The 72,089-nt window shown below is 40.2% G+C and overlaps 4 protein-coding genes and 1 pseudogene across 4 annotated transcripts; 1 reads left to right on the top strand and 4 right to left on the bottom strand.

The window, feature by feature from the left end:
• The first annotated feature begins 37,642 nt into the window (after positions 1-37,642).
• LOC112867872 (ATP synthase F(0) complex subunit C2, mitochondrial pseudogene) lies at positions 37,643-40,784 on the top strand (annotated as a pseudogene).
• A 3,505-nt stretch (positions 40,785-44,289) lies between these two features.
• LOC112867774 (taste receptor type 2 member 7-like) lies at positions 44,290-45,331 on the bottom strand. Its single transcript, XM_025930787.2, has one exon. The coding sequence runs from the start codon at positions 45,223-45,225 to the stop codon at positions 44,290-44,292; it is 936 nt and encodes a 311-aa protein (XP_025786572.1). The 5' UTR covers positions 45,226-45,331.
• Positions 45,332-49,687: 4,356 nt separating this feature from the next.
• Positions 49,688-50,783, bottom strand: LOC112867871 (taste receptor type 2 member 8). The gene is given in 3 exon segments (XM_086715126.1): positions 49,688-49,990; positions 50,257-50,399; positions 50,402-50,783. Coding segments are annotated over 3 exon segments (666 nt in total). The 5' UTR covers positions 50,622-50,783.
• A 1,667-nt stretch (positions 50,784-52,450) lies between these two features.
• On the bottom strand, positions 52,451-53,464 carry LOC112867870 (taste receptor type 2 member 9). The gene is given in 1 exon segment (XM_025930897.1): positions 52,451-53,464. A coding segment is annotated over 1 exon segment (1,014 nt).
• A 14,131-nt stretch (positions 53,465-67,595) lies between these two features.
• Positions 67,596-68,631, bottom strand: TAS2R10 (taste 2 receptor member 10). The gene has a single exon (XM_025930811.2). It carries the CDS (start codon positions 68,496-68,498, stop codon positions 67,596-67,598), a length of 903 nt encoding a protein of 300 aa, XP_025786596.1. The 5' UTR covers positions 68,499-68,631.
• Between the last annotated feature and the right edge of the window lie 3,458 nt (positions 68,632-72,089).

The raw sequence follows: 72,089 nt of genomic DNA, 5'->3' as shown, positions 1-72,089 counted from the left end.
TTTTCACAGTTGACCCTAACAAGCAAGTACACCGTGGGCTCATTTGCAGTCAGAAATGTTCCAGCAGTCCCTAGCCATGCCAAGCATCACAGACCAGCCCTCTCTCCAGGCAGAGGATTAGGGCATGTGGAGAGGGTGGGTGATGTTTCCAGAGCAGTGTTACAGAGTGATGGGAGCTGAAGCCAGTAAGGTGGATAAAGAAGGGAAAGGTTGTTAAAAAAGCGTTCCTAGAAGACAGAGTGAGATTTGGTGGGTTTATTCTTTTTGTGTTTTTTTAATGTTTATTTATTTTGGAGAGACCGCGTGAGTGGGGGAGGGGCAGAGAGAAGGAGACACAGAATAGGAAGCAGGCTCCGGGCTCTGAGCTGTCAGCACAGAGCCTGACTTGGGGCTTGAACCCGCAAACCGTGAGATCAGGACCTGAGCTGAAGTCGGATACTTGATTGCCTGAGCCACCCAGGCGCCCCTGATTTGGTGGGTTTAGAGGTCCTTAAAACAGTCATCTGGGATCCTGCCCCTAAGATTTTTGTCTCAGGGGTCATGAGTAAGGAGTTTATATGAAAAGAACATATAAGAAAAAGCACACCACAGTGACACTGCCTCTAACACAAAGTTAAGAAGCAAAGTCAGAACATAAGGTAATAAATCATGTATTGATAGAATCACCCAAGATAATCTTATAACAGCCCCAAGTTAAAGTACTTGGTACCTGTTTTCGGTTTTATAACCGTATATCGAGTCCTATAACCCTTTGCTAGTCAATGTTTTTTGTGCCCTTAGTTAATTCTTCAATCGGTCTCTCATGAATATTAACAAATCCATCATCACTCACATGTCTGGCCAATGAACCATACTTTCCTTTTCCTCTTTCTTTACTTTCTATATCAAAAATTCTTTGAATCAATTCCACAAATTTCCTTAGGTTTGCTAATATACACTCTCTTCAGCTTGCTTGTACTTAGTATAAGTGATGATCAATGTATATCCAATATTGAAAATTTTTTTTTAATATTTATTTCTGAGAGAGAGAGGGAGAGAGCGCGCCCATGCACCTGCAAACAAGAGAGGGGCAGAGAGAGAGGGAGACTGAGCATCCAAAGCAGGCTCTGTGCTGACAGCAGAGAGCCCGATGTGGGGCTCGAACCCACGAACCGTGAGATCGTGACCTGAGCCGAAGTCGGACACTCAGCAAACTGAGCCACCCAGGCACCTCTGTATACCGAATATTTTAATAAATTAAATATGTGTGTGGAAAGCTTTCCTTGTAACATTTGAAATTATTTAGTGAGCACCATAATGCAGGACTATTTGGTAAAAACTGGATTGCAAGTATGGAGGTTTAAGTGAGGCCTCTGACTCTCTTTATCTCTCTCTTAAAAAGGATGAGCCCAAGAGGGGACCCTTGCTTATTACCCACCTAACCAAAGGATGGGGGAGAATGATCAGTCGGCCTCAACGGAATGAGCCCAGCTAGGGTTTACTCCAGAAAGTAGATGAACAAGAGTCTGCTCTCATGGTATTGCCCACTTCATATGCTGATATTTTTGTTTCTGAACAAAGCAGATTAATAAATCCTCCCCTCCTGAGAGGAGCAGACAGAGAGGTGGACAGAGGGTGGGAGGAAGGACTGGAAATGTGGGAAGAAGGACACAAGTAAACCTCTCTCCCCATATACCCCCATTACAAACCCATTGGACTGTAGTTACAGAATGAACCCAAAGCTTACAAGGAAAAATACCATCAAAGGAAAAATACCTCCTACTGTTCATTTTTCAAAGAAAAGTTCCCATGGCAAAATTTTAGGAAAAAAAAAATTTCAGAAAAGTTCCCACACCGGGGGCGCCTGGGGGGCTCAGTCGGTTAAGCGTCCGACTTTGGCTCAGGTCATGATCTTGTGGTCCGTGAGTTCAAGCCCCGCGTCAGGCTTTGTGCTGACAACACAGAGCCTGGAGCCTGCTTGGGATGCTGTGTCTCCCTCTCTCTCTGCCCCTCAGCCGCTCACTCTCTCTCTCTCTCTCTCTCTCTCTCAAAAATAAATAAACATTTTTTAAAAAGTTTTTTTTTAATAATAAAAAAAGAAAAGTTCCCATGCCTTTCTCTGACTATGCCTTATAAATTAAAATGTAAAAAGAAAAAAAAAAAATACAAACCAAAAACTAAATTCCAAAATACTCTCTGGTGCAATTTTACCTTTCTGCTCATCTTATCCAAGCCATTCAGATTCCTTATTGGCTTCTACTGTCTTCTTGTTGTAGCTGAGCTCGAGCCATCTTTTACTTAATTATAGGTCCTCAAATATCTAAAGTTGAAAAATACCCCTTTGCCGTCCACCCACAGTGTCTCGGAAGTTCTGTTTCCTGAGGAACAAAAAAGTAATTGCACATAAAAATATTACAAAACTATCTCTGTACTTAAGTTTGGAAGATCTGCCTTGAGCAATAACATTTAATTGAGCAAAAGCAGTATTCCCTCATTACTGTTGCCAGCCGCAGAGGCAGGAAAATGGAGGGGGTGGGGGAAAGGGGAAAATATTGTTTTCAGCTCAGACTATCAATTTCTCATGAGAATTGTCAGATGTGCGTCATCCACAAATCATGAGCTAAACATCGATGGAAGAAATCTCTCCTTGGAGAAGTTAGCAGCGATGTTATGCCTTATCTATATATTCTCTCCCAGAGAGTGGAATGAGAAACCGTCTCCTTTAAAACTTTATGAACATTGTCTACAGTTTACTTAAGAAGTTCTTCTCTCCATTAGTTTAGGAGAGATTTCTGAATTTCCGTTTCCTTTTTGAATCTCACGTTCCTTGACATTACCATATGAAATGGGGTCTGAATTCTTCCACACTTTTTTTTTTTTTTAAGCAGGATTTATTGTTTGTAAGGGGGAAGTCTAAGCGACCTTAGACTTCGTTCAAGTTTTCTGCCCTGAAAGATGTATGCCTTCTTCCCCAGCAGGAACCCCACACTTTGTAGCTCTGTATTACCATGTCTGCCACTCTCTCCTCCTGTGGTGAATCTTTAGGCCTATGAATCCTTCCCCTAAAGGAAGCTTCCTTCTTGTCCCCAAGGGTACTTCAGCTGGAGACTACTCCTACCTTATGCTTTTAATAAATTAACTTTTTTTTTTTTTTCCAATTGAGGCCTAACTTAGATACAGTGGAGTGCATAGATCTTAATTCCATACCTTGAAAAACTTTCAAACATGAATACACTTGTGTAAATACCTCCCCAATCAAGCTAAAGGATCTGTTGGTTGATTCCTGAATTAAGCTCTTGATGTTCTGGGTGTAGTCAGTGCCCCCAGGTCAAGGTGAGGAACAGTTAGATCCCTTTCTGTAGGCTCTCTCTTTTAAAACAAGCAAGCTTTTTTCTAGTTTCTGACTTTCTCAGGCCATGAGTAAATGGCACTACTTCAAGAGTAGCAGAAATACCTCTGTATTCTAACTCTTATCCTGAAGAAGTAGGCTAGATTTCTAGTGTTCCATTTTCTTTTCTTTCTTTTTTTTCTTTCAGATTTGCCTCTATTTTTTTTTCCTCAAGCATGCCTTTGTTTTGTTTTGTTTTTGTTTTTGTTTTTGTTTTTGTTTTTGTTTTTTACATCCAAGTCAGTTAGCATATTGTACAATAATGATTTCAGGAGTAGAACCCAGTGATTCATCCCCTACATATAACACTCAGTGTTCATTCCAACAAGTGTCCTTCTCAATGTCCTTTCCCACTTAGCCCATCCCCCTACCCACAACCCTTCCAGCAACCCTCAGTTTGTTCTCTATATTTAAGGGTCTTTTATGTTTTGTCCTCCTCCCTGTTGTTACATTATTTTTGTTTCCCTTTCCTTATCTTTATCTGTTTTGTATCTTAAATTCCACATATGAGTGAAGTCATATGATATATGTCTTTCTCTGACTAATTTCGCTTAGCATAATACCCTCTGGTTCCATCCACGTAGTTGCAAATGGCAAGATTTCATTCTTTTTGATTGCTGAGTAATACTCCATTGTATACATATACCACATCTTCCTTATCCATTCATCCATCAATGGACATTTGGGCTCTTTCCATACTTTGGCTATTGTTGATAGTGCTGCTATAAGCATGGGGGTGCATGTGTCCCTTTGAAACAGCACACCTGTATCCCTTGGATAAATACCTAGTAGGACAATTGCTGGGTCATAGGGTAGTTCTATTTTTAACTTTTTGAGGAACCTCCATACCGTTTTCCAGAGTGGTTGCATCAGTTTGTATTCCCTCCAGCAGCGCAGAAGACATCTTTTTCTCCACATCCTCGCCAACATCTGTTGCCTGAGTTGTTAATTTTAGCCATTCTGGAAGGCAGCTATGCTCACCACTATACCACCAATGCTAATTTTATCCATTCTGACTGGTGTGAGGTGGTGTCTCATTGTGGTTTTGATTTGTATTTCCCTGATGATGAGTGATGTTGAGCGTTTTTTCATATGTCTGTTAGCCATATGGATCTTTTCTTTGGAAAAGTATCTATTCATGTCTCTTGCCCATTTCTTCACTGGATTATTTGCTTTTTGGGTGTTGAGTGTGATAAGTTCTTTATAGACTGTGTTTTAAGTTTATTTACTTATAATTTTTACACCCAACACGGGGCTCAAACTCATGACCTGGAGATTAAGAGTCGCATGCTCTACCAACTGAGCCAGTCAGGCGCCCCTTCTCAAGCATATCTAACTTAACCATTTTAATTGAATTTCCTTGATGATTAATGACACTGAGCATGCAGCAAGATTCTTTCACGATGAGAGCTGGGACACCGAGGCTTTTCTTCCCGGAGAGCAGCTTTATTTGTCATGCTGGCATGTGCTTATTGGGTTCATAACCAAAAAACTGAGCCCCAAGTGCAGTGGGGTGGGGGGAGCCTTGTATGCGATTTCTATTTCTTTGTCTTCTCTTTATGGTGACATGTAGTCTGATTGGACGCAGTCCTGGTTACAGAGTTGCGTCACCTACACATACGTGTATAGGAGTTGATCGGACCGCGTTGCCTTCCTTTGTTCTGAGGAGGCCTTCACCACATTCTTTAGGGAGGGGTCTACCACAAGCATTCTTTCTCACATTATTGGCCATTTGGATTCACTTTTTTGTGAAGTGTCTGTTCAAATACTTCACCTATTATTATATGGGTTTTTTCACTTTTTCTTACTGATTTGGAGGAGGTTACGCTCTGGTTTCTCTTCAGATGGCATAAATCTTTGACTTTTTACTGATTTGGAGGAGGTTTCTCTAATTTCTGGATACAAAGCCTTCTCAAAGTCTTGGATGGCAAATATCTTCATTTCTTTCCTTTATGCTTAGCAGTTTGGGCCCTGTCTATTGATGTTTTATGATTTCTAGGTAACATTTCACAACTTTTCTCTGTATATATGCCAATTCCTAAAGAGCTGTGGACACTTAACAGTTTTTTCAATGAAAGACAGAGCATAGTTAATCAGCCAGTGTATTCAAGGAAGCACTCAGGGCAAAAGACCACCAAATCATCTATAGTAACACCTACTGCAAATTGGCAAAAATATGTATGGCACATAGAAAGAAAGCATTATTGGGAGTTGAGACCCAGGTCTTACTTCTAACTTTTCTCCAATAATGAATAATATGAAAGTGGAAAAGTGGAAAAGTCATTTAGATACTCTGGGCTTTGCTTCCCTTTCTTCATATTAAAATTAAAAATTTTGGAAAAAAATTCTTTGGTATTAAGTTTAACTTAATTATTTTATGATAAAATGTATTTTTATAAAGTTGATTTTAAAAGTTTATGTTTCAAAGGAGAACATGAAGAGCTACATCCAACTTGAGATAACTGGTCTCATTATATCATAGGTACATTTTTTTTTTCTTGAGAGAGAGAGGGAAAGAGAGAATCCCAGTGCAGTGTTCAATGTGGGGATCAGTCCCATGAACTGTGAGATCATGACCTGAGCCAAAAACAAGAGTCAGAGCTTAACCAACTGAGTCAAGTGCCCCTGTCATAGGTACATTTGTTCATATACAGCAGAAACAATATTGGTTTATAAACACAACCCAAGTGGTAGAAATCAGTTTAGAAGACACATGTTTGACTATCCATGGACAAAGCATGCTGTTCTTTCTCAAATTTGCACACCAGATGCAAATTCTACTCCTTGAAGGAGTATGATTTCAGGAGATGGATCTTTAAGGGTTCAGATTTGAAATGGAAGATTCCCATTCCCACAAAAGTTCCTGTACCTCTTCCCCACCCAAAAGGTTTTCTCTTACAGTTAAGGCCCCTTTAAATTGGTCTTGGATAAATGGAGTACTAAGCTATGTTGGTGACTTTTCTCCTCCTTCTACTTCTGTTTTATGTATTCCCTTTATACTGCTTGGATGTTGACCTAAACTGGACTGCCCACATGCATGTCCACTGACCTTTGTCCCCCATCTGTCTTATATAAACCTAGAAATATTTGCAGCACTTTTGAGACAGTCTTTGAGACATTAGCTTGTGTCTTCCCGGTGTTGGCCTCACTGAAATAAATTCCTTATTTGTTTCACCTCCACCCATCTCTTTGCCTTTGGATTTTGTCAGTGACAAGTGTCCAAACCTGGTCTGTTTGGAACACCCGCAGCCAGGTGCTTTTGTACCCTTGGGCCCAGGTTACAATGTCAACATGATTCTTCGTTTAGCTGGAAGGATGTTGAAGGGCAGAGAAAAATTCTTCTTCCCCCACAGCTGCAATGTTATCTCCTTTAGGAGATAGTACCAATTCTTCTCTGCCAATGCTACCCTTACCCACAGCACGCTGTCATTATTTTCTTGGCTCCCATCTTTGTTTCCATTTTCTCACCGATTCAACTCCCCATTCACCCATCCCCACCCCACATATACCTTATATGCTATTAGATGCCCAATAGATGGGAGCTAATCCTTTCTTTCATCCAGGCGTTAACACCAAAAGAAAGAATTCATGCATTCTAAGAAATATCACGTCACTATCATCATCATCTTCCTTATCACTAATCTTTATCAAACATTTATGATATGCCAGGATAAGCACTTTATATGTGTCATCTCACTCAATTCCCACAAAAATGTTATAAGTTAATTACTCCTGTTTCTCTTTCATAGACAAAAAGAATGAGGCTTAGAGAAGCTATTTTGCCCAGATTACACAACTAATAAGTGCTGAAGACAGATTTTGAAACCACATCTGACTTCAGGGCACAAAGCTAGCCCCTGTGTTCTCCTCCTTAGAACCAAAGGAGAGTTTCCTTTTTTGGGTGTACTCTCCCAACAAGCATTTTCTTAGTGCATATGAAATTGTTTTTGTTTTTTGTGGGTTTTTTTTTTTTTTAATTTTCCATAGCCAATTGATAAAACAGCAGTTTCTATCCTTAGAACGTCTGCTTAGACTCCAAGTATGTGACACAAGCATGTCTTCAGAAAGAATTTAGTTCAGCTGGGTAGGTTTTTTTTTTTTTTAAAGATTTAAAACATATATATATTTTTTTAATTTTTTTTTCAACGTTTATTTATTTTTGGGATAGAGAGAGACAGAGCATGAACGGGGGAGGGGCAGAGAGAGAGGGAGACACAGAATCAGAAACAGGCTCCAGGCTCTGAGCCATCAGCCCAGAGCCTGACGCGGGGCTCGAACTCACGGACCGCGAGATCGTGACCTGGCTGAAGTCGGACGCTTAACCGACTACGCCACCCAGGCGCCCCTAAAACATATTTTAAATTGAGATTATTATGTTGACATTTGTTTCTCATTCCACATCATCAACTCTTTAGTTTTTTTTTAATTTTTTAATGTTTGTTTATTTTTGAGAGACAGAAGCGGGGGGAGGGGCAGAGAGAGAGAGAGAGACACAGAATCCGAAGCAGGCTCCAGGCTCTGAGCTGTCAGCACAGAGCCCGACACAGGGCTCAGGCTCAAAAACCATGAGATCATGACCTGAGCCAAGGTCGGACACTTAACCGACTGAGCCACCCAGGCACCCTAACTCTTTAGGTTTTAATGCTCAAGTTCAAAGAGACAATAAATGGAGGAGCCAAGTCTTGAGCTCACGGAAATCATCAGATTTGACCTTTCATGTTTGTGCAAGAAAGCCAATTTTTTATTTTAACTCCCTAATTCTCTTCCATGGAAGTTAGTTTGTCCTAAATTCCCCTCCAAGGTGCTATGGAAAGTGCCATCCCCCACTAAATGATTCTCTGGACCCTTCTACAAAGTCCAACTCCCCACTTGCAACATTTTTTGCTAAGGGACTCTGATGTCATACACTATTTTCACTTATTGATTCTCTATGAACTAAGTTAATTCTAAATTAGATATAGAATATCAATGCAGGTCTCTCCTTTGTAGACTCTTGCCCTGGCACTACTTAATTGATTCCTTTGGTTCTACTGACAAATTCAAAGATTCATCCTAAATTCTCTCCCAAAGTAGTTCCCGTGTCCTCCAGCAATTACATTTGCACTTTCTTAACCTTTCATTGTTTGTCATTCTGGTTACAGTTAAGGAAGACAGCAGAAGGCATGTTATCATTTGACAATTTAATAACATAGAACACAATGAGATTAGTGATAAATCCTATGGAGGAAATGTTCTGGTTGAAGCAACCCAATAAAAGAATGGAGGCCCTCCCTGCATAGCAGCAATAATATTATTGTTCTTTATGAACTTTATAAGTGAGAAACTCCAAATTTCTTGAGAAGAAAGAAGAGTATAACTTTAATTTAAGGATTCTTTCTTTCTTTCTTCTTCTTCTTCTTCTTCTTCTTTTTCTTCTTCTTCTTCTTCTTCTTCTTCTTCTCCTTCTTAAACTCTCCTGCTGTCTTTGATCACAGCCTAGCAAAAGGTGTGTGACCAAGACTGGTAAGTCTGATATGGTGACCAGTATGGTACTTTTGATGAGCAAACATATTAGCGACAAGACTGTCTCTCCTTAGTCATTATTCTTGCTGTCCTTTTTCCTAGAGCAAACAGAGAACAAGAAGTGACAGAATTAGATTCATTATCAGCCCCAGGTCCAAAAGCAAAACTAACTAGCAATAATTTTTTCAGCAAATCATTTGTTTAACCATGATTTCACTTCATCTTTGTTCTTTAAGTCTGCTGATCCTTCTATCCATTTTTTTTAGGATGTCAATTATTCCAATCACTAGTACAGATGAACATTTCTGAAGTTTCTCTTATTGCCTCCCAAGAGTTGTGCCCTATTACTTTACTTACATGATACTGAAATTTTAGGGAGTGACTTGTTTTACTTTGAATAAAATTATAATAGAATGAACCAATCAAAAGACCATTGTGACAATGATAATAAAGTTTTACAGTCTTAAGTCATTAATTTGATGAAATACTATTGTTTTTAAACATAATTTTAGAAATACAGCCTTCTCCAATCTATTAGCTTTAAGTTAAAAATGCATTTGTATAGAAGATACAAAGGGAATATGTAGTATGGCCAATTGCTCTCAAGGAACAATCTTCTTTGTGAATAAGGATTGAATATACTTAGTGAAGTAGAGTATTGGGGCACCTCCGTGGCTCAGTTGGTTAACCGTCTGACTTTGGCTCAGGTCATGATCTTATGGCTTGTGAGTTCGAGCTCCACATCGGGCTCCGTGCTGACAGCTCAGAGCCTGGAGCCTGCTTTGGATTCTCTCTCTCTCTCTCTCTCTCTCTCTCTCTCTCTGCCCCTCCCCCTCTCACTCAAAAATAAACAAACATAAAAGAAAATAGAGTATAAAGAAGTAATAAATTCAACATTTTACTGCAAGACTCTGATGTAAACAAGTGACCCACATCCTATGGATCTGGTGCACGAAGGCAGTTATTAAGTTTCTAGAATAAAATAAAAAGAGATTGATTAAAAGGGGCAAGATGAGGGGCGCCTGGGTGGCGCAGTCGGTTAAGCGTCCGACTTCAGCCAGGTCACGATCTCGCGGTCAGTGAGTTCCAGCCCCGTGTCGGGCTCTGGGCTGATGGCTCAGAGCCTGGAGCCTGTTTCCGATTCTGTGTCTCCCTCTCTCTCTGGCCCTCCCCCGTTCATGCTCTGTCTCTCTCTGTCCCAAAAATAAATAAACGTTGAAAAAAATTTTTTTTTTTTTTAAAAAAAGGGGCAAGATGAAATGAGCAAAAACGGAGCATACTTGATTAAATGACTCTTTCGTAGCTAGGTTTGCAGTGATTATAGTGTGTGTGCTATCAGAATGAATATGAAAAAAAAAGTGGTTGAATCAAAGTGATAATAACTATCGTATCTTATTTGAATTGCTTTATCCTTGTGCATGCCACTATTTATAAAAGTGGGTACGTGTTTTTTCACATAGAACCAATATAACAATTTAAAAGTTAATTTACAAGTTAACTTCAGGGGTTGCTACAAAGTATTCAACTAAGTGTTCATATTTTATATTTAGGTCTTGCAACCCATTGTTTGATTCTTAGGACTTTACCTCCTATCTTTTTTTGTACATTGCATTGTCTGTTTGGCCTTATATTTTGTCTCTAGTGTTATGTATTTCTCCAAAGGAAACCTAAAGTAGGAAGTCATGTTAAGAACAAAATAAAAAGACCACGAAAATTCTTGCAATTGAGGTCTAAAAATACAGTGCACAAAAGCAGATGGTACTGAAGCTGTGCTAACAATGACCACAGTGTGGCATCCTAGCATCGTGCACCACGCCAGAAAACCACAGGTAGGAGCTTAGTGGCAGCAGAATGAAAACTAGCTCTAAAGACTCCAGAGGCTCCCTTCCAGGGAAGTCACAGGAGGAACCAGGGTTTAAGCTTCATGTTTGGCTTCCCACATTTGATTTTCCCTGACTCATATCTAGCTTTACTCTTCCATTGGCAGCTGCCTTTTGCTCCTAGTCAAACCTCCCTGATCCTCAAGTTAGCTATGGATCATTTCACGCTTTAACTTCTTGAACAAATATCCTTCGTTTCTAGAATCCGCTTTGTAACAACTCAACAACCAATAGCAGTCTGGTTTCCAGGGCCATCTCTCTCTTAAAACTAGCTTTCAGGGGCGCCTGGCTGGCTCGGTCGGTTGAGTGTCCGACTCTTGGTTTCAGTTCAGGCCATGATCCCAGGGTTGTGGGGTTGAGCCCCGCATCAGGCTCTGTGCTGAGCATAGCGCCTACTTGAGACTCTCTCTCTCTCTCTCTCTCTCTCTCTCTCTCTCTCTCTCTCCCCCTCCCCCCCCCCCCCCCCGCCCTTCTCCCCTACTCTCATGCTTTCTTTCCTTCAAAAAACAAACAAAACTAGCTTTCATTGATCCTCAAAATGAGTTTGTCTTTGACACTATTGTTCATCCTCTTCTTTTGGAAACTTTTTTCTATTCTGATGTGGTAACATTACTCTCTTCTAAGTTTTTTCTTCTTGTTAAGTTGTTTCTATTTCCTCCATTTTGCCAGCTCTTCCTCAGCCCCTTGCTTCCTACAGAATTTTGCAACCAAAAGGTCAATCAGCTACTAAGTCTTATTACGGAAACCCAGGGAATATGTTTTGTCAACGTTTTACTTCAAGTTCAAGGGACACAATCTAGCTTATACTGATTTCATAAGATATTGGGGTTTGGAGAGTGAACATCTTGTCCCCCAGTTCCATCCAAATTTTAATGTTTTATCCCCTGGGCTCAGAGCACAAGGCTCAGGCCCATCCACAGTCCTCTGTCTTTGTATTCCTTCACAGCAACCCCTTGTCTCTCCCTGTGTCTGATCTTGGGAGTGGGCAATCATTTTTTGCTTTTTTAGATTCTGCCGTTGGATAAGGGAGAAAAAGGGCCTTGGATCCCACATAATGGAGGGAGAAGGAACCCAATGTAATGTATTGTCTTAGGTCATATTCTTTAGAAGCCAGGCCTGAATTGAGAATGTTTTCAAAATATCTACTGAAGACTTCTCCGGGGGGTGGGGTGGGTGTGAGAAGCAGAGTAGGCAGGGAATAAAACTAATCAAGAAGGTGGTCTCACAATGGAAGCAAGCTTAGTCTGACCCCACAGAGGAAGCTCGGGAACACCAACTTCTCCACTGAGTTAGTCCCACCTGAGGTCAAGTACTCCAGCCTTTTGCACCCTCATGTCAGAGGGTTGTTGCTGAAGGCAATTATTTGGAGAAAAAGGCAGCTGTGAACGCTAGCAGCTACTCATATGGGGGCACCCGTCATAACAGGGTTCAGGGCTAGGCACCTACAATATTCACTGCCTCCTGGCTTCACATGGAGGCTCTGAGAATACGTCATCCCTTTTCACTACAAAGATTAATGCTTGCTAACACACTAGGGCTAGACAAGTATCTGTCCTTGTCTGGTATTGAGTCACATTGAAAGACTCCATTTGCGTATGGAAAACGAGATGGGGCACCTGTCTGACTTCAGCCCGGGGCCATGATCTCACGGTTTGTGGGTTCAAGCCCCGTGTCGGACTCTGTGCTGACAGCTCGGAGCCTGGAGCCTGCTTCAGAATCTGTGTCTCCCTCTCTCTCTGCCCCTCCCCAACTCATGCTTTGTCTCTCTCTGTCTCTCAAAAATAAATAAACGTTGAAAAAAATTTTTAAAAAGGGTGGAAAATGAGTAGAAACTCTTTAGAGGAGAAACCTGGCAATACCACCTTAACCAGGTGATCCAGTTAATATCATCAGCACAAAAACGTACTGCTACCATGTACCCCGGATATGATGCAAGCAGAAGAGCACTGTGGTGTTCCTTCCAAATATCCATAACTCCAATCTAACCAGGAAAGCATCAGATAAACAGAATTTGAGAGGCATTCTGTAAAATACCTGACCCATACTCTTCTAAAGAATCCAGATCATGAAAGATAAGGAAAGACTAAGAAACTCACATATTAGGAGAGACAGAATGACAACTAAGTACAATGAACAATCTTGCACTGGATCATGGAACAGAAAGTCAATATTCGTGGAACATTCTAGAAAAATCTGAATAAAGTCTGTAGTTTGGTTAAGAGTATTCTACCAATGTTAACTTCTTAGTTTTGATAATTGTACTGTGGTTATGTAAGATGTTAACCTAAAGGGAGAATAAGGTGAAGGGTATACAGGCATGGTCTGTGCTATGCAACCATTCTGAAATCTAAGATTATTCCAAAATAAACATTTTTTTTAATCTTATTTTATTTCCTTTGACTCAGAAGTATGACTATTGGGACTACAGTGAAAAAAAGAATCTGCCATGTTATACGTGCATGAAAAAATGATGAAATAATATTCCTTATGGACGTTGAAAGATCAATAACATAAAATAATATTTACATCATTTATAACTTCTATGCTGTATGTTCGGTGAGGTGAATTACCAGAACTAAGAAGACTGATGAAAAAAAATCTTAGTGTTATTAGTTATAATAGTAAGTTTAAGTCTTTTGTAAAGAGAATTTTAAGCTACTCCCAAACTTTAAATTTTCCAGTCATTACTGTCCATATCCAAAAAAAAAAGTTATAGAGAAGAGAAAGTGAACTTTAACTTAATATTTATTAAATAATATTGTTTAATATTTGGTTGTTTCTATAATTCGATTTAATATTAATATTTATAATATTTAATGATATTTAATATTTCGTTGATTCTTTAATTCTATTTATCTTCCTTTTTCTTTTAGAAAAGTCAATTTACACCATCAGAAAGTTTTATTTAATTTAAAATTTTATATGTATAAATAAATATAAATATAAAATACATACTTGTAAATATATATTTTACTCGTTTCTTTTGGGTCCAGTGTTTCCTATTCTATGGAACAATGACCAGCCAGGATTACCACTTTCATACATTAAATTTTGATTAAGTTTCATTTGACACTATAAAGTGTCAAAGTGCCAAAGAATCATCATGAAAGTTGAGAATGCTTACTGGCATTTATTAATTACTGATAATAAAATTGCATTTTATTATTTTAAATTTACTTACACTTTAACGAAAAAAAAATCTATAGCCTAATGGACCACATAGAAAGCATTATTCCTGTTAGTCCTGGTGAAAGTTTGATTGGTGCTTCTTGAATGGTTCTGTGTGTGAATAGACAAGATGTATAGTGTGTAAAACTCCTGAAAAGAGCTGGGTTATATAGATTAATGCTTATAGAACTAGGGTAAAAAAATCAGATACTCAGGATTGCAAGGAACTTTTAGGGATCCCCTTTCCCGATTTCATTATTCTTTTTAGCAATTAATTCTTTGTTTGATATAGTATGTATTTTACGAATGTTTTCTTTTCGATTCCTATCTTACCCACTCTATGAAAGGAAGGACTTTTGTTTCATTGTCTTCACTACTCTATTGCCAGTGCTAACAATTCCAGCATATGCAGTAGGCACTCAATAAATATTTGTTAGAAATCAATAGTGAGTAAAGAAACGAATTAAAAGTCTCTATTGATCATCTCCAATTTGGATTTCCTACACCCCATTTTGAATAAGTGCACATGTGAACACTTCTGGTGATTAAACGAATGTGTATCTGTACAGAAATATTTTGTTAATCCTATGGGGAACTGTTGTAAGATTCTATTAAAATAGACAAACATAAGTTGCAATATCCTTCCCTCTTGTGTGAGCAATTTTTTACCTCCAATTTTTTTTCAAAGATATGTATTCCAAATATACACATGTATTCTAAATGTATATATATTCTGAGTATATGTTTTTCATATATATACATGAACATTCCAAACATATATTCCATATATACAAAAATACATCATACATATCAAAGTATCACAATAACCAAGCTGGTGTTGGTCTAACGGCCTGTTTACAATTATTTCTTAAATACACTTGTGTGGTACTTTCAGTATGTTTAACACATGATTTAAGGAGAGACATGAGCTAACAGAGGAGCATAATTGAGGGGACCGTGAGCATATCTTTGATTAAATTCCTTGTGCAAATACAGAGAAGGTGAACATTCTCACCGTTCCTTTTTTTTTTTTTTTTTTTAATTTTTTTTTTTCAACGTTTATTTATTTTTGGGACAGAGAGAGACAGAGCATGAACGGGGGAGGGGCAGAGAGAGAGGGAGACACAGAATCGGAAACAGACTCCAGGCTCTGAGCCATCAGCCCAGAGCCCGACGCGGGGCTCGAACTCACGGACCGCGAGATCGTGACCTGGCTGAAGTCGGACGCTTAACTGACTGCGCCACCCAGGCGCCCCTCACCGTTCCTTTTTTTCTCTTTACAGGTGAGGAAAAGCCAGGTATGTGTCTTGTACATACACAATCTTTTGAGACAAACCAACAGAGGGACAGTCAAGACTTGGGTCAAACCTGATTTAGACCCCATCCTGGCAAACAGAACCGCACTCTAAAAAACAATCAAATCTTTCCAAGCATTGTTCTGGGACTCTTTGTGCAACAGATAGTGATGCAAAGGTGTCATGAAAAGCTATGGTACCTCCGGGTGTAGCCTGAGGTGCACACGTCCTGTTATCGTGACCCTGTCATTCTCAATCCAGCTCCACAATCTAAGGCATAAGTATCAGGCAACATGACGCCCTCAGCAATTCTTTTATTCTTTCTTTTTCTTTTTTTTCAAATATCTATTTATTTTTGACAGAGAGAGAGAAAGAGAATAAGCAGGGGAGGGGCAGAGAGAGAAGGTAACAAAAGGTCTGAAGCAGGGTCTGAGCTGACAGGAGAGAGCCCAAGGTGGGGCTCAAACTCACAAACCATGAGATCATGACCTGAGCTGAAGTCTGATGCTTAGCCAACAGAGCCACCCAGGTGCCCTGTTCTTCTATTCCTCCAAGTTAAAATACCTTCCATGTCTTTTGTCTTGTATTCTTCTACTTAGATTCCTACTTTATATCTAAATATAACTAAGGCATAGATTAGTTAGAACGGTCTAGAATTTACAGCACTGTCTCCATGATGTGTAATAATATGGAGATAATTTCCCATGATGGAAAGGGCATTCCATCTCAGAAGAATATTCTATGTATACCCTACCTGATTTGTTTATTTATATATTTGGTTTAAAAAAATTTTTTTAATGTTTTATTTATTTTTGAGGGGGGGGTATGAGCAGGGGAGGGGCAGAGAGAGAGAGGAGGACACAGAATCCGAAGCAGGCTCTAGGCTCTGAGCTGTCAACACAGAGCCTGACACAAGTTTGAACTTGTGAACTGCGAGATCATGACCTGAGCTGAAGTCACACACCTAATCAACTGAGCCATCCAGGAGCCCCAATTTATTTATATATTTGAATGCTTATATATTCATTCAACTGACATTTATTGAATGCCCACAATATGCTAGGCCCTGAGAATATAGCGATGGACAGGACAGATACAACCACTTTATTCGGGCAGCTGATAATTTTAACAAAATTCTTTATCCTTCATTAAGCAAACAGGACTTTTCATCTCCTTTATGTTCTCTACTATTCCCTCTTCTTTTCTAAGGCAGCATAAATCCTATCCCATCTGTGAGTTAGAGGTCAGTTTTCAACAGTTGGTGGAATTATTTCTTTCTCTGTTTCTTCTCCCTACATATTGGATGGAGAAATAGGTTCAGAAGGGGATATCACTGAGCTTTTTGAAAATGATTTATCTATGCCAAAATTTACTTTCTGAAGTGTTGTTCTTAAAAATCCATGTGTCATTGAAAGATCAGTGTCATCTATGTTTCAGCCTTGTGTCCAATTTGTGGCTTTAATTACTTTTTATTTTATTTTTTTTATTTTTAATGTTTACTTATTTTTGAGAGAGAAAGAGACAGAGTGTGAGCGGGGGGAGGAGCAGAGAGACAGGGAGACACAGAATCGGGAGCAGGTTCCAGGCTCTGAGCTGTCAGCACAGAGCCCAACGCGGGACTCAAACCAACAAATCGTGAGATCATGACCCAACTGAAGTTGGACGCTTAACTGACTGAGCCACCCAGGCACCTTTGTGGCTTTAATTATTTCTGAGTTCTAAGGGGGAATCTGGTTGCAAAACATATGGTTTCTTCTGTCCAGATGGGAATCCTTAGGACCAGTAGGGAATCACCAAAGTTTCTGTTGAATATGAAATCCAAGGGACTTGGGCATGTTTTCAGAAGACATTCGTCTTAGTTTGGTCACGGAAATGCCTGTAGATAGTTCTGAAAGTTTACATGCTGTACAGGTTCTTTGTTCCTGTATTGTCTTATGATATAAGTGGTGTTCTTTTAAATCTTTTCTATTATATTGATCTAGTCTGTTAATGTTTGCTGTAGGAAATATATGGAAGAAACCCAAAACACGGACATTAATTAATTTGCCTAAGTTAAAGCATGTAATAGACTTGTGAGAGCCATGAGAGTCATCCCTTATGATGTTAATTTCAGTATGATGAATGTTCCCATTTGTAAAATTTGAAACTCATTTATTTAAGGAACATTTAATGAACACCTAGCTTCTGCATAGCCATGCTCTGTAATATGGCATGAAGTTGTATGAATCGTATGGACAGTAACTTGTATGAATTCAGATAACAAAGAGATCTCTGGTAAAAGCTAGAGCTGACTATTTCTGCAAATGTTCTAATTTGTTTTATAGTTTACCCAGCAGTGAGTTATGAGGTTTTTGGGGTGATGGTGGGGTTCGTGGGGTCCAGAGCTGATGCCCATGAAAGAATTCTTGAGACGTCTTTGGTGCAAAAAAGGTGATTTTATTAAAGCACAGGGACAGGACCCAAGGGCAGGAAGGAGCTGCATCCGACCCTGTGGAGAGACTGGTTTTATATTTGGGATTTGGGGGAGGTAAAGTCCAGGGGATGTTTCCAAAGAGTTTTTCATATGCTAAAGAAGATTCACAGGATCCTGGAGGTCCGGCTATTGTCAAGCTAAGGTTGTTTTTCCCTCTAGCAAAGCATTAACATTAAGACATAGGGAGTTCCTGGAGAAAAATTTTACTCTGCCAGCCTCAAGTAGTTGTCAATGGGCTGCAGGTTATAAGGAAATTAAATACCTGTCATTGCCTTCTTGTCTTTGTTCCCCATATCACTATGGAGGGGTGATGGTGGAGCTCCAGGAAACTGCGTCTACAGGTTTCTGGAGATTAGACTATTGATAAGACGGCTTTTTTCTTGTAGTTTACTAAGATATTTGTAAACTGATGGAGACTCATGTCCTGTAGCACTGTGATCTCTATCAATGAACCATTTGTTTTCTTTCCTTTCCTTTGTTCCTGGGCAGCCAGGAGTGCCTGAGGAATATCACACATGTCCCACCTGGAGGGTGGGGCGGGGAGGGAGTGTGTGGACAATGCCAGCTTGTACTTTGCCCTCAGCCCGACTTATGCTCCCTCATCATGGAAAGAATGATCTCTAGAAAGAGGCATTGCACATAAATATCTATTAGTATGTTCCTCGTATACCTTTTCAAGGAAAACATCTTTGAATTCTAAAATAATTCACTGTGGTTAACAGGACATTCATGGGTATTTTCCAGATAAGAAAACAGGAGAAAGAGAAAAAGAAAAGGAAATTCAGATTTGCCAAAAGTTAGTGGCCACACGTTGCATGTGGCTCAGCATTGTGGTATGCTGCTCAAGACGTGCATTCCGTATACTTCTGCAAAGCTGCAATTCTGATTCTGCTTTCCTGAGTCAATTAGGAAAGAGATTTTGGCATTCCTGTGGCATGGAAGTGAAAGTGAGTTTACAGCTCAAGGGATGAGAGGAGGCTAATCTTTTTTTTTTAATGTTTATTTTTGAGAGAGAGAGAGAGGGAGGTGGAGAAAGAGACAGAGAGAACACAAATGGGGGAGGGAAAGATACAGGGGGGTACTGAGGATCTGAAGCTGGCTCTGTGTTAACAGCAGAGAGACCAATGCGGGATTCGAACTCACAAACCGTGAGGTCATGACCCGAGTTGAAGTAGGACGCTCAAGCAACTGAGCCACCCAGGTGTCCCGAGATGGGGTTAATATTGCTTCTAGTCTCTAATTGACCCTAGACATGGTAGACCATAGACCCCTTGGCTTTTTTGAGGGGTAGATTGATGATAGTGCTGGTGAAAAGTTTCATTTAGCTATCAATCACAAGCATTTTTTTAAAGAAAATAAAATGCCTTTATTTTGAATACAGCAAATAATACACAAATTTACTCTTAGTGTAAACATATATTTAAAAAGTATTGATAAAGTAAAATCCCCTTCTGATTTACTCAGAAGTAATCATTTATCATTTAAACAGGCCATCTTTGGGGCGCCTGGGTGGCGCAGTCGGTTAAGCGTCCGACTTCAGCCAGGTCACGATCTCGCGGTCCGTGAGTTCGAGCCCCGCGTCGGGCTCTGGGCTGATGGCTCAGAGCCTGGAGCCTGTTTCCGATTCTGTGTCTCCCTCTCTCTCTGCCCCTCCCCCGTTCATGCTCTGTCTCTCTCTGTCCCAAAAATAAATAAAAACGTTGAAAAAAAAAATTAAAAAAAAAAATAAAAATAAACAGGCCATCTTTGGTCTGATATATTGATAGCCTATATATTGATGAGGGAGCATAAGGCAGGCTAAGAGCAAAGTAAAAGCTAACATTACCCCCTCCCCCCCATCCTTCAAAGTGGGATATGTGTGATATAACTAATTTAGACTTTTATTTGTATTGATTTGCTCTTTCAATCTACTTGGCCTTTTTCAGATAAGAAAAACCAAAAATTCCCCCTAATTTCTCTTTGGTTTTCGCTTCTATGCCAAATTACCGTGTGCGGATTAGCTGGCCTCCATCCTTTTCTTTTATTGCATCACAAGAAGACTAAGGTCAGAGAGATTGAGTACTTTTCCCAAAGTGATGTGACCAGGAGGTGACAGAATCAAAATTTGAATCTAGGCAATCTGGGTGTGAATTCCGGACTTTTACCCAACCCTCTACTCCCAACCGCCCTAGACATTTTCATTTATAGTCCACAACATGTGCTATTTGATTTTCTGATGAATCCCTTCTGCTTCTTACTGCTTCCACTGTGCATTGTAATTTTACTGTTGTATTTTTACTTTCCATAAAAGCTTTTCTAATTTGATTTCCTGCTACTTCTGTCCCATCTCATTCTGTGACTTCTTGGTATTCTCTTCTTCTGTTGGTATCATTGAGAGCTTCCTGGTGATTTCTCAGTCTTTCCCTCCTCAGGCTCCTTGAACTCCCGATTTTCTCTCGGCAGTCTTGAACTGTTTTCTTTCTTCCTTTCCTGTCTAATACACACATTGGGTTCTACTTCATTCACTGTCATCGTTTCAAGTATCTACATATTTGTGACTCCCAAATATATATTTCCTAGTCCCGAATTATATGGTGGTATATTTATTCCAGTAATATCTGGTGAGCATCTATTTTCCAGATATACGTGAGATACTAGACATTTCTGCCTGGATCTTATGCCTACATCTTAAAACGTCTTAAAACATCTTAAATCCTACTCTTACTACATCTTTCTCTGAACCTGAAATTGCTCAGACTACCTCTCTTGGTGAACCTTAATGTCACTAATTGCATAAGCACCCCCGTCCCCTCACACAAAAAAATGAAATTAACCTCAGAAAATTCTATTTATTTTGCTTCTATGTATGTATGTATTTATGTTTACGTATTTTTGAGAGAGAGAGGACACGAGCAGGGGAGGGTCAGAGAGAGAGAGAGAGAGAGAGAGAGGCACAGAATTTGAAGCAGGCTCTAGGCTCCGAGCTATTGGTGCGGAGCCCGACACGGTACTTGACCTCACAAACCGTGAGATCATGACCTGAGCTGCAGTCGGGCGCTCAACCGATGGAGCCACCCAGGAGCCCCGTATTTGTTTTACTTTTAATTCTATCATAGTCATTCTACTTCTGAAATGTCTCTTCGAGTATTTCTCTTTCTTCATTCCAATTATCACTGTTTCAACTCAGGCCTTCACTATCTATTTCTGGGAGAATTAGAATAGACCATTCTCTTCTCACACAGTTGGCGATGTCATCATTCTAACAGACTCATCCAATGATCTTGCTTTTTGTATGATATTTGTTCATTGCCTCCAATTGATAAAGTATAATTTATACCACCTCCTTTGCATGGCAAACTGATCATAGGTAGAGACCTATGTCCAGTCTGCTTCTACTTCACATGTCTTCTCTCTTAAGACACTGTAGTTCAGAAATACCACACTACATTCAGTGTCCCCCAAATGGTACATTTTCTCACCCTTCTCTGTTTTTGCACACATTTCTTCTTCCTAGACTGTGCTGATCATCCAGCCATCCGCCTGACATTCAGCTACGATTTTACTATATCTGTTGAAATACTTCCAGATTTCTACAAGCAGACCTAGGTGTTCCGTTTACAGTTTCCCACTTTTATGTATATGCACTGGCCTCAAGAAATATCTGCACTATAACGGTCTCTGTATATGTTTCCAAGCGAGGTTGTGGTCTTCTTGTTGTGGCCAGATGTTTCAACTTTGCAGCACAATGCTTAGCATTGGACTGGAAATAAGAAGACTTTGATTACTTACTCGATGAAAGAATAAAAGGGGACAGATGGGGAAAACTGACCCTGATGGTGGAGGTATAGAGGATGGGTTGGAAAAGAAAGAGTAAATTAGGAGGGAAAGATGACTAATCTAATTTTGGAAATTTAGACTGTAGGGTACTGGGGCGCTTGGGTGGCTCAGTTGGTTAGGCGACTGGCTTCGGATCGGGTCATGATCTCACTGTTCGTTGAGTTCGAGCCCTGTGTCAGGCTCTGTGCTGATAGCTCGGAGCCTGGAGCCTGCTTCAGATTCTGTGTCTTCCCCTCTCTCTCCCCCTCCCCTGCTCATGCTCTGTGTCTCTCTGTCTCTCAATAATAAACGTTAAAAAAATTTTTTTGGACTGCAATTACAAAGAACTGAACATTTCACCGATGTTGCTGGTCTTGTAATCTAGGGCAAAAATAGTTACTTTGTACTGAAACGAAATATAATTCTTGAAGACTCACCATGTGTTTGATAGCAAAAATCCAGCTTCTATTTCTTAGGAACCACAATGATAAAAGTTACAGTGGATGGTGATATCTTGCTTTTTCTTTTAGTCTCTTTCTACTGAAGCTGAACCATAGAAGTGTGTTCTTGAGGATAGACAATGCTACCACTGCAGAGTTTGGAGATAGATTAACGATGGCACCTGAATGCCAAGCTGGGGCACTGGTTTAGCAGCTATCTCTGCTGAAGGTTGGATGTACTCTGCACAGGCCAGTCATTCTTTTCTTCTTCTTCTTCTTCTTTAATGTTTGTTTGTTTATTTATTTGTTTATTTGTAGTTAGTGGAGGACTGTTAGACTTTTCTCATAGAAACTGATGAATGGCTTCCTTCTCTTTACCTAATTAGGAAAGGTTATTCAAGTGATTAGTCCTATAAAATAAGAAGTCATGGTTCCAGGCCTTCTTAAATTCTCAATCTTTAGTCATCTAAGTAGCTGGTACAAATTTTAACATTCCACCCCAACAAACGGCCTATTGTGAGAATAATCCCTATCACTGCAACAGTTGAAATGATGGAAATGATTGCTATTGACAAGATCAAAGTGAGAAATTCGGTGTATCCATTAGAAAGGCATTCATTCTGCTGTATTTCCAACTAATAACAATTTAACCAATTATTATTATTATTATTTTCAAATGACAAGGTGTCTAAAGGCCAGGACTGATAGAGGTGTTTAGTTATGCTATCAGGGACTAAGGATCTTTTGCCCAAAGCAGGGCTCGATCTGTGAAAGCATGACCTGAGCCGAAACCAAGCTTTGGAAGCTTACCTGACTGAGCCACCAAAGAACCTGGAAGAGTCTTTTTAGAGGAAAGTCAGACAGAAATAAAAGGCCAAAGATGCAAGAATAAACAAAGAACACATTTTCGAAGCAAGTTACTAGCAGAAATGAAAGAAAGCATGATTGAAACTTAGTCTCAGAAATAAGGAAGTACATTTTCGCAGAGGCAGACAGGTAGAGATGAGTAAAAGACGGATAAATCCGGATGAAAATATTTTTTTTTTAATTCATTTAAGTCATCTCTACACCCAACGTGGGGTGCAAACTCACAACCCTGAGATCAAGAGTTGTGTGCTCTTCTGAGCCAGCCAGGCCCCCAGACATAAAGTCCTTATCTGACATCCTTGAAGGCACTGAAGTGAGAAGCTAGTTAATTTTTTGAGAATAGGCTTGGGCTTGAGGAGACTCACATGCCAGATGCTGTGTTAGACACTCAAAAGAAGCCAGAGGGAAAAAGCAAGACCAAAGAAAGGAATCAGTCCTTCCCATGCTTTGTGAACTCTACTTTCTTTGTCTTATCTTATTAGGTAAATGAAAAATAAATAAGATGAAAGTGTGTGTCCAGTGTTGACTATTCCAAATTGATGCGTATGGCCTCTCAGAAAGATAAAAAGTCACCTAGTGTGATATCTTATTCACAGACTGAGGGTCCTCTGTTTCCTCTACATGGAGAAGTCCTGATACAGCAGAATCTTCTGTTGGAGGAATTGAGAACTTTTTTGATGATGCAATACACTGAATGTTTGCATTCCTCAAAATTTGTATGTCGGGGTATTAGGGTATTAGGGTATTAGGGTATTAGGAAGTGAGGGGTTTGGGAGATGACTACGTCATGAGCACAGAGCCATTATGAATGGGATTAGTGCCCTTACAAGAGACCCAGAGAGCTTGCTTATCCCTTCCACCACGTGAAGTCACAGGAAGAAGGTGTGAACCATGAAACAGTCCCTCACCAGACACCAAATCTGCCCGTGCCTTGATCTTAAAGTCTTCAGCCTCCAAAACTGTTAGAAATTAATAAGTTGTTGGTAAGCCACCCAGTTGATGGTATTTTGCTGTAGCGGCCTGAATGGACTAAGACAGATGGCAATCTAAGAGGGCATCAGTCTAGCCCAGGGTGTACTCCTTCCCCTATACAATAGCAGAAGAGCCCTGGTGGATGATCCTTCAGCTACAATAGAACAGAAAAATTATCTGTCTACCTTGAGTTTAGTGGAGTCAGAAGACATACAACAAGTGTTAATTAGAAGTTGGCAATAGCCTGGTAACTGCTTATGGATGAAATGAAGGAGGGTAGACTGACTGGAGATCGTCCCGAACTCCAGAGATTTTCAGAGAAAATGATGTAAACCAGATATGGGCTAGGCATGAGGGAGAGACTCTGAGGGGTCATCTTAGACCCTGTCCAATAGCCCCACCCAAAATAGTGATGGAATCTGAGGACAAAGAAGCTGAACTGCTGGATTGTAACTAATTAGATATGAGATACATTTGTTCTCATCAACAAATTTAGAGGTAACACTAGACCAATAATGGAGAGGTTTCCAAAGAAGGCATGAATATACGCCTATGACGGACATTTTTATATGTCTACCATGCCTAGAGAATATAGAGCCAGCTTGTGACAACGCCAGTCAAATAAAAGCTTTCTCAGTTCCCTTTCTTGTATTATCTCTCCCTTCACTCCAACCTAAGAGGTATCAAAAAGAGCTGCCACTGACTGGGGGATTAGGTAAGCAAGCAAAAAAGAAGGAGCCAAATACACTCTCTGGCCAAGAGACAGGCAACTTGTCTATAGAAGGTCTTAGCTGGGTGGAGAAAAAGTAGCTGTGACTTTCTATGAAGGTCCATTAAACAGGGTTGGAGATTTTAACATATTGAATGGAGTCTGTGTTTTGTAGCAAAGTGATCACTAGATTTTAATTTCTAAGAGTAATCAGAAGAGTCATGTAGCTTCCTGACTTTTCATTCAAAGAAAGGAGAAGCCTTTTTTCCACTGATACTATTTTGCAGAGGTAGTTGGACACAAATGATTCCTCTTTTGTAAACTACTGGTTATAGATCCCTCAGTGTGTGAGCACAGCGGGTGATGAGATTAATTTTTTCCCTGAAGAACTCAATCTATTGTTTCAAGTTTTAATAATCCCAAGCAGTTTATTTTATGTTACCTAAGATCATTAAAATTCATTTAATTTTAAATAATTAAATTATTAATTTAATTTTAAATTTAAAATTAAATTTTAATTACATTATTTAAAATTAAATTCTAATTAAATCTAAGATAATTCAAACCTAAGGAATTATTTCATATTATCCTCAAAATATTCTCCTTTTAAAATCAATAGCTCTTTTCTTTGTATACCTTCCAGAACTACACACATACTCTATGTAAGTAAATAAAATCATCATACTTGTCATATTCTTTCCAAGCTGAACACCCTACTTCACTCAACAATTCTTTTGCGTGATATTATTTTCTAACCAAGTCATTATTCTGGGCATTTTTAGTGTTAAGATTTCACAGTCCGTTAAAATCATGAACTCAGGTGTATTCTGAATAACTATAGTTTTCTGAATCTGAAGTTGGTTTTAGTTTCTTACTGACAGCTGCTTCATTTTTCAAGCCATGTAAGATATATTACACTTTCTTGACTCTTTGCTGTTCTTTCATTTTATGGGTTTTATTTCCGTTACTTTAACCTTTAATTTCATGATGATTTTGTTGGCTCATTCTATAGGAAAGAGGCCTCAAGTAATTGACATTTGGACAGCGTCAACAATGTTGAATAGGGTAGTGAAACAGAAACATAGCTCTGAACTGAATATTACAAAATGGAAGACAACAATTAATGCTTATAACTAATAGTTGAGGATGATGAACAACTATTTTAAAAACCTGAAAATTTATGGTTTTCCAGTGAAGAACTTGACCAGACCTTGAACACAGCAGGTCAACTAAGACCTAAAATGACAAATCAGTTATTGGTGAGAGGTGTCCAATCCATGGGCTTCAAAGGTGGTATCTTGGGTCTTACACAGGAGCGTGTCTGAGTTTCCTACAGCATCCAGAGAGGGAGAGAGAGACACCATGACCTCTACCAGGATGTTTCTGCTCTTGCTTTCAATGATTTTGCTGGCCTTGTGTTCTGCTCAGGGCACTGATGATGGTAAGATGGGTAAATGGCGATCAATTAAGGATGAGGTTAAGACTCATGAAAAAGAGTGATGTTGAATTCAACTTTCTCAGAAACTAAATATGTACTTTATATGCAGAGAATAGACAAACTAAAGAGAGAAAACAGCTCTCAGAAAACCTGGGCCTAAGTCCCAAGCCAATGTCTTCATGATGTGACCCTTTGCTGGGTTTAGGAATATGGGCTTTCACTTATTCGCTCCGTTTGTGTGAAATAGGTCATCCAAATACGTGAAAATTCTGTAATTCATCTAAATGTCTCATTTCCTTGAAATCAAACACTTGACCACTTAGAAAATATTGAGAATTGGGGTGCCTGGGTGGCTTAGTTGGTAAAATGTCTGACTTTGGCTCTGGTCAGGATCTTGTGGCTTGTGAGTTTAAGTCCCACATTGGGCTCTACTGTTAGCACAGAACCTGCTTCAGATTCTCTGTCTCCCTCTCTCTCTGCCCCTTCCGCACTTGTGTGTTCTCTCTCTCTCTCTCAAAACTGAAATAAACATTAAAAAAATAAAATTAAATTAAGATATTGAGAATTTATTTGTATTACATTTTCTTTATTTCCAGCCCTATTAATTCTTGTCTCCATTATATTACTTAAAAAAATACTTATAGATATGGTTAGGGAACATTTGGCAGTCATGCATTTATAGTATATCTAGAAATTCCTAGAAATGGATAATTTCAGGCAATGATAGAGGAATTTATACATAATAAAAGGGAAAGGCTCATTCTTTATCTATCTGTGGTGCTTTTAAATAAAGAAGATGAATGGCATATCTTAACGGCACCAAATACCCAGATGTAAAGTAAAAATTCAGATAATTATTAAATGACTGCAAACATCCAGATATTAGACCTCTTATAAAATAAAGGATTAGAAATTGAAATAAAATTGTATTTTCTTGTTAAATGTTTTGTCATTATATAGAAGCAACCTAAGTCAGAAAAAAAAATAGGAATACGAAATGCATGAAATTCTAATGGATCATTTGAGCTTTCAACTTGTTGCCCTCTACTGAGACAAAGTTGCATTCCAAAATTCTAAAATGGTAATTTCCAAGTTTTCTGAAAGGCAGACAAACTTTAATAAGGATCTATAAGAAGATATTTTACAGTCAAATTATTTGAGCTTCAAGCTATATATTTTGTTGTATTTTGGATATTAGGTGGGAAATAACAGTAAAATTCTGAGGAAAGATTTTTATTATATGATGTGTCCTGAAAGTTTAGCTTATGTCTAGTCTCATACATATTTTACGTCACTCATTATTGACTGCCAACAATTTGAAGTAGATATTGTTACTCACGGTTTACATTTGAACCATAACTTTGGAGCTTAAATAGTCAGCAGAACTTACATAATTAGACAGGGACAAAGCTTTATTGTAGACGCAGCCTTGTGAGATTTCAAAGTCCACGATCTTTCTACCTCATCCTGTGACCTCTCTTTTGTCTTTTCCTTCATCTGAAATGACTTTGAATTGTCTTAAGTGTGTTGAATAGTTTCAAGTGAATATCTTTATTCAACACATAGATTCCTTTGCTCCCCATCTCTTCTTGTTCCAGAAATGATTTGTTTCCTGACTTCTGTCGCTAACACACCCACTTCCCAAAGGCAGCCTTAAGGTCCAGTAAAGTGCAGTGCTCTGTTGCTCTGAGTATTGCATAAAACATTTACCAAAATGTTGAGTAACTTAACTGGTAAAATATAGCTTAAAAAATTGGTAAAGGGAGGATGCCCCAGAATACCACCAAAATAATGTCATTAAGGCAAAGATGAGTGTATTCTTACTTTGGCAAGGGAGAGTGCTTCTGAGAGGAAAGGCTCAAGTTGGGATCTTTAAAAATAAGGTTTTAGGGTCTGGCTCAAAGAGGGCTTTGTGAGGAATGAGTAAGGTTCATGATTTAAGAGTTTAGGAGGCATATGTACTGAGGTGCTGTGAAAAGAGTCTTAGAGACTAAGCAGTTGATGCCATTAAAAAGTTGAACAGATTAATGTTAGTTTAAATGAGTTTGGGGCAAGTTCCTGAAATAAATCATAAATATTGGAAAAATTTATCTTTCTGGGCAAGAGTTTTTAAAATAGTAAAGTCATGTTACTGTGGACAGTGAACTATATGGTTGTAGATGGTGTCAGTTCTCAAAAATTTTTTTTCTTTGTGTGTGTGTGTGTGTGTGTGTGTGTGTGTGTGCAAAAAGGCGATTTTATTAAAGCACAGGGACAGGACCCATAGAAAGAGCTGCCCTGGGACGATGAGGAGAGAGTGGTTATATACTATGGAGTTGGGGAGGTAAGGTCCAGGGGACGTTTCCAAAAAGATTTTCATTTGTTAAACAAGACTCACCGGATCCCGGAGTCCTAGCTAATTGTCAAGCTAAGGTTGTTTTTCCTTCTAGCAAAGCATTAGCATTAGACAGTAGGGAGTTCCTGGAGAAACATTTTACTCTGTCAGCCTCAAGTATCAAATTTTTTCTGCTGCAAAATGTCATATAACCTCTGGTCTACAATCATTGTGAGTCTTCCTTTCACTACATATAAGGCAAATTAGTAAAAATATATGACTCTGGTTCAGAACCAATGGTTAGGACTAGGGTTCCAGTTTGGGAAATGTTGGTCCCTTGTGTCCATATTTATTATTATTATTATTATTATTATTATTAATATTTTGAGTTCTCTTAGGCATTTTCTTAACTTCCTATACTAAACTTACTTGACTTTCTACAAATGTATAGCTGGAGTCCTAGCACATCATATTTTAAATTTATCTTCTTTATCTTCTTTTTTCTTTTAAATCCTAGGGACCGTTTCGGAAAGATTCTTTGAAGACCTAGGTAAACCCTTGTTCAAGCATATGTTCCTTTCTTTTTTGCCTCACAACCTATCATGTTTTCTCTCCGCTTAGTGTTTTGCTTCTTGAAAAGCTCTCAAAATTGAATATAAAGAGACACAAAAAGAGTCAACAAGCCCATAAATTTCAGTGGTCCTCAGTCGTATTGTTAGATAGGGCCTCCTTCTTTTTCACATTGCAATCTCTTGTGCCAGAGCTCTAAATAGTGCTGCACATTTGCGAAACTTGACACCCTACTCATTTGTAATTTTTTTTCTAAATCCCTCTACCACCAATGGCTAATGATTGAATAACATAAATGCCTTAACATTTGTAAGGGAATTATCTCCATCGACATTTAACTAATTTAAATCATAAAGCTACCATGTGATTTAACAAAGTGCTGTTGCTGGTCCATCTGTGAGCTCACCATTACACCTTATTTATTTACAGTACTAATGTTCAATTACTTTGTTATTAAGCCTCGATCCCGGTTTAAATGGTAAGTTTTCTCAGAGCAGGTGACATTTGAAACCGCTGTTGGTTGTACACACGTCAATTGAAAAACTTGAAGTCAAGTCCAAGGTGGGTGGGAGTGTGTGTAGGAGGGAGGATTAAGAAAGGACCAGAGTACAGGAGGGAGCTAAGGAATTGTAAGTCATGCCACCAAAGAAGTGACAACATTGAGCAAATGTCAACGCAAAATTTTGTGGCTTAATGAAAACGTTTACAAGTTTAATGATTTTTCTCCAGTTTCTAGGTTGTCAATGATCCTTCCCTTCATGTTATGATGTAGTTTCATACCTCATTTTTTTTGTTCTTTCTTTGAAGAAGCCTATCGAGAAGAAGATGAAATGTCCCAAGTATTAGGTGAATGATTTTGAATTCAATCAACTTATTGAGAATTTTTCTAAATAGATTCTAGGAACCCCTGGGTGATAAAAATAATCCAACGTTTCTGTGATTTTTTTACTTTAAAAAAAATCATGCTTAACCTTTAAAATTTCCTTTTTCAACTCTATAGTTTAACCTTGTTAGTTCCACACTGCAGGAGGAGCATAAAAGACCAAAAGAAAAAAAATGGGTGGGGAAAATGATTTGCTTTAAGTCTAAGAGTTCTCTCAATTCTAGACAATGTGGTCACTGCTTTCCTTCTGATTTTTTCTTGCTTCAGATACCTGGCCTTGGTTGTCTTTGTAAGGGCATGCCTATTTGAGGATTCCTCAAAGAAGTGCTTTAATTATCCACATGCCCTACCCCAACATTGATTCAATAAAATCCACTACTTAACAAGAACCATGGCAGGATCCTGTATTTGGTACCAAGGATGCAAAAGCAAATGAAACATTGTTCCTGTCTTTAAGGAACACACGATCTAATGGAAGAGTTAACTTGGAGGTAACAATGATCACTATCAGAAAAGTAGCAAAGTAAGGCCTTAGGGAAGCTGAGAACAGGGGAGAGAAGGCGGAGTCTCATACAGGAGAAACCTTGTGTCCTGGACCCTGGAGACTGGAGGAGTGGGGGAAAGTGGAATGAAATGCAAAGCTAAATCTATGCATATGTTATTTTTAATAATCTAGGAACACCAAATAATCAGTAAGGTTGAAGTGAATATAGGAATATAGCACTGGAGATGTGGGTTAGCTTCATTTTGTGAAGGGTGTTATAAATGGCAAACGGAATTTATAATTTTTTCTGTGGGCAACGAAGAGATTTTTTTTTAATTTTTTTTCAACGTTTTTATTTATTTTTGGGACAGAGAGAGACAGAGCATGAACGGGGGAGGGGCAGAGAGAGAGGGAGACACAGAATCGGAAACAGGCTCCAGGCTCTGAGCCATCAGCCCAGAGCCTGACGCGGGGCTCGAACTCACGGACCGCGAGATCGTGACCTGGCTGAAGTCGGACGCTCAACCGACTGCGCCACCCAGGCGCCCCGAGATTTTTGAACTAGAAAGTGACACAGCAAGTTCTTAGTGGATCTGACAACACTGAGAAGTACACAGCCTGAGAGCACAGACTGTGTGTTTTAAGCTTGGAATTCTAGCACCTGACAGAGGGGCAATATAGTATATGGGCATGCAAGAAAATGTATGTTGAAACCTGAAGAGAATGGTTATAAGAATGACAGCCAGGAGATTATGAAGAACGGATTGAAAGGTGACCTAGTCCCACTGAAACCAGTAATATGTTACTTCTAACTACTGTTAGGCTCTCGTAGATCCCAAACTCCCCTCATTTAAGTTTGTGGCTAACATTTCTCTTGACTTGCTCCTTTCTGAATCTGTGTTCTCCTGCCTAAGCAGATAATGAATTATTTGAAGGAACCACAGAAGAAACACAAGTCAAACCCCAAGGAGAAAATGGAGATCAGAGTGGCAAGATGGGCAAAAACAGAAAGAAAGGCCATGGTCATCAACACAGGCCATACAACCAGGGAAGCCCATATAGCAGAGATGGCCTAGGTGGCTAACATTTCTCTTGACTTGCTCCTTTCTGAATCTGTGTTCTCCTGCCTAAGCAGATAATGAATTATTTGAAGGAACCACAGAAGAAACACAAGTCAAACCCCAAGGAGAAAATGGAGATCAGAGTGGCAAGATGGGCAAAAACAGAAAGAAAGGCCATGGTCATCAACACAGGCCATACAACCAGGGAAGCCCATATAGCAGAGATGGCCCCGGTGGCCCAAGTGACCAAAGTGGCCCAGGTGGCCCAGGTGGCTGAAGAAACCGAGATCGCCAGGGTAGCCATGGTAGCCGTGATGGCCCTCGTGGCCAGAGAGGCAAGCATGGAAGGGATAACCAGCGTGGTCAGAGTGGTGGCCAATGACAAGGAAAACCAACTAAAGAGGCCCTCCCGTGATCCCTAGTATCAGTTGTATTCTTCTTCCCTTATCTAGTGAATTTCTCTTTTTAAATTTCCTAATTCTCTCTTCTTGTTTATGTTCTTTTCTCTCATTTAAATCTTGACTTTAACCCCTCTTAAACTCCTTATCTTTGTCTCAATTCTCCTTGCCTCAATCCTACCCATAGAAAAGTCTCCCCCATTCTCATAAGAGCAGGTATTACTTTCATCCTGAGCTTTTCTTTTCCTTTCTTTCTTTCTTTCTTTCTTTCTTTCTTTCTTTCTTTCTTTCTTTTTTTGACTCTGTCTTTCTTTTTTTTTTTTTTTTTTCAACATTTATTTTATTTTTGGGACAGAGAGAGACAGAGCATGAACGGGGGAGGGGCAGAGAGAGAGGGAGACACAGAATTGGAAACAGGCTCCAGGCTCTGAGCCATCAGCCCAGAGCCCGACGCGGGGCTCGAACTCACGGACCGCGAGATCATGACCTGGCTGAAGTCGGACGCTTAACCGACTGCGCCACCCAGGCGCCCCGACTCTGTCTTTCTTATATTAACCTACAACCTCCCTAAGATTTACCTCCCCTCTCCTCTTCCTCTTCTCTCCTCTCTTCCCTTCTTACTGTCTCCTGGCCTCTACCCCTCATGTCCTCCTCCTTCCTCTCTCTCTCTCTTTACATGATTTCTTGTAATGAGACTCCCCCCTAGTAGAAATATCAGCATAGATAATGTCTAAGCCAACTTAATACTTCTGTCTAAAATTCTTCTCTTTCTTTTAGAAATTGATAGCGATCAACTGGTGACCATGGACTTTTCAGTGGTGTATACTTGGCCTTTCCTTTCTCCAACTTCAAATCATCAGTGAAGTCATCAGCATTAAAGCCCTGGCTCTTGTTTTCCTTCTAGGGCCACGGTTCTGAGTCAGAGGGCAAGAAGGACAGGTTTGGAAATACAAAGCCCTGACTGGACTCCAAATGTTCTGTGTCATGCAGCTTTATAGGTAGCTCCGATTTTAATAATTTTGTGAGGACTTAACTACCACCCATATTACAAAGCAAAAAATGTTATTCTTAAGACCAGTAATGGAGGGGCGCCTGGGTGGCGCAGTCGGTTAAGCGTCCGACTTCAGCCAGGTCACGATCTCGCGGTCCGGGAGTTCGAGCCCCGCGTCGGGCTCTGGGCTGATGGCTCAGAGCCTGGAGCCTGTTTCCGATTCTGTGTCTCCCTCTCTCTCTGCCCCTCCCCCGTTCATGCTCTGTCTCTCTCTGTCCCAAAAATAAATAAACGTTGAAAAAAAAAAATTTTTAAAAAAGACCAGTAATGGAGTTTGCCACGTTCAGATTACCAATATACATACCCTTTTCTCAATCAAAACATAGAGAGAATTACCTTGTAAATTCCCTTGATTTCTGGAAGTCCTTTAATACATGTGTGCCATATTATGGCTCAAGTGTTGGTGAGGATATGAAGAAAAGGGAATGCTCATGCACCATTGATGGGAGTGCAAAATGGTGCAGCCACTATGAAAAACAGCATAGAGGGAGAGCCTGGGTGGCTCAGTCGGTTAAGTGTCTGACTGCAGCTCAGGTCATGATCTCACAGTTCGTGAGTTCGAGCCCCACATCAGGCTCTGTGCTGACAGCCTGGAGCCTGCTTCAGATTCTGTGTCTCCCTCTCTCTTTCTGAGCCACCCCCACTCACATTATGTCTCTCTCTCTCAAAAATAAACATTAATGGGGCGCCTGGGTGGCGCAGTCAGTTAAGCGTCCGACTTCAGCCAGGTCACGATCTCATGGTCCGTGAGTTCGAGCCCCGCGTCAGGCTCTGGGCTGATGGCTCAGAGCCTGGAGCCTGTTTCCGATTCTGTGTCTCCCTCTCTCTCTGCCCCTCCCCCGTTCATGCTCTGTCTCTCTATGTCCCAAAAATAAATAAACGTTGAAAAAAAAAATTAAAAAAAAAATAAAAAATAAAAAATAAACATTAAAAAAAAAAAACAAAAACAAAACCCAGCATAGAGGTTCCTCAAAAAGTTAAAAATAGAACTACAATATAATCCAACAATTCCACTTCTGGGTATTTATCCAAAGAAAATGAAAATACTATTTTGAAAACATACATGTACTCCTATGTTCATTGCAGTGTTATTTACAGTGGCCAAGATAAGGAAGCAAATGAATGGATAGAGAAGATATGGTATATGGATACAATGGAATATTATTCAGAGATAAAGAAAGAGGGAAACTTTGCCATTTGTGACAACACAGATAGACAGTATTATGCTAAATGAAATAAGTCTGACAGAACAAATACCATATGGTTTCACTTATAGGTGGAATCTAAGAAACAAAACAAATGAACAAACGAAACAAAACAGAAACAAACTCATAGACACAGAAAACTATCCAGTAGTTGCCAGAGGGGGGTGGGGAGAGGAGGGGCAAAATAGGATTAAAAAGTAGGTTAAAAAGGTACAGACATACATTTATAAAATAAACAAAATGCAGGGATATAATGTACACAGAAGGAATACAGTTAATAATATGTAACAATTTTGTATACTGATAGATGGTAGCTAGATTTATCAGAGTAATCACTTCATGATGTCTATAAATGTTGAATCACCATGTTGTACACTTGAGACTAATACAATATTGTGTGTCAACTACACTTCAATGTTTTAAAGTTTATTTATTTATTTAGAGAGAGAGAGAGAAGCCCAAGCAGGCTGTCACTGTCAGCACAGAGCCCAATGTGGGGCTCGAACTCACAAACCGTGAAATCATGACCTAAGCCAAAATCAAGAGTCAGACAAACACTTAACTGGCTGAGCCGCCCAGGTGCCTCGACACCTCAATTTTTTTTTTTAAATGGGGAGAAAAGCGACAGAAAAAATAAAAATAAATAAATAGGTAGGAGAAATTTGGACACACATGTACACAGGGAGAATGCCATGTGAAGATAAAGGCAGAGGTTGGGGTGATGTAGCAGAAGCTAGGGAACACCAAAGATTACCCGCAAACCACCGGAAGCTAAGAGAGACGCCTGGAACAGATCATCCTCAGAGCCCTCAGATGGAACCGACATCTTGTTCTTGGACTTCCAGTCTCCAGAAGTGTGAAGAAATAGATTTGTGTTGTTTAAGCCCCTCTGTTTGTAGTATGTTGTTACAGCAACCTCAACAAACTAATACAGCATGAAAATTTACCTACCAGATTTCTTAAATGAATGAACGCACTTACATTAATTACAACACACTTCTACCATCCACCCCCGAAGCCCCTGAGTGGAGATCAACAGAAAGAGCTTTTACGGGAAAACATCTCTCAGTTGGGCTCCATGTAGACAGTTTAGGAACTGTCTAGAAGATCTTGTTTCTCTGAGTGTCCACATTTGAGTGTACCTACGGGGACCCACGTATGTAAATGCACGTGGCCTCAAAAGGCAGACTATAAAATTTGGGTGAGGATAAAAATGAAGATTCTAGTGGGAATTTCTATCAAGAATATATAAGTCATTTGCTTTTAGTATTAGTATTAATGAAGAATTTACAGGTAAAAGAACAGACACAAAGTAAACATGTTTAATTCTGGGTATGCCCACATGCCCTGCCAAGTTCAGTTCCGAAATCAGACTTTGAACTGACCTTCTCCTTGGAAGCAGAATTAATCTTTGGTTGTGCTGGTGTTCTCAGTACCCTGATAGACTTGTCATACAATTTCTGAAGGAATGGGATCATTCTACAGATGGGATTGGGTACATTTCCCAAGGCAAAATGTATAAAGGTATATACATATACCTGAGGGTATACATTCCACCTGAGGGTGGAAACATTTGAAAGTGACCTGGATGAGGATTTAAGAATAAAGTAGGAGCTTTCTTTTTACTATTCCAGCAAGGTAGGAATCCCAGCTGTGATCTTTTCCAATGTTCCATTCCTTACTGAAAGCATAGGGGAAAAAAAAAACATAAAAAATAAAAATGAACAGGCCTCATAATAACACTAGTCATTAAAGATAATTGACAGTAACTTATTAGATAATGGGTTACTATCATTTCGATCTAAATACTGGCCAGCAAAGTTCATGGTCTCATATCCAAATCAATAGGTTTGCATAATTTAAAATGACTGAACAGGTGAGGACATTCACAAATAACCCATTAAATGCCCTGCTTTGTTTTCAGAAACAGATACCAAAACTGGGCTCTCCTAGTTACTCACATGCCCAGCAATATTATCTTCAGTTCAGAGCTCTCTTCCCCATTTCTTCTCTCCCAACATTTGTCCAGAAGAGCTGTTTCCCAGCCCACTGGGAGGAACTTCCAGCCTGCTGACATTAAAACAAATCTCTTGGGGCGCCTGGGTGGCGCAGTCGGTTAAGCGTCCGACCTCAGCCAGGTCACGATCTCGCGGTCCGTGAGTTCGAGCCCCGCGTCGGGCTCTGGGCTGATGGCTCGGAGCCTGGAGCCTGTTTCCGATCCTGTGTCTCCCTCTCTCTCTGCTCTGTCTCTCTCTGTCCCAAAAATAAATAAACGTTGAAAAAAAAAAAAAACAAAAAACAAATCTCTTCATAAGGAGGTACCCCTCCTCCTACAACAAATTTTACATAAAAATTTATACCCCAGACTGAGGTATTTGCAAAGAGAATGATCACGCTACTCCCACTCTCCAAAAATTTCTTTGTTGCCCATAGGATCGATCACAGTTTGTCCCTGGCAACATTCTTCACAATCTGGAAATTCACATCTCCAGCTTTCCCTTCCTGTGTTCTCTTCAATCTTACTGGATTGTTCAGCGTCCCGGGACCATCGAAAATACTACATTATATGCATAGCTTTAGCCACACGTTTCCCTTCGCCTTCTTCCCTGCCTCCGCTCTCCTAAGTCCAGACCACACAGCATCTCCTGCAGGAAGCCCTCCTTTCTCCACTGCTCTCAACTTCGATAGTTCTTTTGCCACTTTGCTGACAGTGACCATCATTATGTACAAGCTAAAATCTTCCAGTAGATCTCGCATTCTTTGAGGACAGGAACAGTGTTTCACGCACCTTCATATCCTCAGTGCCAAGAATAGCACCACTTGAAGACATTGAAGAAGACAATGCAGAAGTTGTTGTTTTGCATGCGTTTGACCTTGGGGGCTTAATCATGTGATTCTTTTTTTTTTTTTAATTTTTTTTTCAACGTTTATTTATTTTTGGGACAGAGAGAGACAGAGCATGAACAGGGGAGGGGCAGAGAGAGAGGGAGACACAGAATCGGAAACAGGCTCCAGGCTCCGAGCCATCAGCCGAGAGCCCGACGCGGGGCTCGAACTCACGGACCGCGAGATCGTGACCTGGCTGAAGTCGGACGCTTAACCGACTGCGCCACCCAGGCGCCCCTAATCATGTGATTCTAACTGAACAGGAAACTCTCCCCAAAGATGAAGTTCTTCTGCCCTACTTAGAGTTCTAGGCAACAAATTCAAGCAGTTTAAGAATAGCTTTTTTTTTTTTTTCCCAGCCACGCTTAAATGCCAGTCACAGAGAGGCTTCTACATCCCGGTCATATTTTAAGGATAGGCGTGGGTACTTGTCTGTAAACTTTAATTACGTGTTTTAAATTTTACCGCACAGGAGTGAAATACCAAATCACCTTGTTCTCTTCTAGATACTTGGAAATCCTGATTACATTTGGGGAAGAATTTTCCCCGTACGCAGTGAGAACGGGCCTGAACTGAGACTCACAATTAGTTACCTGTACAATATTTTGTCTTTTAAAATGGAGTTATACGGTTGGTTCCAAAGCAGGCAGAGAAATTGCAGTCTCCACCAGCATCTGCCCAGTGAGCCAAGAATCAGACTGATTCAAAACCCGATCATGCACACCTCACTATGCAAGAGCTGCTTTACGAAGAAACCAAATGTATGTGCATTTCCACCTCTTTGGCACCGAATTGGTACGTGTGTTTGAAGGATGGAAGACAAAAGCTTACAGCTTCGTCTTCTCTGCCCTCGGAGAAGCTCTCCTGGCCCTCATCACCGGAAAATGTAGGCCTGTGCAAAGGTCGTCTCTCTCTTCCTCTTGATCAGGAGGACCTCTCAGCTGTTGAACCCCACACTGTCTGCAGTGGTGCTAATTCCAGAGAGGCCGACAGAGGAGAGGCTCAGCAGCTTGGCAACCCCATGTCCCCGACCTCACTTACTCTTAGCCGCAGCTTCTGAACCAGCACCATTTCAAGGGGGCACTGACACAGCAGCCAAGTTCACTGGGGCCGGGCTGCCCTGGTGGGGGTGGCTGGCTCTGGGGCCAGAACTGGGACTGGGTTTGGGAGCCTCATCACTGGTTATGCCAGGAACCCCTCTCTGAAGCAACAGCTCTTCTCCTATGCTCTTCCAGGCTTTGCCCTCCCAGAACCGCTGGGGCTCTTTTGCCTGATGCTGGCCTTTCGCTTCCTCTTGGTCATGTGAAGGAGCTGTCTCCGCCTCCCATAGGTCTTTTTCCTGTGTCTCTTCTGCCCTGGATGTACCTTTTTCTATGTCTCCCCAAGCCGCCTAGGGAAAGTGGTTGGCTCAGGGTTTGACAGAGAGAAGACAAATAAATACTGCGTTAATAAGAAAACAAAGACAAAACAAAACAAAGCTTGCTGATATCCACTCGATGAGACATTCTATCTACCCAAAACTTAAGAAACTTCAGGACTGTGTTCTGATAAGAGCTAAGCACATCCATCTCAGTTCTGTTCTTGAGAACAAGGTAGATGACCACGGGGTGGGTATGCAGACCCAATAGAGCCACAAAAGGATTTGTCCCCCCGGGGCTTCCACTCTCACTGAAAGATCATGATGGCATTTTAGTTGCTCTGATCTGACCCTCTGGTCATATCTCATATTTAACAACTCTCAAAAAATGTAATTACCTCTTTCCCTAGGTCCCAACTACTCTGTCAATTGAATGCAATTCCTTTTGGGGAGGATTGAAAATGGGAAGGCATGTACCATGAAACTTGGCAACGTCATTCCCCGGTGGGACCCAGCCTCTTCTTCAGTCAATGAAGTGAAGTGACTAAGAGTTGGAAGCTTGAGAAGGAATAATGTTTTTCCATTGCAGTAACTTCTTAGCATTCATTTTTTTTTTCTTACATAATCCAAGAAGCACCTTACTTGATTGTCTATCTCTCTGAATCCTAGGAATATCATTTTTCTTAACGCTGACCACAGATTCCTGCAGATCACTACATGATGATTAGCACTCTGGCTGGCCTTGCTGCTCAATATGGTGAGGCTGGTTCCGTGTTACAACAGGCAATTCCGATGTATTCATGGGTACATGGAACCCGGGTTCCTGGCAGCCTCTCCCATCAGCCAATTCTGGCCTGCGGAGGACATCCCATCATTGAGTCTTCAGTAATGCCAGTGTTCCCCTCACCAGCACATTCATGTTGCCTCAGGAAGAAAATATCTGCAGGGATCTCCTGGGGAACATAGTGAGGCGGTGGTTTCTTGGGTCTTACGTAGTTAATCCTTTCTGACGCTACCATCTCTCTGAACTTTCCGATCCTTCTTAATACCATGTCAATGGCATTGCAGCAACTCTACCTTATACATGAGGCCAGCATTGTGTACAAGTTTCATGGAGCTTTCCCAACAGAATTTTAGGGCTGGATTTGTGTGCCCTTGCCAGAATCCGAACCCTAAATCATTATGGAGGGTGCCCAGGTCAACAAATTCTCCATACCCAGACGGCATAAAGAGAACCTTTTGATCCATCACTCTCAAGACCCGTGTCCAGTATGTTCTATTATTTCTGCTGATAATGTTAACAACATGTGCTAGTATTAGCTTGAAGCTATATTCTTTTGGAACTTACCTTATTAGGTAAGTTGGAACTTACCTTATTAGGCTGTGTTGAAACTTTGTCCTGAAGTGATGAGGAGTGGCAGGACATTTCTTGAGCAGAATAAATGTTCACTTGGCTCAAACGGAGTCAATTGAACAGTTTTCAGGAGTGGGGACGCTCTCCTGCTCTTGTAAGTGGTAAGGGTTTGCCCTTGCTGGCCCCGAGGGTTCCAGGAAATCTGGACGTTTCATATCTTTAGGTTCATCCACCTAAAGAGCCCGATCTTGGGTCTGAGGGTTCCACCTTTTAATGTCAGAGATAATGATTTTAACATCATTGCCCCAGCAATTACTACCCCTCTCCTATATTATTATTCCTTTCTGTATTGAATCATTTCACTTTGCAGGCACACACTGTATCATCCAACTTAAAAACAAAACCAGTGAAAACACGAAAATTTTGTCTCGCTCCCATGTTCTGTTCTCTACTCTCCTTAATAACAAAACGTACTAAAATGTTATACATTCACCATCTCTCTGCTCTCTCATATTGTATTCCCTCCTAAACCTTTTCCACAGAACCTAGCTTCTGCCCCTACGCTTCACTAATATTGCTCTTGCCATTGGATCATCAATTGCATCCATCTTGCCAAAACCAATGGTGACTTTGTTTTCCCAATTTTACCGTTTTTCTCAGCATCATTTGAAAGCTGACCTCTCCCTCCTCCTAACACAATGACATCACTTGCTTCCGTTCAACCAGACATTCCGTCCTTTTTTTCCGCATCTTCCTCGGAGCTCTTTCTTGTCTTCTTCTGCTGGTCCTTTCTCTGTAATTTAACCTCCAATGATTTGAATATCTCAGGGTTTAGATCTGGTGTCACTTCTCTATAACTTTTTTAGGTAATCCCATTTATGTGTCGATGATGTCCAAATATTTATCGGTTATTTCAATCCTTAGGTACAGATTCATATATTCAGCTATCTATTTGACATTTTCACTTGGTTATTTCATAGACCTCTAAAATGTTAAATGTTAAAAAAAAAATAGTTTTTTTAATTTTTGCCCTCCCACCCCTTATTAACATTTGCCACTCCATTTTAGGTGGCAGGGTCGCCTCAAATGCTAACGTAAAAACAATCTAAAAGTTTTCGGAATCTTCTTTTTCTTCAATTCCTTCCCTTCATCTAGCCAAGTAATAAGACTGATCTGCTTTACCTGTAGAACATATAGAATTCATCCATTTAAAAAGGTCCTAACTCGGGGCGCCTGGGTGGCGCAGTCGGGTGAGCGTCCGACTTCAGCTCAGGTCACCATCTCGCGGTCCGCGAGTCTGAGCCCCGCGTCGGGCTCTGGGCTGACGGCTCGGAGCCTGGAGCCTGCTTCCGGTTCTGTGTCTCCTTCTCTCTCTCTGCCCCTCCCCCGTTCATGCTCTGTCTCTCTCTGTCTCAAAAATAAATAAACGTTGAAAAAATTTAAAAAAATAAAAAGGTCTTAACTCAGGGCGCCTGGCTGGCTCAGTCAGTGCACCCTGTGACTCTTGATCTCGGGGTTGTGAGTTGGAGTCCCATATGGGGGTTGTGCTCGCTTCGGCAGCACATATACTAAAATTGGAGTCCCATATGGGGTGTAGAGATTACGTAGAAAAATAAAAATATTTAAATTTTAAAAAGTCTTGAGGTGCCTGGGTGGCTCAGTGGGTTAAGCACCTGACTCTTGATTTTGGCTCGGGTCATGATCTCACGGTCATGGGGTCGAGTCCCACATCGAGCTCCAAGCTGAGCCTGGAGCCTGCTCTCTCCTTCTCTCTCTGCCCCTCCCCCACTTGTGCACAAGCTCTCTCTCTCTCTCTCTCTCTCTCTCAAAAAAAAAAAAATTAAAATTAAAGGAAAGTAAGTGTGTGTCTCTTAAAAAAAGAGTCTTAAGTCTATTACCACCATCCAAATCTGAGCCACTATGATTTCTCACAGGGACCGCTTACTATACTATAACTTACTAGTTGGTCCCCTTAATTGTACTCCTCCCCATTCAACACATACCATATCTATTCTTATAACCAAAGTAAGCTGAAGTCTACATATAAGTGAAATTATATTACATATAGTTTCAATTCCTTCGATGTCTTCCCATTACACTTAAAAAAAAATGTTGTTTAACGTTTATTCATTTTTTGATAGAGAGAGACAGAGCATGAGTGGGTGAGGGGCAGGGAGAGAGGGAGACACAGAATCTGAAGCAGGCTCCAGGCCTTCAGCCATCAGCACAGAGCCCAACTCTGTGCTGGCTCCAACTCACAGGGGGCTCCAACTCACGGACCATGAGATCATGACCTGAGCCGAAGTCAGAAGACTGAGCCACCCAGGTGCCCGTTCCCATTATACTTAAATCTAAATTCCCTCTGATGACCTACATGGCTTTTTACAATCCTGCCAGTCACCCCTTTCTCTGGTCCTACTCTGCTCTTACTTCTTCAAACACTTGCTCCTCAGGGTACTGGCACTCACCAGGATATTATTTGTCCAAGATGGCGCATGACAGGGTTATAATTGTGACTCAAGTTTCGGCTTGAAATCTCAGTGTCTCAGGTAGGTCTAGTCTGACTACACTATGTAAAGCAATTCCTCTCCTCCAGTTATTCTCAGTTGCATCAGTCATGACTTATAACCCTGAGTTTGTTTACTTGATCGTTATCAGTCTTCCATAATGTTTTCCATGACTATGCATTACGTGAGAGCATGGACTTTATCACATTTCATCTGTATTTATAGCACCCAGGGTCATGCTTAACACGCAGATGTTCAACGTGTGAGTGTGTATGTATTTATTAAATAAGAAATAAAAACAAGAAGGAAGGGGCACCAGGGTGGCTCGGCCACTTAAACGACCGATTTTGGCTCAGGTCATGATCTCACGGTTTGAGAATTTGAGCCCCGCACGCGGGGCTCTGTGCTGGCAGCTCGGAGCCTGGAGCCTGCTTCCAATTCTGTGTCTCCCTCTCTCTCTGCCCCTCCCCCCCCAAAATGAATAAACAAACAAACAAGCAAACAAAAAGAAGTAATTTGTCTGCACTTTCTGTAACCAGTTGTCTACGTTCGTTCTCTTAGAGTAAGCCTAAAAAACTCTACTCCAAACACCAGGAGTTAAAGAAGTAGTACAGATGCTTCTTTCAACTCAGAGTTATTACCATTTTTGCATGATTTCTCCGAATTAATATAATCTCAGAAGCTAAACCACTTGTTTTGGCTACATCATTTTCATCCTCAATACGCCAGTAAGTGGAATTATGTATAGTAAGATATTCCTAATATGGCTTCTATTTCCACCTTAGTATCCTTTGCCTGGCTGTTATTCAGAGAAATTGGATACTGAGGTGTTATTTTTGTAATGTGAGTAGATGATCAAGTTTCTAGGGTCCACAATATGAAGACATCAAACATGAAGTTTCCAGGATTTCCTTTAGCCCTCAGGGGTTTTTGTTGTTGTTGTTGTTGTTGTTCCCTTACCTAATAAATCTAAATAAATTGGTCTCTGCATAGGTGGGTGGTGGGGACAGGTACTCTTTAAGTCAATATTGAAAAGAATGTAAGCTTCGGTTTATGCATCTAATTGTCTATTGTTTCTTTAACTTACAAGGCAGTCAATATACATCTTTTTAAATCTATCGGTTTAATCAATTTGTATCTTGCGCTGTCAGATTCAGAGAAGAAAGATTAACATATGAAACTCAGGTGGAAGTAATTTTTATTTTTGCCAAAGTTATTGATGAGAATATTTATAAACATTTTCTCTTCTCCGCGCAAAGTTTATGGCTACTCAAGGCTGGTTAATAACAGGGTCAATCCCTCCGCAATATCCTTTCCGCAACATAAATGACATGCTGTTGTTGAAGTTTCCCAAATAGACATTTCATAGATAACTTATGTATGATCCAAATAGTATTCTGGAATGTAGAGATGCTCCGTATTGAATCAATGTCTCCTTTGACAGTTTTGACGTTTTAACATCTCAGTACATAAGTTTTTGATTGAAGATCTCATCTTATGAGGGTATCACAACAATCAGTTCCTGCTATAGTCCTAGTCTGCTAAAAGCAAACTTACACATTGTTTGGGGGGAGAAATATACTTCAATAAGCAATAAATAGTTCTTTTTTTAGCCAACCTTGTTTTATAGAAACTTTCTATATAAACTCTCCTTCTCTCACACAGATAGAGAATCTTTCATTCATCTATAGTCTAAAATAATTTTTGAACTTGCTGTGACAGTATTTATTTTAATCACAATACATATCTTGCTTGTGTTAATAATCAGTATTAATTTCTGCCGCATTCCTAGAATTACATAACATTTGATTAAGGCTGTCACCATATTGAGCTTTTTCCGAAGGTAGGAGACTAGTCAGATGATCTGAGAAAAATAGTGTAACTAGGATCATGGGGACTGAGTGAGTTGCTTTTCATAAGAATGCAAATAACAAGGGGATGCTATTACAGTTGTTCTGAATTTGTTGTACAATTTTGCATCTAGAGAAATGATTTAGACCTAACTATGAAAATACTCTCTCCTCTGACAGTTGATATTAGGATATTAACTTTTATATTTTCTGAAACATGTTTAAAAAAAAAAACTCTGAAAGGAAGGAGAGAGAGAGAGAGAGAGAGAAGAGCAAGAGACAAAGAGAAAGAGGCAAAATCGTCTCTACATGGGATTTCCTAAGTTACAACTATAGTTACATTAAATATATTTAAGAGTAATTAACCATATGAAACCAACATTAATGCAAGAACTGAAGACCGCTAAGAAACATCATGTCTTCCTTCCTAGTAAATGATAGCCTTCAGATCCATTTGTGGTGATTAGTGATTTCTTCTTTTTAGGATACACTTTACTTTCCACAGCACCCTTAGAGACGCCTGCCGTAATTTATTGTTCCCCAGAATTAGAATCAATGAATGGCTTGGATAGATGAGAGCTATCAACTCACCAATCATCACAGCTAATTCAGTCTCTGGCATAAAGTAGCTGGAGGTGGCTACAAGAAAGGCCAAATAGTAAGCAATGAAAAGGAGGAGGAAGGAGATGACAGCTTTCATGGCTCCCACATGGGCTTCTATGCTGGGGTCCCTGCACCCCGTGGCACTGACCTTCATCTGCCTGGTATGTCTCCACAGGGAGAGGAGCAAGAGGAGAAATGAGATCACGGACACGGAAAAGGGGAATAGCGTCAACAGGTTGAGGCAAATCTTGACGGAAGCATATTGGGCTTTATTTACTCTGCATTTCACAGTTATGTTTGTTTTCTTCTTTACCTTAACACAAGACCTGAAATCATCGTTCAGATTCTCAGAGACAACAAGGCTAATAAACACAGAGAAGGCCAAGCATCCCAGCAGGATCCTAGGAATCGCACTGTCAATTTTCCACTTCATCCAGAGGAAAAGGGGATGGAAGAAATTCGCGATCTTGAGGAAATAGAAAATGCTGAGGCAGGTGGCAAACCAGACATTTAGGTGGTTGGTGAGCGTCCAGAAGAAGTCAATGATTCTCATTTTTTTACCGGTAGTGTAGACATCTGGATACAGCCCCAGTATAAAATAGTCTAATAGTATGATACATAATAGACAAATTCTGGATATGGCCAGACTTGTGAGGATTAAGTCAATGGAGGCAAGCTTCCTATTCTTGATCCAGTTCATGCAGTTTACCAATCCAATGAATGCATTCCCTAAAATCCCCATTGCAAATTCTCCGGCTGCTATGAGCATCAAGGTGCTCTCCACTGTATCCAGCATGGTAAAATACAGAAATCTCCAACCGTTCCTAGTTGGACTGATGTAGTTTGATAGGTACACCTACTTCTTGGACTTTGTTGTAATTTTCTTTACCTCTCTTATTGTAGTCTCTCTTGGGATGGAGACTGGAATGATAGGTAAAGACTGAAGCTATGATCATTAAATCCTTATCAGTCTTGAGAAGTTAATGTGATTGGTAATCCCTGGCCTGGCCACCTCGTGTATCACGTGTATGTAAAACCTGTATCAGCAGGTTTTACTTTTCCACACATGGCCAGTTTAGGCTGAGCTACATTTTAGGATGCAAATTAGACCCGTTCCCTTTCATGATCCTGCACTGTCTTTCTAAGGCTATGTTTTTTGTAAGCTTGGGATTCATTAATCTGTGGCACATACTAGTAACCTCAGTAGGACTGCTAGATTTAGCAAATAGAAACACAGGACACCCAGTTAAACTTGAATTTCAAATAAACAATGAATGATTTTTTTTTTTTTTTTTTTTTTTTAGCGTATGTACTAATCACATGAGATTGCTGAAGTTCAAATTTAATTGGGTATCCTGTGTTTTATCTGGCAAATCTAACCTCCAAGGATTTTCTAGCAAATAGAAAATGGGCCAAAATCGAAATTCACTTTGCAAAATGATAATATTGATTACTACTAAAAATCTAAAGTTTGGGTTAACATTCAAAACCATAGATTTTCAGGGAATTTAAAAGGTTAACACTAAATATAGATTATTTGGTTCTGAAAAATATTTTAGCTCATTTATCTTGGTTGTTCAGATGAACATGCACAAGGTTTCATATCATAATGCATTGTCTTATTAGTCAAGTGACATTTAATGGTCATTTAGTTTGTGATGCTATATTTATTTTTATTTTTTTAATGTTTATTTATTTTTGAGAGAGAGAGAGGGAGAGACAGAGCATGAGCAGGGGTGGGGCAGAGAGGGAGGGAGACAGAATCTGAAGTAGGCTCCAGGCTCTGAGCTGTCAGCACAGAGCCTGATGTGGGGCTCGAACTCACAGACCACAAGATCATGACTTGAGCTGAAGTCAGACGCTTAACGGAATGAGCCACCCAAGCACCCCTGTGATGCTATATATATATATATATATATATATACATATATATATATATATATATATATATATATATATAATGAGATGAAGGAGTCATAATAAAAAACAATATCGATTACCTTTATATTTTCCCTTTTCATTTAAAAGGTACTCAAGGGCAGTTGTACACATGAAAGAAGAGAGCACAATCTTGTATTTTTATCTACTCTCTGCCCTCTGCCATGCCAAATTGTATCTGAGAATCTACATCCTTAGCTCTTCTAGACTATTTGGCAGGAGACCGATGATGAAATTTACCTCATTCCTACAGACGAACTCTTACCTTTATGCAGCTTCTCTAAATTTAGAGTTACTGAGAAACACTTTGCAACATAGTGTTTCCACGGAATAATTCTAGGGGTGCTCATACCTTCTTTGGGAACACATATCTTCTCATCCATCCTCAAAGGACAAACCTTCATTCCTGAGATGCAGCTCTGATTTGGGGGGGGGGGGGGAAACATGCCTCATTCTGTAGCCATCTTCACAGATGACTGCTTTCCTCTGAGCTTAGAAATGATCCCTGACCCAAGTACATCATTTCTTTTTCCATAGTGTCCTGGTAAATAAAGGGCCTTCAGTAACTATAATCATACCTTTACCGAAATAAATTTTAGAATACGTTTTTTGTTTGTTTGCAAGTGAGAGTAGATTTTATACATAGCTGTGTAGTATAGCATGGAATTTATGGTGCCGGTACTATGAAAGCAGGATGAAAGTTCCTTGAAAGATTAAAAATACAACTATCATATGATCCAGCAAGACCGATTCTGGGTATTTATCTAAAAGAATTTAAATAATGGAGTGCTAGGGTGGCTCAGTTGATTAACCATCCAACTCTGGATTTCGGCTCAGGTCATGACCTCACAATTTTGTGAGATCGAGCCCCATACTGGGTTCTGCACTGACAGTGAGTCTGCTTGGGATTCTGTCTCTCCCTCTCTCTCTCTGCCCCTCCTCCATGCATACTCTTTCTCTCTCTCTCTCAAAATCCATAAACTTAAAACAATAAATAAATTGAAATCGGGGTCTCAACGTGATATTTGCACTCACGTTTATTGCAGTATTATTCACGACAGCTAAATGTAGAAGCACCCTAATTGCCCCCTGACATATGAGTGAATAAAGAAAATGTGTTACATACAGACAATGGATTATCATTCAGTCTTAAAGAGAAGAAAATCTTGCAATATGCAAACACACGGGTGGACCTGGAAGACATTGGGCTAAGTGAAATAAGGTAGTTACAAGAAGGACAAATATTGCCCAGTTCCACTCATATGCGTATCTAGAATAGTCAAATCATAAAAGCAAACAGCAAAACAGTGGCTGCCAGGGTCTGAAGGGACATAAGAATGGCGAGTTGCTATCCGATGAGTATCAAGTTTCAGTTATGTGAGAAATATAGGTTCTAGAGATATGCTCTACAATATTGTGCTTACAGTTAACAACTGTTAACCATACTGTGTACGCTTAAAGATTTGTGAAAAACGTAGATCTCATATTAAATGCCCTAACTACAATTAAAAAAAAAAAAAAACAGTAAAGAAAACAGAAAAAAAAATTTTGTGCGAGAGGGTTTGGTCACCAGCTTACTACTTTGAACCCCGGTCATGGTCGGTGGAGGTATTTCAAGCACTGGAGATACAGAAAACTAAATATGGAGGAAAGGACTTCAGACTAATGGAGGGAAACCTTCCCAGAAGTACTAATCTTATAAAATATTTATTGCATCTAAACCTGCAGAAGAATTTAAAGTTCGTTTCAGTGAAGAATTAGCAGATATTTTGCAGAATACACTAATTTATCCCATCAAGAGAACATCAGTTCTCCTGTCTCGTACAACAAATAGCATCCGAAATGCTAGGATATTAGAAATATAGTTGATTAAGTTTATATACATAAGACTGTAAACATTGGGACTTTACGGAGTGAATTTTACATCATCATATGCAGAAAAATTGATAATCTTCAGGCAATTAATATTTTAGTTATAACAAAAGGAAATGAGTAGATTGAAATAGACCAGAATTTGACATAGCAAATGGCGGGAGCTGAAATGCACAGTCATTATCGGAACAGACGTGAATTTAGACGTGCCAGATCAAGTGTTTCGGTGCTACTCTAGTAAGGAAGGATTTGTTGTTCACAGTAGAATGAGGTTTTTGTAGTGACTCTTTATTTTTCTTCTTTTTGTGTGCGTGTAATTTACTCTGTATGTGTTAAGGGCATACATTGCTTTTTTACTGATAGCATGTAGTTACTCTACAATGTAACTCTACAATGTAGTTACTCTACAATGTATGCTAATTTCTTCTCAATGAATTGCTTTTCTAGAGTCTTGAGTGGTAAGAGCCCTTGCAGGTCTTATTAAGAAAGGAACCTGAGCAAAGCAGTCTGATTGATATTACTTACCCCATCCTTTTACCGAGATTCTGAAGAGCACTTAGGAATACCCTTAGAGAGAGATGCTTGAATGAGTTATCCTACTGCTGCCTGAACAGCAAGTTGTTTGTACAGAAACTTAATTTCAAGGAAAATGAATAGGAGTTTCCAGAATAAGGTCCGCCAGAATATGTTATGTAGGAGACAACCTAAAGCCTCACTCACTTGGGAGGAGACAGATACATAACTGGGAAACTGAACCAGACATGGGACAGGGGAGATCCGAGTTCCTAGTTAATAATCCAAATGGGAATGACCCAACAGAGCCACCAAGGGGGCAAAATTAAGGGTCAGCAATGAAAATATGTGATAGGGAAAAAATGAAAAAAAATCAGTGCCGTTCAGCGCACTCTACCATGGGCCAAAGTAAAATCTTAAAAGAAAGTAACTAGGCAGTACATGCCTAACCTCTGCAGTAAGGCGGCAAAAAGAGTAAGTGTGAGCTCTGAAATTCTCAGAGGAAAGAGTGAAGGTGAGAATCTGGGGTGTAAAGACACAGAAAGGATATATACATTCATGTGCTAATAGGCCTCAAGAACACTTCAAGATGTGTACCCAAAATAAATGGGATAACAGGACGAAACAAGAATGTATTTTTTTTAAAAAAATTTTTTTTTCAACGTTTTTTTTTTAATTTATTTTTGGGACAGAGAGAGACAGAGCATGAACGGGGGAAGGGCAGAGAGAGAGGGAGACACAGAATCGGAAACAGGCTCCAGGCTCTGAGCCATCAGCCCAGAGCCCGACGCGGGGCTCAAACTCACAGACCGCGAGATCGTGACCTGGCTGAAGTCGGACGCTTAACCGACTGCGCCACCCAGGCGCCCCAAGAATGTATTTTTTTTATTAGGCAACAAGATTTGGTTTTCAAGTTTACGTATAAAGCTAAGGTTTCACATCATGCAGGCCGCTTTGCCATATCTTGGCATCCTGATAGATGCCTGCCTCAGCTTGTTATTCCCAATAATTAAAATGAGTGAATGACCAGAAGGATAGAGAATTGGTATAGCTTCTCCAAACATCACAGCGAGCTTGCTTTCTTTCATAAGGTGGCTAAAAGTCGCCAAAAGGGAAACCTCATAACACACAAAAAGGAGGAAGAGAAATGAAGTCATAGTTTTCGTGGCTCCCGCCTGGGCCTCTGTGCTGGGACCTCCACAGCCTGTAACACCAGGTTTCATTTGCTTGACATGTCTCTGTAGGGACATAATTAAAAGAAAAGGTGAGATCAATGACACAGTCCATGGGACAATTGCCAACAGGTTAAAGAGGGTCAGCGGATTGAAGAATTGACTCTTACTCACATGGAACATTTCAGCGCAGTTACTTTGATGTTCTGCAATTTTATGAAACTCCTAATCATAATTTGGTGTCATTGCCAGTAGAAGGCTGACCAAGGAGGAGGTGGCCAAACAGCCCAGCAGAATCCAGTGAATCACTCTGTCCATTCTCTCTCTTCAGCCAGAGAAAAAAATGGGTGGGAGAAGTTGGCTATCTTGAGGAAATAGAAAACATTGAGGCAGGTGGCAAACGATATACTTAAGTAGTTGGCAACTGTCCAGATGATATGCATGATGGCTTTGTAGTTTAGCATTTTCATAAAAATCTGGGTAGAGATATCATTATGATGATATTTACTATCATTATACAGAGCAAACACATTCTGGAGATGGCTAGCCTGGGGAGGATATAGTCAGTTGAGGAGATCATTTTCTTCTTAATCCAGTCAATCCAGTTTACCAGTCCAGTGTATACATTCCCCAGAATTCCTATTATGAACTCTCCAGTTATTATGGTCATGAAGATGTTGTCTTCGGTACAGAGCATATTGGTAGAGAGAACACCCTGGTCTCCATTATCACTGCAGATGGGCTAATTTACAGATTCTCAGTTGAAGGGTGGTAATAAGTTCTTCAAGTCACGAAATAATGTTTTCTTTTCATTCACTATTTGGATTTTGATATCATTCCAGGAGTACCAAGCTCTCTTTGGAAATAGGATGGCTTCTACATTTGTGAGGACTAAACCAACTGGTTGTTCCAAACATTTTGACTAGCTTTGAGCCTGGGCAACTTATAATCATCACCCTTTTAGTGAGTGGTAAGTGAAATGTTTGGTTGAAAATGCTCTCATACCCATTAAAAGAGATTCGATTTCATGAATTTGCAACAGGCTTCTTGCTATTAAGTTTTGAGTACTCCGTTCGACCTGTTGAACTGAGTTTCAAATAGGGAGCCACAGACAGCAAAGAAAAAAAACATGTATTCCATAAAAATCACAATGTGTAAAATGAAAGTTCATTTTCATCACCATAAATTGTAGGCCAATCAAGAGTCAGGTTTCCTGGCTCTTGGAAATGAATTTTAGTTTTGGAAATGATCAGTACAATTGGATTAGAGAAAATTAACATTCAGTCAGAGGATAATAATTTTCATTTTCATATAAATGGTTAATCAGAGAAGGATATGATACCAATCTAATTATACATGCTATAGTGTTATTAGTCAGGCAGGCATGTGGCAATATTTACAAATATTTTGCCTCTATACAGTTTTTTAATAGAAGTGAAAGATGCTAGATTAAGATTTGCTAGTTTCATTTCATTGAATGTAGGAAATGCTCCCCGTCTGAAATGTTCATCCCAAAATGTTGTCTCTTGGATAATAAACATTTTCATATAAAATTAAGGAAGCACACTTTATTCTCTTTATAATCAACTCTTTTTATAAGACTTACAACCTTACATTCTACATTGTAGTCATTTCTCCTGATGGGGCAATCACATTTTTAAAAATGTTAACCGAATAATGTTTTCAGGGAATAAGACTAATTCTACTATCAAATTGATTTATTCTTTCTTGGGAGACCCATTCCACAATAAATTTAAATCGAAGTAATACAAATCACAGAACGAGGGTTCTTCTTCTTGTATTTAAGTACTTAAATAATGTAAATAACATATGTAGTATATTTCCTATTTCTATTGCATAATGTGTTACAGGAAAGCATGAAATTAATAATTTAAGGAAACCTAGTTATCTGTAAAATGTTACCAGAAACAGAATAGAAAAGATAATGATGCTAAGAGAGAAAAAAAAAAAAAACAACCAAACAAACATGTCAAAGATTCTTGAGTCTAGAAGGGTAGAGAAAACATTCCAAAGAATCTTTGAGAATTGACCCTAAAGCTGGGTGGTTTTGATATACATATCCCTTAACTGTAGACCCCACACTCCTTTTCCTAGTCAAACATTTTCTTGAGATCACATCTCTTTTCCTACATTATATTTCACCCTAGAGAGGGTCTCACCCAGTGTTTTATCTCCTTCCTTAATGGGACAAATCATTCTAGAAATGGAGGGGGTAGAGCAGAAAAAAATAAGAACTGACCTCCCCTGGCTCAGAAGAAGTACAGTTTCTTATAGGATCGATTTTATAGGAAGGGCTGATATGTTTTAAAACCTCTTCCCCGCAGCCTGTTTGCCTGAAATTCTTCTGCTGCTTTTGCCTTAGACTCATCTTTCCTGCAGACATAAGGAAATGCACGGGGCTCAAGGATAACAGTTGACTTAAAGTTAAACAAGATGGAAATGTGAAGGAACACAAAGGGAAATTTAGAATAATGATAGATATGCATGACTCTTAACAGCATACAATTAAGCAAATGAATGTAATCCCCGGGGAGAAGGGAGACAGTCTTTTGTTGATTTCTTTCTCCCCGTATTCAGGATTCTCTGTGGAACAAGAGGTTTCCTTCTTTTGTGGAAGCCCTTCACACACCTTAGCACCTTCAGAAAGGCCTCCCTCAGCTTGCTGTTGCCCATGATCAGGATGAACGAATGGCTTGATGGGAAAATGACAGTGACTATGCCACCAAACATCAGCACTAACCGTCCTTGAGGAATCAGGAAGCTAGAAGTGACTACAAGAAAGACTGCATAGTACATGATGAAGAGAAGCAGAAAGATGGTCACTGCCTTTATGGCCCTCATGTGTGCCTCTGTGCTAGAGTCCCTGGACCCGGTGGCGTAAAGTTTCATCTGCTTAGTGTGTCTAAAGAGGGAGAAAAGTAACAAGACAAAGGAGATTAGGCACAGAGCAAAGGGAACTAGAGTCCCCAGGTTCAGGATAATCAGTTTGAAAGCGCTTGGGGCTTTACTCACTCTGAATTCCCAAGTTATGTTTTCCTCGTGATTGACTTCGACGTGACCCCAAGATCCCTCTTTCAAAAAGACACTAATAATTATGGAGGTGAGAAAGGACGCCAGAAAAAGCCCCAGGATGACTCTGGTAACGTTTAGCTTCAGCCAGAGGAACACCGGGTGGGATATGTTGGCTATCTTCAGTAAGTAGAAAATGCTGAGGCAAGCAGTGAACCAGACACTTGAATGGTTGCTCAGTGTCCAGAAAGCATCCAAGGTGTTTATTGTCTCATTTTGAGCATAGGCATGTGGAGAGAGCAGCAGAACAAAGCCATCTGCAGATATCACACACAACACACAGATTCTGGAGATGGCCAAACTCACCAGGATGATGTCAATCACGGAGCTATCTCACCTTTGGAGCCAACCAGTGCAGTTAACCAGTACAATAAATCCATTTCCCCAGATTCCTATAGTCAATTCACCAGCAATCAAGACCATATATATTACCTCCACTGCACTTGGCATGTCAGCAGAGTTCCTGTCTGGGATATCACCGATGATGGTGTCTGCTTTCAGCTGACCAGTGAAGGATGGTGTTTAAGTCTGCCACTGTCCTGCCGGGTAGTTGTCTTTTTCCGCCCTCTTTGTCGGCATTGATCCAGGTCAGTGAGATAGCCAGGTCTGCCCCGGGTGACAACGGCCTGCCTGCCAACTCCTCTGATTGACCAGTCCTGGCTCTCAAGTGAAGAGATGATTGCAAGCCTCTAAGATGCAAATAGGAATGGATCTGATTTCTTGGATTTGCACAACCTTTCTCCTTTTAAGCTCCGTATATTTTGGAGTCTTTGAATTTAAGCTTTAGACCAGGAACTGCAAGAAAGAATCAATTACTTGGAAAACAATGGATCCAATTTAATTCGGAGATGTGGCAACATGACCACCTCTGATGATTTGCAAAGTACCCCCACATTATGGTCCATTTTGTGCAAATGCATGTTTGGGAGATTAAAAACGATTGCTAATTTAGAGTGTAGATAGTTAATGTGACTAATTTCAGCCTTACAGCAATGTATTCACTTCATTAATTAGAATAACTCAGGTAGGGCAGCTGTGGTTTTCAATTTTCTTGTAAGGACGGTTATTTTATTTCCAGCTCTTTTGCCCGGGAATGGGGAAGACTGAGCACCGGAGATATTCGAGTTGTGCCTGTTATAACACAGAATTTCACCTCGGAATCTGTACTTGTATGCAGCCGATTATGCTTTGTTAAAATCTGAGTGCGATCTTCCTTATAATGCCTCTTTAATAACGGATACCAATTCCGAAGACAAAACATACTTGATCATATTGCTAGTATTTGTGTGCATTTTTGGTTGTTTCGTGATTTAAGACACATAGCATCTAAATCCACAAAACAATAAACCAAGGTATAGTAATATTCTCTTGCACTGACTTTAATGTTTCACCAACTTCACATGTAAGCTGGAGGCTTCTAGGCTTTGCTATCACTGGAGGGGCTGCTCTGTCAGAGAAAAAGGGCTTGAGGTGATGATCTCAAGCAAATGCCCAACCTCATTTGTATACGTGTTTTACGTATGTTGGTGACAACAGACCCTGAGTCTGAGACATTGAGGACTGGAGACGAAGAGTGCCACCCATTAGGTGGGTTAGGAGTCAAGTACCTTTTTACATATTTAAAAGCCATTTGAATTTTTTTTGGTGGACTACTTACATATTTGTTCATTTTTCTACCCTTTTAATGAATTTCTGTGGTGTTTATACCTTAGAGAAATTAGCACTTTTCCCATGTTCTGTATCGACAATATTTCCCACTTTGCCATTTGTATTTAGCCTTTCCGCGTATTTTTTATTTTTATTTTTTTAATGTTTATTTATTTTTGAGAGTGAGAGTGACACAGCATGAGCAGGGGAAGGGCCGAGGGAGAGGGAGACACAGAATCGGAAGCAGGCTCCAGGCTCCGAGCAGTCACCACAGAGCCCAATATGGGACTCGAACTCACGAACCGTGAGATCATGACCTGAGCCAAAGTCGGTCGGCTCAACCAACTGAGCTACCCAGGCGCCCCTCCCTGTATTTTTTAAATGTAAGCAAAAGTTTTCAAATTTCATATAGTTCTATTTATCAGTCTCTATGACTTCTGGATTTTGAATTATCGTTAGAAAATTTCTCCATTGAACTTTTCCTATATTTTTCTCTATTATTTTCATGATTTGCTTTTTTTTTTTAACAGCACAACACTTAAAAAACAATTTGGGAATATATATGTATGTATATCTACATTATCAAGTGTGGATCCAACTTGACTTATGGGTCCAAGATGGCTATCCACTTGTTTCAATTATATTGATTTGGTAATCCATCTTGCACCCCTGCTTGAGATGCCACCTCTATTTAAATGATAATTTCCCAGGGCACCAGTTGAGGATCTGACTTTGGCTCAGGTCATGATCTCTCAGCTTGTGAATTGGAGCCCCCCGTCGGGCTCACTGCTATCAGCCTGTCGGCACAGAGCCTGCCTCAGATCCTCTGTCTCCCTCTCTCTGCCCCTCCTACGCTTGTGCTCTCCCCAAAATAAATCAATATAAAAAAATTGTTTTAATAAAATAAAAAATAAGATAAATGATAATTTCCCTTATGTATTTGCAGATGAAGTGGCTACTGTTCTTGTCTTTTAATGCATTAGTAATGACCAGAAGGACTGTGAGTGGCATGGCTATTTCCACCTGCGTAAGGAGAACTTACGACAAGTTGAGATTTTAAATTTCACCTCCTGACAGTCTGAAAACCAGAGGTCTGTGGTGACCCTGAAAGATTCACTTGTTTTCTATGCCTGTAAGTCAGATCTAAAAGTTAATTGTGTAGATAAGAGATTTACCATACCAGATGTATTCACAGACTCATCAAGTCTCATCGAATGAAATTTAGAGCAATGATGGGAAACGAGTAGGACCTTAAAACTGGGAATGAGGATATCTAGGTGCACTTGGATAAAGAAAGCTGAGAATCTCAAACTCCTTTCTGGTGGAGGCAGTCCACCTTCCCGTGTCAGAGGGAATCTGCCTCATTTCGCTTGAAGACCGTATAGCAACCTCACCCGGGAAAGTTACCATGCAAAGCGATGCTTATTTACCTTAAGACCCACCTCAGTCACCATTTTTGTCTCTAGACTCAGAACCAAGGTCCTACTGCAGCGTGCTCCAGGCAGTGGGGGAGAGGACAAAGCGGGAAGATAATTACAAAATCTGACCAAGAGGGAAAACATTTCAAAAGAATTGCAAGATTTCACTCATTTATGTTGGCTGACAGTCAAAGCACACACATAAGAACGGACTCTAAGGATTTCAGACCAAAGAGGATAGATCCCAGCACTGAATCTGGGGCAACATATTGATATAGCTGCCCCTTTATAGAGTCTAGGTTCAGCATGTTCACTTGTGTCATTTCTCGAAATCTCTTGGGATCGGAAGCGCTCGAACACAAACACAGCTAGGCAGATGTTCCTTTAAATTCATTTTCTTTTCCTCGTTGAAATACTTTGTACCGTTCTTTAGAATCTTACATTCTCTGTTGACATTTTCTCTTTAATTATGCTACTGATTATTGCAGGTCAAGTCAGGCAAATGACTATATTTTCCACATGTATTGTTATGCCCAGAATTCGTGATCCCCAAAGACCACTAGGGAGCCGAGTCCGATGCAAAAGCAAAGAGCCTTTATTCGAGCTAGCTCGAGCTCAATCCCCTACCTGCACCGACGCAGCGGTGAGATACCAGGGAAAGAGAGCGAGTTTCAAAAGGACAAAGGTTTTATTGGGGCCTGGGGGCAGTTGGTGAGGTAATGGCTATGGCCTCAGCCGATTGGCTGGGGAAGGGTCCTGGGGAAGGGTCCGAGTCCTGTTAGGCAGGTGAGGGGGGGTTACTCAAGGGGAGGAGGTGTGGTCAAGGTGAAGGACACAGAACAAGATGGAGTCGGCTGGCGTAGGCCCGCCCTTTCAGTATCAAGAATGGAATGTTGCCATACTGGTCTTATTTTCAGACAGCTCGTATTTTTAATTATTCGCTGACTTCATCTACCCCCCCCCCCCCACACACACTCCAAATCCCTCACTATGTCCACTGCAATTCACAGTAAATCATCAGCCAGAAACTTATGTTCTCATTCATTTTTCTGACAGTTCATTTTACTTTCTTTGTTTGAACTCAGAAGGTCTTAAACTTTGGCAGATTGGTGAAGACTGTGATGTCTTCAGAATAATTTTTTTAAGTGAACAAAATGAAAATACATGGAATTTTAGAGGAATCCAGATAAATTAAAGTATATATATTATATATATTTATGTATATTTAAGTCATCTTTATACCCAATGTGGGGATCAAACTTATGACCCCAAGATCAAAAGTCTCATGCTCTTTCAACTGAGCCAGCCAAGTGCCCCAATTAAAGTATATATTTAATGCGATATGGTCATTTCTGTGCTTCTCTTTTCATCTGGCAGAAAGAGCAGTAATAAAGGTAAACGATAATTTGAGGTCTCTCAAACAATAGTGATTTGTGATTTCTAGAAGTAAAAATCACAGGTACTGCTAATGTTTCTATGATTGCTACCTGCATTCATAACTAGAAAGAATGCTAGGTTTAAGCTAAAGGTTAATGAAAAGGAAGATATAATTGGGTGCCCGGACAAGTTCACAGACCTCTCAGTTTTATCCATAGATGCCTTATTTTAAGACCTCACATTATGCTCAGTGAAATGAGTCAGGCAGAGAAAGACAGATACTGTATGTTTTCACTCATACGTGGATCCTGAGAAACTTAACAGAAGACCAGAGGGGAGGGGAAGGAAAAAAAAAAAAGTTAGAAAGGGAGAGAGCCAAACCATAAGAGACTCTTAAATACAGAGAACAAACTGAGGGTTGATGGGGGGTGGGAAGGAGGGGAAAGATGGGCATGGAGGAGGGCACTTGATGGGATGAGCACTGGGTGTCGTATGGAAACCAATTTGACAAGAAATTATATATATATATATATATATATATATATATATATATATATATATGTATATATATAAAATAAGGCCTCACAACTAAATCCTGACTCTCCTCTATGGACATTGCTTCCTCTGCACCCTCTCAAGTGGTAACCATTCTCCCTCTCACACCCCATCGTCCAACTGAGGCGAAGCTGGCCTGGGTGTTTCCTTTCTTTGTCACTTTGAAGAGCTCATTCTCCCTACTTCCTCACAAATCACCCAGCAACTTGGAATCTCCTGTCCTCTATCTATACATTTTTGCAGTGTAATATTGCAATCATTCACCAGCCCTCCTTTTACTTTAGACTTCGGTCTATAGTTAAGTGTATTAGACTTCACCGCCATTCCTTTTGCCAAAGTTCCCCCAACCATCTCTTAATTAGATAAAGTCAGCCTCTAATCTATTTCTCACGAATGGCTAGTAGATACAGTATTATTTCCTGAGTCCTTGTATGTTAAAAGCATCTTCCCTTCCCCAACAACCTTGGTACTTGGAAGACAGTGTGGCTAGTCAGAATATTATTGGCTCACGCTTTTTTCCTTCAGCTTAGTGTTAATTTTGCTCTCTTTTTCCTGTTGTGGACGAATGCTGTTGAGAAGCCGGATATCAGGTTTTATTCTTTCCCTTTCGAGTGACTTGTTTTCTTTGCCTGTTTACTCAGAGCCGTTTATCTTTACATTTAAAGTCTAGCATGATGAGTAGGGGTGTGTCTCTGAGCTTACCTTTCTGGAACGGTTTTCCCATGTGTGCCGTCATGCCAACATATGGCGTCAAGAAATTTTTTTTTTTTTAATGTTCGTTTATTTTTTTAATGTTTATTCATTTTTGAGAGAGAGCTGGTTGGGGAGGGGTAAAGAGGGAGACAGAGGATCCAAAGCAGGCTCTGCAATGACGACAGAAAGTCCAATCTGGGGCTCCAACCCACAAGCCAAGAGATCGTAACCTGAGCCGAGGTCCGACTCTCAATCGACTGAGCCACGCAGGCGTCCCTTTAAGAAATTTATTTTTAAAACGCTTTCTTAAAGCCTCTTTTTAAGTATTAGCCCATTTCCTTACTTTGTTTTTTCTCTTCAGGGAGCCAGTTATTTGTTTACGATGGCCTGCTTTTTCATATTTGCCTTTTCCTCTTTCATATTATTGTCTTTTACCATTTCTGTGTTCCTTCCTCCTTTCTCGTGTCTATCTTTTTTTTTTTTTAAATGTTTATTCATTTTTGAGACAGAGAGAGACAGAGCATGAACGGGGGAGGGTCAGAGAGAGGGAGACACAGAATCTGAAACAGGCTCCAGGCTCTGAGCTGTCAGCACAGAGCCCGACGCGGGGCTTGAACTCACAGACTGCGAGATCATGACCTGAGCTGAAGTCAGCCGCTTAACCGACTGAGCCACCCAGGCGTCCCTCTCGTGTCTATCTTTTATCTCCTTTACTACTTTGTTAGGTCTATGTGCTCCTACGCGCACTAAAATTTCTCTTCACTTCTAGGGTGGTTTTTCTTTCTTTCAATTTTTGGTTTTATTTCTATCAGCTTCTGTGTCATGTCTTCCCATTGTTTAGAACACCTCTTCTTTGAGTGTTTCATTTATGGTTCAGGGTGTTTTTCACTTGTTTCACTCTCTTGAATTCATCTTAGCATGTGTATCAATTTCCCCCTGTTTCATGGTTGTTACTTTTCTAGTGTATATTCATGTACTGAAAATGCTGAAAAGGTTGGTTTTCCCTTTGTGTGTGTGTGTGTGTGTGTGTGTACCTGCTTTTTTTTTCTGCAGTAGTTTTATATGTATGTATTTTATTTTTGCTGTTATGATTACTGTTGTGGTGGTTCTTGGAATTTTAAGGCTATCCCTGCACCAACTACTAGCAAGGCAAATTTTTTTTTTTTTTTTGACAGTTGAAGGGCTAAGGTTGAAGCTGGGTGGTCTTTAGTTATTTCTCAGCTCTGGGATCTTCTTTTTTAAATAATTTATGTTTAATGTTTATTATTGAGAGAGAGAAACAGTGTGTGAAAGGGGGAGGGACAGAGAGAGAGAGAGAGATGCAGAATGTGAAGCAGGCTCCAGTCTCTGAGCTGTCGGCACAGAGCCCGATGAAGGGCTCGAACCAACGAACAGTGACATCATGACCTGAGCTGAAGTCAGATGCTTTACTGACTGAGCCACCCAGCCCCACCCCCGGGATCTTCTTGAGTTACTACAGTTTAGACATTTTCATTATATGTCATTATTCTATGGACAGACTTCCTCTTATTTTCCAGTTTTACCTTGTTTCTCTTACCTGTCTTGCTTGATCTTGGCTTGTGCCTCAAAGAGATGCTGCTTCAGTTTTCTGTTGTGTCTTGCTGTCTCCCTGAGAGGCGCTGCCTTCCTGATGGTGACCTCATGCCCCGGTCATGAGGCATTTTGCATGCCTCTTCATTGCTACTCTTCTGTAGCCAAGTGCAGTGTGCACACAGTCTAACTCATCTTTTTCTCAGGGTGTGGACCTTATGGACGGCATCTGGCTTTTGTCACTTCTAGGGTCCTTCTAAAGCCTCTGCTTCTCTGGGGGTGCCTGGGTGGTTCAGTCGGTTAAGCATCCAACTCGGCTAAGGTCATGATCTCCCAGTTTGTGATTCAAGCCCCACGTCAGGCTCTGGGCTGACAGCAACTTGGAGCCTGGAGCCTGCTTCAGGTTCTAGGTCACCCTTTCTCTCTGTGTCCCTCCCCCGCTCATGTTCTGTCTCTGTCTCTCAAAAATGAATAAATGTTAAAAACATTTTTTTTTAACCTCTGCTTCTCTGAACAGATCACCTGGAGTTCTGAAAAACAGAATAACAATCTAATATACATAATTGTCCATTTGAAAAATATGAAAAAGCAGGGGTGCTGGGATGGCTCAGTTAAGCATCTGACGACTCTTGATTTGAGCTCAGATCATGATCTCACGGTTCGTGAGACTGAGCCCCATATCGGGCTCTGTGCTAACAGCATGGGATCCCCTCTCTCCCTCTCTCTCTCTCTCTGCCCCTACCTCACTGCCATGCTCTCTCTCTCTAAAATAAAAAAAGTGATTAAAATGGCATACTTTTTGTTGTATATATTTTACCATAATAAAAAGACATTTTAAATAAAAACAAAACTTTTAAAACTTGAAACTGCAGACCAGAAAAATAAGCAACATAGGAAAGACTAGAAATAGATAAGACAAGCTAAGCTTCTTATTTTACTTGGGATGAAGATAAAGATATTTTTAAACCAGCACATGAAACTGTGGTATCAATAGAATATAGGAAAGGAGGGGAAGAAAATTAGAAGAAGCATGCAAAATTAAAAAAAAAAAAAGAAATGAGAAGATAGAAAATTCATATAACCGCATTATGGTAAGTGTAAAAATGTCCACTCAATGATCATAATTTTGAAATTCTAATATTAAACAAAGGATCAAAAATCAGATATTTGTTTTCTGCAGGAGACAATAAAAGAAAAATATAGAAATGTTGCAAATATACAGATGGAACACACAGTAATTAAACAGGAAGCAAAGTAACAAAATTAGCGATTTTTTAACATGGACAAAAGAAAATTTAAAGAAAAAACCTACATGAATGGACAAACAGCGTTTTTAATATAAGTAAACAAAATAATAATGAAAGTACTGGAAATGCTCGGGTGGCTCAGTTGGTTAAGTGCCTGACTCTTGACTTCAGAACAGGTCATGACCTCACATCATGAGATCAAGACCTGCACTGGGCTCTGTGCTGAGTGTGGAGCCTGATTAAGATTCTCTCTCCCTCTCCCTCTGCCCCTTCCCCCCACCCCGACTCTCTCAATAAATAAATAAATAAGTGTAACGGCCACAAATGCAATTAAAATTATTAATATTGCTTCAAGTTAAATGCAGCTACATGGGGCACCTGGGTGGCTCAGTCAGTTGAGCGTCTGACTTCAGCTCAGGTCATGATCTCATGGTCTGTGAGTTTGAGCCCCACGTCGGGCTCTGTGCTGACAGCTCAAAGCCTGGAGCCTGCTTCGGATTCTGTGTCTCCCTCTCTCTGACCCTCCCTCAGTCATGCTCTGTCTCCCTCTGTCTCAAAAATAAATAAACATTAAAAAAATTTTTTTTAAAGAAAAAGTTAAATGCAGCTACAAATGACTCATCAATCAATCAATCACTCAATCATCATGAATGAATGCATATCGTCAATTTCAAATTAACACATAAACATGGGTGTAAAGAAGCAGTATCATTAATATGGTTCATCTCATCCATGTAAGTTTGACTGTAGCACCATCAATCTCCTTTCAAGAAAACATAGAACATTCACCAAAGTAGGTCATATATTAGGCCAAATAAATCTTTCTTTTCTTTTTTTTAATTTTTTAACGTTTATTTATTTTTGAGAAGAGAGAGACAGAGCATGAGCGGGGGAGGAGAGAGAAAGAGGGAGACACAGAATCTGAAACAGGCTCCAGACTCTGAGCTGTCAGCACAGAGCCCAACACAGGGCTCGAACCCACAGACCGCGAGATCATGCCCTGAGCCGAAGTCGGACGTTTAACTGACTGAGCCACCCAGGTGCCCCAAATAAATCTTATTCCTAGGCCAAGCATCATACAAATATGTTGCCTGACCCAACTTCAATAAAATAAAATATCAACACAGAAGCTACCTTTACAAGTCTCATATAGCTAGAGAATCATTCCGTTAACTCTTGAATTAAAAGGAAATTACAAGGAATATTTTGAAGCTCTCTGAGCTGATTGACAGTATAAAAACTATTTGTCGGGGCGCCTGGGTGGCTCAGTCGGTTAAGCGTCCGACTTCAGCTCAGGTCACGATCTCGCGGTCCGTGAGTTCGAGCCCCGCGTCGGGCTCCGGGCTGATGGCTCGGAGCCTGGAGCCTGCTTCCGATTCTGTGTCTCCCTCTCTCTCTGCCCCTCCCCCGTTCATGCTCTGTCTCTCTCTCTCTGTGTGTATCAAAAATAAATAAACGTTAAAAAAAATTAAAAATAAAAAATAAAAAAAATAAAAACTATTTGTCAACATTGCAGAATGTATCTAAATCAATATTTATGCAGAAAATATATAGCTTTGAATGTATTTACTAAAAAAAAAAAAATAGAAAGAAGCTAGAAAAGAACAACCAACTTTTGCTTTCAAGGGTACAGAAAACCAGATGTCTGGAGAAATCCCTCCAGTCCAGAATACATTAAAAGATGGGAAAACAAGTTCATAATTACATTAAGTGCATGGCTCAGCTGCCAGGAAAATTTTTAAAAAATATTCTCAGATGCCAAAAATGGTGGGAAATTGAAAATTTTGAGGGGAAAAAGAAGGGCTGAGAGTAGTGGGGGGAGGGGCATTTTCAGCCTCCTTTATACCGGAACATACATTTTAAAGGACCATGTGCATGGTGGGTAGGGTACCTACCTTGGGCCTCTCCACCATTAGAAGTCAGATTGAATGCGATCAATAAAGCAAGACCCCTGAAAGGCAATCCCTTAAAAGCAAATGAAAAAACTCTGGATGCCTAACAAAAGGTTAAAATTAGGGGTATTTACTTCTCGACAGCACTGAATTGAAGGGAGAATGTAATAGATCTGTTATTCTGAGAATTTCCGAGAATAAACTCACCCACAAGCATATTTGTGACCAGAATTTGTACCAGCAGTGCAGCCTAGAAAATCATGAACTGAAAATGCAATTTAAAGAAGTACAGGACAGGTGGTATCCCCCCGCAGCCTCACAAGCAAAGTCACATCCTTTCTGGCAGAGGGCACTGTAAAGACACTTTACCACTGGGAGTTCTTTAAACAATTCCCACAGGTACAGTTCTAATGAAACCAAGTTCCAAGCAGAATCACAAAACATCCGACGACCCGGAGTCAGAATCAAGCCAGTACATGACAGCAACAAGGAGAGAAACAGATTCATAAATACGGAGGACCAGCTGATGGTTGCTAAGGGAGAGGGCAACATGGGTGAAGGGGATTAGGAGGTACAAACTCCCAGTTATAAGATAAATGAGTCACTGGCAGATAAAGCACAGCGTATGGAATATAGTCTGTAATGTGGTTTTATGCTTTTGGTGGTCAGCATTTTATATTGTATGCAATTGTTGAACCACACCCCAAACTAATTTAATATTATATGTCAATCATACTGCAGTTAAAATTTGTTTAACTTTTTAAAAAAGTTTTTATTTACTTATTCATGTTGAGAGAGAGAGAGCATGAGCAGAGGAAGAGCAGAGAGAGAATCCCAAGCAGGCTCTACACTGTCAGTGCCGAGCCCGATGTAGGGCTCTGTCCTACAGCCCATGACATCATGACCCGAGCCAAAACCAAGAGTAGGTCACTTCACTGACTGAGTCACCCTGGAACCCCTAAAACTTTTTAATTAATGAAAGTAAAAAAAAAAAAAAAAAGAGTACAAACAATTAACTAAATTATCAGACCTGCCAAGGCAGTAAACATTTAAAGTTGGTACTTACAGTTTATGAAAACTCTGGAGAATGCTGTTTTTATCATTCCTCAAAGAAAGTTAACCAAACAGATTTTTTTTTTATTTTTGTTTTTACATTTATTTATCTTTGAGAGACAGAGAGAGCACAAGTGGGGAGGAGCAGAGGGAGAAGGAGACAGAATCCAAAGCAGACTCCAGGCTCTGAGCTGTCAACACAGAGCCCAATGTGGGGCTCGAACTCAAAGACCGTGAGATCACGACCTGAGCCGAAGTCGGACGCTCAACCGACTGAGCCACCCAGGCGCCCCCCAAACAGATTTTATATTCATGTATCCTGTTTTTTCTTTCATTATATTTCCCTGATTACATCAATTATTGCATAAATTACAGAAAATTTCGAAATTTACAAAATGTTAAAAGAAGAAAACAAAAATCATCTATAATCCTGCTGTTTGTGGATAAAAGACTTATCCATCTAGTTTACATATAAATGTAATCAAAACAAATTTTTAAGCAACGTACCTATGTATCTATACCTGTCTATTTTGAAATTTGTCTTGAAATCCACACAGAAACATGTTAACACTAGTTAGGTAAGTGTTACAAATATGCACAGTCTTAATTTCTCCTTCGTTCTCTGTGGTTTTGAATTTTAGGTGCAGCGAAACAGTTTGATTTTATAATCAGACAAAAAAAATGGATGAAAGGAACATACGCCAATAAAAACAAATCAAATGTTTTTCAAAATAGCAGTGGAAGAAATCGCAAATGTAAACAAAGGGATTTGAGTTCATATACATTACAAACTGATTTCCACAAACACCACAAATTAAGGTATTTACTGAACAGCAAATTAAGAAAAAAGATCATAACATATATGGCATAATGTTAATATATAAATTGTCAACTTGGTAAGAAACATTACAAGGCGTGAAAAAAAAAAAAAAAACCAGAAGGAAAACAAATGAACAATTCTCCCGAATTATATGCCATTGGTTAATAATTCTGTACAAGTGCTTAACTTCGTTAGTGATCAAATATATGCAAATTACAAAGATGTTTTGTGGTCAAAGTAATAACTTGAAAAATAATAATCTTGAATGATTTTGAGATTAAAATAGGGTGGGTCATGTTTCTCGCTATCAAAATATTAGCTTACTGTTTCTGCGGGGCAACTTAGCAACTGCAAGGAATTTATCAAGTTCTTCCATATTGGAATTTTAAAAAATGTTCTATTTATTGATTTTGAGAGAGAGCGAGAAGCAAGCAGGGGAGGGGCAGAGAGAGAGAGAGAGGGAGAGAGAGAATCCCAAGCAGGCTACTGCCTATCAGCCCAGAGCCCACACAGGGCTCGAATGCACGACCCATGAGATCATGACCTGAGCTGGAATCAGAGAGTTGGACACTTAGCCAACTGAGCCACCCAGGTGCCCTGATATTGGAATTTTTCTTTAAAAAATGATTTCAAATACTGCGCTCTCTATATACTAGTCATGCTGGACTTTCATTTCCTGCAATGCCCTCTACTCCTTCTTGTTTTGACACCTATGCACCCACCCCAAATCTCTCCTGTTCTGCCCACCTCACTCTTAGGCAGTATTCAGATCTAAAACAAAACAAAACAAAAACATTTCAAGCTCAACGACACCTTCTCTACACGCAGGACCAAATCAGGTCATTTGCTTAGCACCCTTCAGTTTTTTTTCTCTCCCAACACCATAAATAGAATTGTTTATTATTTGCTATTTATTTGCTTTTCTACCAGAATATCTTACTCATTACATTGGCCTCTTGTTCAGTACTATAGCCTCGGCACCTAGCAGAGTTAGTGTTCAAAAACTATTAAATGAATTAAGCCCTTATATTTAGATATCTTCTAGGCCCCAGGCCATCGTATAGGGTCCATGGACTTTTACAAGTTGCCAAAATAGGTTACTCAGGTCGCATTCTGGGTTGGATACAAATATTCACTTTAAAAATCAGCATTTTAGGGACACCCGGGTGGCTCAGTCAGTTGAGCGTCCGACTTCGGCTCAGGTCATGATCTCGTGGTTCCTGAGTTCAAGCCCCGTGTCGGGCTCTGTGCTGACAGCTCGGAGCCGGGAGCCTGCTTTGGATTCTGTGTCTCCCTCTCCCTCTCTCCCCTCTCCTGCTTACACTCCTGTCTCTCTCTTTCTCTCAAAAATAAATAAAACGCTAAAAAAAAAAAAAAAAAAATTGAAAACCAGCATTGTAAATGCCTGTGAGCGCGGGTTTGTGTGTATGAATGTAAATATGTGTAAGACCTTAGAGCAGAGCGTCTCACACTTCACACTGATTCTATGCTGGCTTCAGTCTTGTGTCCCTCAACACAACTCAGTGACCCTGGTGAGTCCTTTGGATCTGCACTTCTGGCAGAATCTTTGCTCAGCTCAACTCTAGTTGGTTCATGATTTTGCTTCATCTCAAATGAGTGGGTTTGAAGAATATAAAGACTCGTTTGATCAGTGCTCTGATCCCCTGTCCCCCACGTAGACTGTTTCCTGAGCTATTTCCTACAGAACACCTGCTGCTGTCACTACTGCTGCTCCATCAAACACATGCCAGTTAAAAAAAAAAAAAAAAAAAAGGAAAAAAAAAGAACATTAAGATCTAAACAGTGAAAATAAAAGTGATCTTTTAAAAACTTTAAAATGCACACTCAAAAGCTGCATCTCGGTCTCTGTCTCTCACATCCACATTCTAAACAGCGAGATCGATTACAATTTCTTCGTCTCGCCTTCTTTTTTTCTACGGGTCTTCTGGGTGAAAGGCTGTTAGTGCTTCACGGAAGTCAAGTCAAGCACCGTGAAAACTCTAGTTTTAGGTGCTTAGTCTCACCAGTGAAACCCTTACAGTGAATAGTCTCCAAGCTGTTTCTCCTCTGAGAGGTGTGTGGAAAGGCGTGAGTGCACGGAAACTGACCGAGCCACTGAATTTTCATGGTGAAGAGTGAAATTTCCTACAACGTAGTCAAAATAATTATGGGAGAGTTTAGTGACGCTCAATAACACAGGTACAACTGATGCGAGTATGTCGTGCAAGTGGAACAGAACTGCAGGGGCTTCCTCTTCACTAGAATATTCTCCTAGAACATCCATTTCTCCCCACGCGAGTCTGTGCGGCTGGGAGCAGTCGCCCTGTCTTAACAGCACTTGACCTGCTGCAATGCTCTCAGAGAGGCTTGCTTTAGCTTGCTGTTTCCGAGAATGAGGATAAATGAGTGACCCCAGGGGTACAAGACTGTGGTCGTCATACCAAAAATAAACAGCAATTTTTTTTCCGGCATTGTGAAGCATGCTATTTCTATGGCCAGGCCTATAAAATGCAAGATAAAGAGGATGATAAAAGATATCAAAACTTTCATGGCTTTCATATGCGCTTCTGTACTGGGGTCTTGGAATCCAGTGACATTCAATTGCATCCGCCTGCTGTGTCTCCAAAGGGAAATGATTAACAGGAAACATGTAATCAGGAATAGCGTGAAGAGGAGAAGGACTCCTACGTTGACCAAAATCTGCTTAGTAAAGAACTCACTCTTCGGCATGTTGAGCTGCCAGGTTGCGTTTCCATTCCCCACTTTACTGTCACTAAGAATCTTCACAATTTGAGGGAACGTAAAGAGCCATGAAATAAACAAGGATCCCATCAGAAGGGGAAGAACCCAATTGATTCTACCCTTCAACCAGAGAAACACGTGGTGGGAAAAATTTGCTATCTTCAGGAAATAGAAGGTGCTGAGGCTGGTGGCAAACCAGATGTTTGATTGATTGATAATTATCCATAAGTAGCTAATATAATCAATTAGGTGACCAGAAGAGTACATATCTGGAGAGAATATCTTTATAAATCCATCTGCAATTACTATCAATATCAGACAAATTCTGGAAGTAGCTAAGCCGGTGAGGATGAAGCCAAACATAGAAAACTTTTGGTTCTTCACACAGTCCATACAGTTTACAAGTCCAATAAATCCATTCCCTAAAACCCCCAGTACTGATTCACTAACTGCTATAAAAATGAGAAGGCCTTCCACTATGCTTAGCATATCTGCCGATTCCCAGTATAGCTTCCGTTACATCTGTTTTAGATTACCTGCTGCAGAATGAGACAAACGCTGGCTGCTTGATGGAAGAATTATGCTCTTCTCTTTCATTACACGAAGACTTGAAAGTGCCCCAATAATGCCTTGTGATGGAATCTGAAACGTCTTCATGGAGACCCCCTCAGGGACATCTATAAAACTTAGCCAGCCTGGAGAATGTGTGTCCAAACTGAAGGCTTACCTACAATTTGTTAAGATGCAAATGAAAGTTTCTGTGTTGGGGATTTCACTTGTCCTCCCGGGACTATTTTGCATTTGTTAGCCTGAGTTGTGGAGTGGGAGCGCCCAACGTGTATCCACGGGAAACAACACATGACCGAAACAAAACTTGGACTTCATCTTTTTCTATATCAACTATAACATCATTTATGTTGTGTTTATGACAGTTTAGATGTACATAAAGGAAAAAAGTAGTTGATAGAGGCGACAAATGAATTTAGCCAGTATAGACACTTACTCTGAATAATGAAAGGCATACAGAAACATATCTTCAGCATTTTCCTGATAATTTAGGTAAGGTATATTTCAAGTTTCAATATAAAGAGGACAATAGGTTATAACTCAACTGTATAGAAACACTAAACACTTGTTACTTTGTGTTAAAGTAGGTATTAAAAACGATTAAAACATTAATGTAATACACTTGAATAATAATTTAATAATTTTGCTGCTCTACTAAAAACTTAAGCTCAACTCTGGGTATGCTAAATTTCACAAATATTATCTTACAAAATTGTTGCTGGGTTTTTCATCTCATAAGTTATTCCATCTATGAATGCAGAAGATTATGTTGACTGCTTTTGATTTCAAAGGCTTTTATTAATAATCTTTTCATCGAGGTTGTTCCACTTTGATGGCATCCATTCATTCATTTAGTCAATGAGTATTTTACTGAGTGTCTAAGTATATTATACTCTCTCCTGGACACTGAAGAAATAAAATGGTACACAGGACCTCAAAGCTTGTGTGATTCATAGAGTTTATATTCTGATGGAGGAAGCAGGAAACAATTACTTAAATCAATATATTGATCCAAACTTTTACTTTTAAAAGTAACACTTGACATTTTTTTGTGACGTTAATATGTTCCCAACGCTGTGCTAAGCACTTTATGGTCATTTTCTTGTTTCAATTTCACAAAACAGGCCTTTAACGTTTATTTATTTTTGGGACAGAGAGAGACAGAGCATGAACGGGGGAGGGGCAGAGAGAGAGGGAGACACAGAATCGGAAACAGGCTCCAGGCTCTGAGCCGTCCGCCCAGAGCCCGACGCGGGGCTCGAACTCCTGGACCGCGAGATCGTGACCTGGCTGAAGTCAGACGCTTAACCGACTGCGCCACCCAGGCGCCCCTAAAACAGGCCTTTAAAACAGGCTCTACTATTATCTTCATTTTAAAAATGAATAAACGAAGCTTTAGAGATGAGAACTCCCAGTCATCTCGGCAGAAACTCTGTGCAGAAAATTTCACAATGAGCTCACAATAAAATACCATCAAGCACAGGAACAGACTATGCATGAGTTAGGAAAGCAAAACCAACACGAACAAGCAGCAAACTTAGGCTTTACATGGACTGCACATATTGGAATTGACAGATAAGATATCTGCAGATGTAACAGCTATGGATGGAAAGGTTTAAAAAAAATAAAGGGTGCAAAGGCAATTTCAGAGAAGAACAAAAATAAGGTACTGTCAGAAAGAAATGGGAAACATTTGGGGACAAATCTTTTAGAAATAAAAAATAAATGATATTTGGGGCACCTGGGCGGTCAGGCAGTTAAGTGTCGGACTTAGGCTCAGGTCATGAACTCACGGTTTCGTGGGTTCGAGCCCTGCGTAGTTGCTCTGTGCTGACAGCTCAGAACCTGGAGCCTGCTTTGGATTCTGTGTCTCCCTCTTCTCTCTGCCCCCCTCCCCCCACTTGCTCTCTGCCTCTGTCTTTCTCTCAAAAATGAATAAATGTTTAAAAAAATTCAGTAAAATAAATTCTATTCCATGGAAATGTGCTAAACACTCCAAATAAAAGACTAACATTAACAGCCAGGATTGTTAAAACCATTTGTTTATTTATTTATTTCTAGGGAGGGGGAGAGAGAGAACACAAGAGACCAGGGGAGAGAGAGAATCCCAAGCAGGCTCCATGCTGTCAGCCCAGAGCTGGACAGGGGGCTGAATCTCATGGACGACGGGATCATGACCTGAGCCGAAATCAAGAGTCAGACGCTTAACGGACTGAGCCACCAGGCGCTCCACTGTTATGGTTTTCTAGAAGGTACAGACCTTGCACATATTTTAAAGTTAGGTACGTCTATCTTTCCCCTTACAATTTCAAGCTCTTCCTCTGTGATTCAAAATGCCTTCTTGAGATTAAACGTACAGCTTTATTTTCTTTTAGTCCTTTTATAGTGTTTATTAAATAAATTTTTTAAAAATTAGGGTGTTAAGCTCACACCCCCTCTTCCCCCCCAACCACCACCAAATAGTTTCCGTACTTACTAAGGTTCTTGGTTGCATAATCAGAAACTAACTTAATTTAAATGGAAAAATAATCTTTTAGAAGCTTATGCGTAACTCACAGAAATGAGAAATAGACTGGAAAATCAACCTGAGGCAATAACCAGGAAAGGGAATATACAGGTAACCTGCAGCCATGAGAAGTCGTTGTAGGTCGTCGCCTTCCCCACTGTCATGGGACACTCATGCCGTGACTGTAGGTTCACCACCTTCTCACCGGGAGCTTTCGTGGTGCAATATGAAACTGGCCCCTGTATGCAGAAGTCAGGGAGAGGCCCAAGAAAGAGGCAGGCCAGTCCATATTGACAAGGGGCAGTTTTAATAATAGCAAAGGGAACTTACCTACAAAGCTTGCCTTGGGCAGCAGCAAGACAAATGAATCCCTGTACCTACTCTCCAAATCTGAAGAGTTTATAAAGAGGCCCTAATGGGGCTCATACTCCATGCATCTGCTTTCACCATCACATCACCATCTCAAGACTATGTCCCAGAGCAGCCTCTGGGAATGGAAAAGCCAAGTGGAACCCACATTCCAAGTATAGGAGAGAGAGTGAGGAAGCCTCCAAGTGTCTGGGTTCAGCTCATGGGTCAATTGGTGTCATATCTTTTCTCCATTACCTTCCCCAACACTCTACTCCTCCTGACCAGTTCTTACAATCTTATACACCCAGCTTTTTTCTCTTTTTTAATTTGAGAGAGAGAGAGGACAGGCGGGAGAGAGAGGCAGAGGGAGAGAGAAACTTAAGCAGGCTCCATGCTTAGCCTGGAGCCCCACCCTGGGCTCAATCCCCCAACCCCGGATCATGACCTAAGCCAAAATCAAGAGTCGAACACTCAACCAACTGAGACACCCATTGCCCCAACATCTGCCTCTTTTGCAACGGGCCCTGAGTGGTCAGCAAGGGGCTATATTAGCAAGGACATGGTTCTTATGGAAGCCCTCTGGCTGCCTTGGAGGCTGTGAGAGAAAACACAGGTTAGGACAATAATTTTTCTTCAAATGTTTATTTAAATTCTAG

This window comes from Puma concolor, chromosome B4, assembly GCF_028749965.1.
Source record: "Puma concolor isolate L17-30 chromosome B4, mPumCon1.1.hap2, whole genome shotgun sequence".
NCBI lineage: Eukaryota > Metazoa > Chordata > Mammalia > Carnivora > Felidae > Puma > Puma concolor.
This window is presented reverse-complemented; position numbering and strand designations above follow the sequence as displayed.

Bases quoted from the DNA above. Each gene is read 5' to 3' on its own strand.
- LOC112867774 (XM_025930787.2), bottom strand. From the start codon at position 45,225: ATGCTGGATACAGTGGAGAGCACCTTGATGCTCATAGCAGCCGGAGAA.
- TAS2R10 (XM_025930811.2), bottom strand. From the start codon at position 68,498: ATGCTAAGCATAGTGGAAGGCCTTCTCATTTTTATAGCAGTTAGTGAA.